The 72089-nt window shown below is 32.6% G+C and overlaps 6 protein-coding genes and 1 pseudogene across 12 annotated transcripts; 4 read left to right on the forward strand and 3 right to left on the reverse strand.

The window, feature by feature from the left end:
• Nucleotides 1–1952: 1952 nt before the first annotated feature.
• Nucleotides 1953–5595, forward strand: LOC114367326 (probable LRR receptor-like serine/threonine-protein kinase At3g47570). Its single transcript, XM_028324487.1, has 2 exons — nt 1953–4738; nt 4859–5595. Exons 1-2 carry the CDS (start codon nt 2041–2043, stop codon nt 5227–5229), a joined length of 3069 nt encoding a protein of 1022 aa, XP_028180288.1. The 5' UTR covers nt 1953–2040; the 3' UTR covers nt 5230–5595.
• A 1526-nt stretch (nt 5596–7121) lies between these two features.
• LOC114368510 lies at nt 7122–8980 on the forward strand (annotated as a pseudogene).
• A 4539-nt stretch (nt 8981–13519) lies between these two features.
• Nucleotides 13520–20861, forward strand: LOC114424976 (rop guanine nucleotide exchange factor 14-like). Of its 3 annotated transcripts, none has more exons than XM_028391683.1 (8): nt 13520–13661; nt 14703–14943; nt 17606–17992; nt 18237–18391; nt 18481–18555; nt 18647–18916; nt 19188–19538; nt 20321–20861. In XM_028391683.1, exons 2-8 carry the CDS (start codon nt 14868–14870, stop codon nt 20696–20698), a joined length of 1692 nt encoding a protein of 563 aa, XP_028247484.1. In that variant the 5' UTR covers nt 13520–13661; nt 14703–14867; the 3' UTR covers nt 20699–20861. The 3 variants fall into 3 exon arrangements, with proteins under 3 accessions (XP_028247484.1, XP_028247486.1, XP_028247485.1); XM_028391685.1 differs by having other exon boundaries at nt 17653–17992; XM_028391684.1 differs by having other exon boundaries at nt 17663–17992.
• Nucleotides 20862–21804: 943 nt separating this feature from the next.
• Nucleotides 21805–25222, reverse strand: LOC114424974 (probable LRR receptor-like serine/threonine-protein kinase At3g47570). Its single transcript, XM_028391682.1, has 2 exons — nt 22472–25222; nt 21805–22357 (listed from the first exon to the last, which is right to left on the reverse strand). Exons 1-2 carry the CDS (start codon nt 25173–25175, stop codon nt 21984–21986), a joined length of 3078 nt encoding a protein of 1025 aa, XP_028247483.1. The 5' UTR covers nt 25176–25222; the 3' UTR covers nt 21805–21983.
• A 20417-nt stretch (nt 25223–45639) lies between these two features.
• Nucleotides 45640–50154, reverse strand: LOC114424977. 4 transcript variants are annotated; one of them, XM_028391688.1, is made up of 4 exons: nt 50012–50154; nt 47943–48135; nt 47098–47277; nt 45640–46534 (listed from the first exon to the last, which is right to left on the reverse strand). In XM_028391688.1, coding segments are annotated over exons 1-4 (1014 nt in total). In that variant the 5' UTR covers nt 50014–50154; the 3' UTR covers nt 45640–45895. The 4 variants fall into 4 exon arrangements, with proteins under 4 accessions (XP_028247489.1, XP_028247491.1, XP_028247490.1 ...); XM_028391690.1 differs by having other exon boundaries at nt 47943–48093; nt 50012–50134; XM_028391689.1 differs by having other exon boundaries at nt 47943–48117; nt 50012–50134.
• Nucleotides 50155–53497: 3343 nt separating this feature from the next.
• Nucleotides 53498–54430, reverse strand: LOC114367598 (NDR1/HIN1-like protein 12). The gene has a single exon (XM_028324788.1). The coding sequence runs from the start codon at nt 54260–54262 to the stop codon at nt 53609–53611; it is 654 nt and encodes a 217-aa protein (XP_028180589.1). The 5' UTR covers nt 54263–54430; the 3' UTR covers nt 53498–53608.
• A 1607-nt stretch (nt 54431–56037) lies between these two features.
• Nucleotides 56038–59099, forward strand: LOC114367050. Of its 2 annotated transcripts, XM_028324137.1 has the most exons (6): nt 56038–56160; nt 56224–56532; nt 56626–56703; nt 57454–57535; nt 57951–58078; nt 58733–59099. In XM_028324137.1, the coding sequence occupies exons 2-6, from the start codon at nt 56227–56229 to the stop codon at nt 58931–58933; spliced, it is 795 nt and encodes a 264-aa protein (XP_028179938.1). In that variant the 5' UTR covers nt 56038–56160; nt 56224–56226; the 3' UTR covers nt 58934–59099. The 2 variants fall into 2 exon arrangements, with proteins under 2 accessions (XP_028179938.1, XP_028179937.1); XM_028324136.1 differs by having other exon boundaries at nt 56041–56532.
• Nucleotides 59100–72089: the final 12990 nt, after the last annotated feature.

Here is a 72089-nt window from a genome sequence, read left to right on the forward strand (position 1 = left end):
TGTTAAATGAAGATCGTGATTATATGGACCATCTCCTTGATCAAGAGCAGTGCTGATTATATTATTATAATCGGTACGAGTAGCAAATAAGTTAGTCCAATCCAAAGTTAAAAGGCTAATTTAAATATTTGATGATAAGTTCACAAAGTAACGCACCTAGGCTCACTGATAATTCTATTTTGTCAAGTTTATCCAATACTATTATGAAAAGGGTTAACAATATTAAAAGTGAAAGGTTTTATATATAAGAAAATGTCAGCATATGCTTTCCATCATAAATTTCAATATTGTAATCTCATCATAATTTTAATAAAAAAATTATTGATTAATATTTTAAGGCTTAAATATGTTTTGGTCTCTATAAATATTTGCTAGTTACGTTTAGTCCCTAATAAATTTTTGCTTCGTGATGGGTCCCTAATATTTGAAAAGTTTTGTCTGAGATTCTTGCTCTTAGTTGAAATCCGTTATATGCTTATGTGGTTGTTAAGTGACCACGCATATATGTCACGTGTACTTTTTGTCTGACTGAGATTACACTTAGGATTTTTTATATAAAAAAGTAAAAAATGACATCATTTTATTGCGTGGTTTCAATCTTTTTGTTTATTTGTTTTCCTTAGCCCCTTTGCCATCACATAATCATTCTTCAACATCCCTCTATGTTTTCACACAATCTATTATAGTTTCTTCTATACCTTCCTTGTGGATCTATCACTATGACTTCCTCACTCATGAAGATCCAAGGCGAACAGGTCCTTCCCGACGATTTTCAAGACCTTTCAATCAATTTTACATTTTTAAATCAAACTAAGTCAACTCACAACTCAAGAAATTCACATAGATAAGGTTTATAAGAGAACACATCAAAACAGTTTCATGGGTAGAACAGGGTCAATTGAACCTTACCCCAAAACGCAATTCTACTCAGTCCAATGCGTAGAGCACGAAAAACTGAATGGGGTAGTGGTGCTGGGACTTGTCGTCGATGTTTTGTAGTCGCGAGCTCTTTCCGCAAATCCTTACTTCCATGGTTGTCTCCTCTTGTTCTCCCTTCTCCATGGTCACCACCAACCCAACCACCGACCATTGTTAGTGCCGCCAATCACGCCGTTACCAGCCACTGCTTGCGCCATCGCCACCCGCCATCACCAACTTCTCTCTGTATCTCTCTCACACTTGGGCCTCAAACCCACTTGTGTGTTGTAGGTGAAGAGAAGAGAAGGAGATGATGAAAACAAAGAGGAGGGTTTTCTTTGGGGAAGGGGGTCCATGAGTGATTTTTGAGAGAAGGAGATTTGTTGTCGCCACGGAAGAGAAGGAAAAAGAAGAAAATGGATTGGTGTTAATTTTTGTGTTGTTGTCGTGGGATTTCAAGGAAGGAATAAGGTGGGTCCATTTGATCCAAGACACAACGTCGACTTTGCTGTCACCACGATCTGTAACTGTTGGATTGGGAGATCCAAATCGGTCTTATTTTGGGGTTTTGGATAAGCAGCGGCGATGTGGAGCTGGAGGAGTGAGTCAGGAACTGGTGGGGGTGGTTTGAGGGGTTTTGGAAAAATAGTCGTAGCTATATCGTTTTTTACTTCTTTTTTCTTTTTTAAAAAAATCCTAGTCAGACAAAAATCACATCTGACATGCATGTGTGATTTGTTAACGATCACGTAAGTAGATAACGAATTCTAACTAACGGTAAGGACTTGGAACAAAACTTTTAAAATATTAGAGACCCATCACAAAGCAAAAATTTATTAGGAATCAAACACAAAAAACAAATATTTATCAGGAACCAAAACTATATTTTAACGAATATATTTAGAAGTAAGACGCATATGTTATTTACCTAATCCTATTGGGCATTAAAATTCAAATTAATTCCCAGCATGCCAGAACTCTACTATTTAAGTCCATCCTGTGTCAGAGGCAATAATCAAACTGTTATACCCTTTTCTAACAAAAGACAATTATTCTGATCATCCCAGGTATATACCTACCCAAAGCATTTCCACAATCTAACACCCTTTCACTCTAAACCAAATGGACACTTTTTTTCTCCTGGTACCTCCATTTGGGTCTGTAGCATGCCTTCCCATGCTTGTTCTCTTTATTATTAACTCCTTCTTGTGTGTCCCAAACACAACTGCTTCTATATTAGGAAACCAGAGCGACCATTTGGTGTTGCTCAAATTCATGGGATCAATATCAAATGACCCTCATCAAATCTTTGCCTCATGGAATAGTTCCACCCATTTTTGTAAGTGGCGTGGAGTTACATGCAATCCCATGTATCAAAGAGTTACACAGTTGAATCTTGAAGGAAACAACTTGCAAGGATTCATATCACCTCATTTAGGAAATCTCTCTTTCCTAACAAGTCTTAACCTTGGAAACAACAGCTTCAGTGGTAAAATTCCACAAGAACTGGGTCGGTTGTTACAATTACAAAACTTATCTCTCACCAATAACTCCTTGGAAGGAGAAATTCCTACAAACTTGACAAGTTGCTCTAATCTCAAAGTGTTACACTTATCTGGTAACAATTTGATTGGCAAAATACCAATTGAAATTGGCTCTCTTCGAAAGCTCCAAGCAATGAGCCTTGGAGTAAACAATTTAACCGGAGCAATCCCATCTTCCATAGGGAATCTTTCATCCCTCATTTCTCTCTCAATCGGTGTTAATTACTTGGAGGGCAACCTTCCACAAGAAATTTGCCACCTCAAAAACCTGGCATTGATATCAGTGCATGTCAACAAGCTGATAGGTACATTTCCTTCTTGTCTTTTCAATATGTCATGTCTTACCACAATCTCAGCAGCAGACAATCAATTCAATGGCTCTCTCCCGCCAAACATGTTCCACACTCTCCCTAATCTCCGAGAATTTCTAGTTGGCGGGAATCATTTTTCAGCTCCACTTCCAACTTCCATTACAAATGCTTCAATCCTACAAACACTTGATGTTGGTAAAAACCAGTTGGTGGGCCAAGTGCCAAGTCTAGGAAAGCTACAACACCTTTGGTTCCTAAGCTTGTATTACAACAACTTAGGTGACAATTCAACAAAGGACTTGGAGTTTTTAAAATCCTTGGCCAATTGTAGCAAGTTGCAAGTGGTTTCGATTTCCTATAATAATTTTGGAGGTAGTTTGCCAAATTCTGTGGGAAATTTATCCACCCAACTCAGTCAACTATATCTTGGGGGTAATCAAATATCAGGAAAAATTCCTGCAGAATTAGGAAATCTAGTTAGCTTAACTATCTTAACCATGGAAATTAACCACTTTGAAGGAAGTATTCCAGCCAATTTTGGGAAGTTTCAGAAGTTACAAAGGTTGGAATTGAGTAGAAACAAACTGTCAGGAGATATGCCAAATTTTATAGGCAACCTTACTCAGTTGTATTTTTTGGGCATAGCAGAAAATGTGTTAGAAGGAAAGATTCCTCCAAGTATAGGAAACTGTCAAAAGTTGCAATACCTTAACCTTTATAACAACAACCTTAGAGGAAGCATACCTTCAGAGGTTTTTAGCCTTTTCTCGTTAACAAACTTGTTGGACTTGTCAAAAAATTCAATGAGTGGAAGTCTACCTGATGAAGTGGGCCGGTTAAAAAATATTGGGAGGATGGCTCTATCTGAAAATAATTTGTCTGGTGACATTCCTGAAACCATTGGAGACTGCATAAGCTTGGAGTACCTTTTACTGCAAGGGAATTCGTTTGATGGAGTCATACCATCCTCATTGGCTTCACTCAAAGGTCTTCGAGTATTAGACATATCACGAAATCGTCTGGTTGGATCAATTCCTAAGGATCTGCAGAAAATTTCTTTCTTGGAATACTTCAATGCATCCTTTAACATGTTGGAGGGTGAAGTACCAATGGAAGGTGTCTTTGGGAATGCAAGTGAGTTAGCAGTGATTGGGAACAACAAGCTATGTGGGGGTGTTTCAGAGCTGCATCTACCACCATGCCTTATCAAAGGTAAGAAATCTGCAATACACCTGAATTTCATGTCCATAACAATGATGATAGTTAGTGTGGTTGCTTTTCTTCTCATACTTCCAGTTATCTACTGGATGAGGAAAAGAAACGAGAAAAAAACATCATTTGATTTGCCAATAATTGACCAAATGAGTAAGATTTCCTACCAGAACCTACACCATGGAACTGATGGGTTCTCAGTTAAAAACTTGGTAGGATCTGGGAACTTTGGCTTTGTATACAAAGGGACTATTGAGTTAGAAGGAAATGATGTTGTTGCCATAAAGGTGCTAAACCTTCAAAAGAAGGGAGCTCAAAAGAGTTTCATTGCGGAATGTAATGCATTGAAAAATGTTAGGCATCGAAACTTGGTTAAGATTTTAACATGTTGTTCTAGCATAGATCACAGAGGCCAAGAATTCAAAGCTCTAGTTTTTGAGTATATGACAAATGGAAGCTTAGAAAGATGGTTGCATCCAGAAACAGAAATTGCAAATCATACTTTCTCATTGAGCCTTGACCAAAGGTTGAATATTATCATCGATGTTGCTTCTGCATTTCATTATCTTCACCATGAATGTGAGCAAGCTATCATTCATTGTGATTTGAAGCCAAGCAATGTTCTTCTTGATGATTGCTTGGTAGCTCATGTGAGTGACTTTGGTTTAGCGAGAAGGCTCTCATCTATTGCAGTTTCTCCAAAGCAAACTAGCACTATTGAAATAAAGGGAACAATTGGTTATGCTCCTCCAGGTATACTTTTGAATTAAGTTGTGAAATCTTGAGCTTTTATTTTTTGATATTTTACTTTTATGTTATGACGATTAATTTGGATATATATTCATATTAACCAACGTGTGCATTACGTTTCAGAATATGGAATGGGTTCAGAGGTGTCTACGGAAGGCGACTTGTATAGCTTTGGAATTCTGGTTTTGGAAATGTTAACTGGAAGAAGACCAACTGATGAAATGTTTGAAGATGGTCATAATCTCCATAACTATGTCAACATTTCAATTCCACACAACCTTTCCCAGATTGTGGACCCGACTATTCTCCCTAAGGAATTAAAGCAGGCTTCAAATTACCAAAACCTGAACCCTATGCATCTTGAAGTAGAAAAATGTCTACTTTCCCTTTTTAGGATTGCTCTTGCTTGTTCAAAGGAGTCACCAAAAGAAAGAATGAGTATGGTTGATGTCACTAGGGAGCTCAATCTGATCAAAAGTTCCTTTTCATCATGAAAGATCAATTGAGGTTGGCTACATGACAACCACAAAGTACAAAATGTAAATGTATAAATTATACACTACCATATTGTTACCAATTAATGCTGGAAGAAGTTTCTTATCCTTTCCTTCTTCATGATGCATGTTGTTTTTTTTTTTTCCTTTTTAATGTTTTTCCTGTAGAAGTTTTTTTTTTTTTAGTGTATGTAGCAGCTAGTCACTTAGTCTAACTTACATGTATTTCATTTAAAAGCAAGCAGAATACCATTTTGATTATGAATGCAACTATAAGCTTCTGCTACTGCTGTTGAAGAAATAGAAAGTAAGAAATCAGAGAATGCAAACAAGAAGGACCGAGATATATATGTTATTGTTACTCCTCGTACGAACATTTATTTTTTCTAACAATCGCTCTAGTGTGCAAATATTTTATCCATTTGTTTTCTTTTTACAATGACACACTTGTCGCATGATCACCATCAACTCTAAAAGAAATCAGTCAAGATATAAGAACCATTTGATGCAATCATGACATAAAATTATAATAACAAATAAACTCAAATATATTTTTGATATTTAATAAATATTTAAGGTTTAAATATAATGGAAATTCTTAAAATATATTCGAACTTAGTCATTTTAAAAAAAAATTGTTTTTCGTTGGGTACTTAAAATTTTTCAGAGATATCTCTGTGATGACGTGTGAAACACATAACTGATACATGTGTGACCACTGTACTCCTCCATTACCGATCGACTGTGTTCTCCCTTCATTTCAAAACCACCCACTGAATATTTTTTAGAATTAAGACAAGATTCGAAAAAGGGAGACCAACGATTAAACACCATGCTCATCCAACCGTTCAAACCCATGTATGCTTTTTCAATTCTTAAAAGAAAATGATTCAAATCACAACCAGCGAGCAATTTCAATGTTTTTGCTGGAATTTTTTCCTAAAAATCCAATCCACACCAACAAGCAATGTTCAACACGCACCACAAATCAAACCTACGAACCATCGTAGCTATCACAAGCTACTGAGATCGAAAGGGGAAAATACAATAATCGAATAAGAAAAAAAGAAAGACAAAAAACATCAAGAACGCCCACTTGAAAAAACCTAGATCTGAACACTCGCTTGCCATTCGCGAATGCAACAACTACAAAGCATTTCGTGGTGGCTTGAAAGTTTGGCACGACGGAGGAGCTAGTTTAACAGTGAGAACAAGCATCATTTTCATTAGTGACTGTAACATTTGCAGTAACATCTTGCAACATGTCCTCCTTTATCATCGAATTTTCCGGTGTAGACTCGTCATCCCATAACAACCCTTTAAGCTCCTTATGCACCACTGTGTAGCGATTGGGTAGAAGGTAATCAGGTGCATCAGGTCCACCGAAACCATCATAGATCCCACGAAAACCCAACCGTGTTCCTCAGACACCACAACATGAACACAATCCACCCCTGCTTTCCCTGCGCCCATTGAAGATTTTGATTCTCCATCGAATCATTGTCCTCCAAACTCCCCTCGCTGCTCAAATTCACGCTCAGATTCCCGTTATGCTTCTCTGCCGCTGTCACTGTCACCACCACCATCCACTCCAGTTCCTTCACCACTACGCCCTTGATCGGAGCCACAATTGAATATATATATATATATATATATATATATATATATATATATATATTGATCATCAATATATATTTTCCATGCACCGTGCTTAGAACAGAAAACGTGGGTTTACTATGACACAGGCCACAAATACGCTAACATACATTAAATTTGTCCACGTTAATTTGATGTTTGTGTAGGTAACCCGTCTAACACGTGGAGGATTTGTTTTTGCTGCACGCATGAAGCACACAATCTGTGACTCGCTCGGGCTAGTCCAATTTCTCACCATGGTGGGTGAGATTGCAAGAGGTGCTCCTATATCACCGTTCCCTGTATGGCAAAGAGAACTATTCAATGCAAGAGACGCACCAAGAATCACTTATGCACACCACGAATATGATGAAATCAAACATTTCAACAACAAACAATCAAGGGACTTTGACCAAATGGCCCACGAGTCATTTTTCTACGGCCCCAAAGAGATTGCAACCCTTCGGAATCACCTTCCACCTAAGGAGAGAGAATTGTTTGCGACACCCAACATATTTCCCATAAACTATTTTATAAAATAATTAATATTGTTATGTATATCAATACAATTTTTAATATTTAATGTACATATAAATTTACATAATAATTTTTATGATAATTAATTTTTATCTAATAATTAATTTATTTATATATATAAATTGTAAATAAAAATCATAGGTTTAATAAAAATTTATCTATAAAAAAAATATTAAATTTGTTTAATTATTAATTGTTGTAATAAACATTTAAATACATCATTCAATTAAATATCATATTTGTTTAATTTTCAATTACTGTAATAAACTTTCAAATACATCATTAAATTAAATATCAAATTCTTTTAACTATTAATTATTGTAATAAACATCTAAATACAATATTTAGTTAAATATCAAATTTGTTTAATTATCAAATTTTGTAAATAAATTAAATGTATACAAAAATCTAAATAAATTATAATTTTTAAAAAATTCAAAACATATGGATTGCCAGTCCGTATGTTTTGAAAAAAAAATATGCACCTCTTCTTCTCCGGTGATGAAAAACCACCGAACTTCACCGTATATCCATAAACAACGCACATGCACCACTAACGACAACAAATACTCACAAAAGGACGATAACGGAAACAAGTTACACTAAGGGAGTATAATTTTTTTTTTTAAAAAAAGGCATTGTAGAAATGAAAAATTTAATATGCTATTTATAATAAAAAAATACCCAGTTTTAGTATTTTAAAAAACTGCTGGGTGTACCAACAAAAATATGGGTGCCCCAAACAACTCCCAGTGATGAAAGGTGACAAGCCCACTATCTCATTGGGCTCAAGCCCAAGTGCTACGGTGCGGCATTTCCACAAAGGGTGCCATGACAATGCCTTTGGGGTGTTGCTAGGTGCACCCAACACTTAAGGTGAAATGACAAAAATATTCTTAATCCGTAAGCCATTTAAGTTGATCCGTAAGCTTTTTACGGATCAAGTTGATCCGTAAGCTTTTTACGAATCAAGTTGATCCGTAAGACTTCTACGGATCAAATTGATCTGTATTGTTCCGTAAAAGGCTTACAAATCAAGTTGATCCGTATCAACCTTACGGATCAACTTGATCCCTACGATTTATGGACCACCCTCACACACACCCATCACAAATGCGAAAAAAGCGTAGGGGCAGTTTTGGTATTTTAATAAAATGCTGGGTGCACCTAACAATATCCATGCCTTTGCCTTCCCAATCACGCTTTCCAAGGCTGGACTTTTGTGCCAAAGCCCATTGGAGAATGCATTGGGCTTAATAAAAAAGGAAAAGGCCTAAATGAGTGCGGAGTACGTGAGTTCTGTGGTGGATCTTATGGTTCTCAAGGGTCGGCCCAAGTATAAGATAAAAGGAAATTACCTTATTGGGATACTTCTCATGTGAGGTTCTATAATGTGGATTTTGGGTGGGGAAGTCCTAGCTACGGAGGACCTGCAGGGGCTATACCTTTTGTTAGCTTTTATGGACGGTTTAGAGATAGTGAAGGTGAGGATTGGGTTGTAGTGCCAATTTTGTTGCCACACCATGTCATGAAGAAGTTCCTCTTTGAACTAGTGAAGATCACAGTGAGGTCCCTGTGAACTTGTGTGCAACAAAATGGCAAATAGGTCCATGTTGTAACACTGCTGTTATGATAAAGGAAAAGTGAGAGCAACACACTTTAAAATAATGTTACTTAGAGCCGGCCTGCTTTAGATTTAAAATAAGTAACATTTTAAACAATAAAAATATGATTAAAATAAGAGTTTAATTTTGATTGTTAGTTTTATATTATTAATCAATCAGAAATCATAATAAATATAATTTTTAAAATAATTTTTATAAAAATCAACAAACTTGTAATGCAATGTTTTTATATTATATATTTTTACTAATTTTTTGCTATAACACTTCGAGTTTTAATTAGAAACATTAAAATTTAAAATATTTTATATTTAACTTTATCTTACAAAGCATGGTACTGTACTGATAATTTGTAGAAGAATTATCATGTTCCTGTGCTTTCTTGTCACGAGAGAGACAACCAATCTGGCAATCTGTGATGGAATGGCGTTGCCTTTAGATGCTATGTGCATGTGAAGCATTTGCTTTTTTCAAAAACCTTCTTTGAAATTGATACGATTCAGGTATTGAGACATGTGAATTTGACTATATATATGTAATGGTACCAAGCTCTCATGTATGAATTTTTCCTCCTAAAAGAAAGTCAAAGGATTGGCCGAATTCTAAATATGCCGCACGTTTGTGTCAATGTGAAGTTAGGCAGGTTTAATTGGTGTCGATGCATGTGAATAGGAAATACATATGCTAAGTGTTGCAGAGTGCTCAAAGCTTTTTTTTCATTTGGTTGAAAGAGAAATGGTAGCACTCTTTTAAATAATCCTCCATTGATTGAATTTTTTTCAAAACACAATTTTGGGTAAATCTTACTTTGCATTGAGTCTCTCTTCTATTTTTAATTTTTTATAGTTTCAATAAGTTTTAATTAATAGAAAAATATGTATTAAAAAGAGTGTGTTACTGTTTATTAGCACTCCTCAAGATAAAAGAGAATATCCTCTCACATCTACCGTGTTGTATTTTTTACAGCAAGAATATTTTTTTTCTTCTAATGTGCAAGATTTGACAACGTTACAACCACAAAGTATACTAACAAATTTTTTATGAATATGATTCCTTAGTATTTGAGAGCTGAGAGCTTTGAACTATTGGTAAATGCCACCACACTTTCTATCATGAACTTAAAATAGACAGTAAGCGAAACATGACAATAAGTATAATAAATTGATAATACTAGAAATTTTAGCATGGAATACGTCAAATCCTCGATATGAATAAGGAAAACCTACAGGACCCATAAACGACTTAAACTTTTGCTATAATTATAATGGAAATGCATATCAAACAATAATAATGTATTTTCAAATTGCAGATAAAATCCTCACAAATTGCTCTTAATTAGTATTGTAACTCACATAATATTTGTACCATGGTGGGTTTTTTTTTTTTTTTTTTACTGAATTGTACCATGGTGTTTGATCTTCACAATTACAGCCGATTAACATTAGAGTAAATTTTGAGGTTAAACGGAAAATGTTTTCATGTAGTAACGCATGGATAAAAGGTTGTTCCTTGGTTGTACAAATGACTATTGTCCCATATTTTATGCCCCTACATTGAAACATCAAAATCCAAGAAGAGGCACCATATATAATCCCCATGTTCTTCTATCAGTTTTATCCCAAGCACAAGGATAGTACATAGCAAAATGGAGACAAAATGTAGTGGTGGTGGGGTTGCCAATTATATGATATACAGTAGGGCATGCAATTAACTTCTTAAGCTTTTTGTTTCTTAGCATAGCAAGTGTGTGATGATAGGAATAGGAGCGGCAAAGGCAAGCTACTTTGGTGCCACTTCCAAAAGGAGACAAATTAGATACAGCCACTTCATAATCGATCCCCATTTTCCTAACAGCTAGCTGCACGCAATAGAATGAATGTTGGCCCTGCTCCCTAGTTTCTACTTGGTGGTCCTTTTACTAGAAAACATAGCATTTCTAGTTAATTTTTTTAGGTTTTGTAAAATTCTAGTTCGGAATTTTTATCTAGCACAATTTCTTTTTCTTTTTAGTTTTTCTATGTACTTTTGTAAATCTAGGTTTGGTAATAAAAATATATAAACTTCAAGAAAATACTAATATTTATATTATCAAGATATTTGTACCAAACATTGCCCATAACTTATAACAAGAATAATTATACATCATGCTCAATTTCTGAGAGTGATTGTATTTTTTTTTAATCTTTATCAACATTGGTACAAAGTATTTAATATTAAAAACACTGACTTATTTTTATCAAATATCCTAAACACCTATAAAACAAATATTTTTTTAAAAAATATAATTGATTTTATACTCAAAATCAAAATTCAAACATGGAATCGGATCACTTGATTGATGGAGATATTCTGGCTCTGCTGCATACTAGCATATATGCCACCCTTTTGGTGAATAGTATAATGAGAGTTCAAATTAAGAGACAGGAGCCCTAAGTACCGGCGCTTTTCATGGAACTGAAATGGGGGAATTAAGTGAAAATAAGGGCATAGGACTGCAGGCGCATCTCTAATTTCATGGCACATAGGCTTTGACAAATGACAACTATCCCTACTAATATACCATGTTTTAAGTTTGAATTCTGAACTTTTATTTAACTATTTAGATTCGTTCCCAGTGTTTGAACAATAATGATGATTAACATCAGTGTTAATTTCATAACATCTAGTTCTATTTCTTACACGTGAATCTAGCTTGTTTGTTTAGTTATATATTGAATGGAGACGATGGATCCTAAAGTCAATAACTTGAATCAGGCACGTGAACTTCTTAAAAAAGAAATCGTTGGTTTGAAACTTCTTAGATAATAACTACTGTTATTTATCAATGTATTCTGGCTATAAATTATTTGATGTAAAAAAAATAAATAGAGTTATAGTTTTCTTTAACAGCAAAAGCAAGAGAGGGAATAAATCGTTAATTAGTTTTCTTCCTTCTACCATTTGGTACTTTTATTTTTGCATATTTTCTCATTTATTAGGGACATTTTTGTCAAGCAAATAAAGAAAAAAAAGTTTTAACTTTCTTTTTTACCAAATAATTTTAAAAAATTATGTCACTTTTTACTTCTTTTTTTCTCTTTCCTTTAAGTTACTTCCCTAGACCAAACACGTAATTAGTTCTCATTTTTTTCTCATAATTTAGTGCACGAATAAATTAAACAAAGTCTCCACCACAAAATAAATTAGTGTTAATTTAGTCATTTTTTTATAATTTATAGAAGGGAGAATATAATTAGACATAAAAGTTAAAATTAAGAATCTTTAACAAGATTTGCGTTGTATCCAAACTTGCTCGACTCGAATGTGCCAATGCTAACTAATGATTACAATTAAAAAGCCTTTTTTCAATTTCCATTCACCCTTCCAAAATTCCTTACAAATAGTAATAAAAAACCATCAATTGTATTAAAAAAAATCACCACAAAATTATAAGAGATATTTATACAAAACACAAAAGTAAAACAAAAATACTAAAGCTATAAAATTTCTACAAATGCTACTCATATAGTAGTTTGAACCACTCAAATGACTTTCTAATTCACTATAATTATAGCACAACATCATATTTATCGGTTAACAATAGAAATTACCTCGTCTAGTAAAGACAAAGACGAGAGAAAAATATTTTATATGCAAAGACATTTGTCAATATTTTTTTACTAGGATCCACCCATATGACCCACCATCCTTTAGCCATGATTAGAGGAATCTCAAGGAAGGGAGGGTCATCATTGGAACAACCCCAACAAGAACAGTAAAAGTATAGTATTTCTTACACAAAATCAGTTTATTCCATAGATTTCATTTCTCGATGGAAGGCCTGATCCGATTCTTCTTTTCCCATTTTTCAATTTTAAAACTCTAATGATTATGTGTCTACGATAAAAAGGATAGATTACTTTCTTCTAATTTCATATTTTTTATTATTTTATCATTAACTTCTCCTAAAATTAAAGTAAAATATTATAATTAAGGTAAATAAATCTAAAAATAAGAGAAGAAGAACTTCACCAGAAAAATAAGAGAAGAAAGTTTAGTTATATAAAAAAAGAGAATTTCATAATAATTAATAAAAGAATAAAGAAACTTGTTAAAAAAAATGCAAAAAGTATACTAAAGTAAAATATATTATACCCTATAAAAAAATAGCATATAAAGAAAGTTTAGTTATATAAAAAAAGAGAATTTCATAATAAAAGAATAAAGAAACTTGTTAAAAAAATGCAAAAAGTATACTAAAGTAAAATATAATATACCCTATAAAAAAATAGTAGAAAAGTGCATTTAGCTATAATGCAGGGAGTAGTGACTATAGGAACAAGTTTAATTTGAAAATTGAAATGAAAATCTTGATTATGAGAAGATGATTTCCAACTTAAGGATGATCTTGATAGATAGGGCTCACAATCCAAACCGCAGAAAGGGAACCGGGCCCCACTACATTCAACGGCCCAAAATAGTTACTCTCTTTCTCTCTCTCTCTTTGCTATTAAACACGCACACTCCATTTCCATTGCTAGTTTCTCTCTCCAGCTCCAACCTCACTCTGCTTCTCCTTCTCTAATACTCCCTGTACGGTGCCATTGCTCTTTGCTTATGCTCGCCATCGCCATTCACCAAACAACAATGCCATCCCAGGTACGTTAACATTGCCGTTATAGGAACCTCTTCTGTTTTCACTTTCAACACATGTTAGAACTAATTAGAACCAAATATTTCCTTCTTTTTTTTTCCCCCCTAATTTTTCAACTCACCTTTCTTCTTATTGGATCTTCCTCAATCCTCACTTTCGTTTATAAAAAGAAACCTTCTTTTGATTATCTGCGTGACCCTTGTTTTTACTTTTCAGAAGACCATCCTCTCTTACTTTTTTGACCATCTCTTCGTAAAGTTACTATAACTAACGCCTTTTACTTCACTCCACCCCAGTGCTCTTTTAGTATTATTTCCCCCCCTTATGATTAATTAATTATTAGTTCTGATTACTTTGTAATTAAGTAATTATGCTCAACGTCCATCTATTCTTTGTTTCTTATCTCATAATGTATAATAATACGTATGTTTATACCGTATAACATGGCCCGTAATTTATGATACTTTGAGTAAGAAAATAGGGGGTGGATATATACGTGTAGCCGATGAATCACACAAGAAAGTTCATTTTCATTTTTTTTAATTAAATAAAAAAAATAATCCTCTTTTTTGCGGGATTCAAACCAGTTAGTTCTAGTCGGATCAAGATATCATTGCTGCTAAATGTGATTTTTGCTTTTATTAAAAGAGGTATATTATTAATATAATTTCTTCCAATATTATTATAATAGTATCTTTTTATCTCGTTTATGACTTTAATTATTTTATTTCAATTTTTTTTAGAGATGTTCAAATTTTCTCTCTGTTTTATCTCTTTTGTTGTAAAACAAATTGTGTGAAAAGAGATCTAAGTCAGTTGATTGAGGAGCATGTGTGCTTTAGTTCCATTCCTACTTATAAAAAAAAAACAAATTGTGTAAACTCATGGAATAGTATAATTTTTCTTTCTAAAATTTCTGGACATTATAGTGGAAGTTATTTCAAGCGTGACTTGGTGGTACGTCAAATTAAATGCTTAGGAATGGTAGAGGTGACACTGGTGGACCATGTTGTCCTCAGCCTGCATTAATCTCGAAATTTTATCAGGTGTGGGCATAATGTGAGTGTTGAAAATGGCTTAGAGTAATGTTTTGTGATATTGTTGGTGAAAGAGTCAAGTAAAGAGTTATTGAAGCCGCAGTGAGTCAGTGCCTTTGTCCTCAATCAAACACTGATACAGTGGAGTAGTAAAGAGGCAAGAAATTGAAGGGGATGTTGATGATGAGAAAAAGACTAGCATGCTGCACAAGGGAAAAGAAATTTAGCATCGATCATGATGAGCAAGAAAGTAAGTTCATACTAGTCAAACTCTCACTCTGTTTATGTGCTTTTTTTACCATTGATTTGGCTGAGTAATTTTAAAGATTTTTTATGATTAAAACTGTAAAATTAACTTCAACAAATTAGACTGTAAAAATTGTGTAAACGATATTAACAAAATAAAATAAAATAAATTTATTTACGATAAGTATGGTTTGCCATTGGATCTAAGTAAATGCCGGTGTTATAAATATTTGTAGAATTGATAAATATACATGTTGATATGACTACCATTTAATAAATTTTGTGAAAGGAAACTTGGTATCATAACTTATGCTTTATTTCAACCCTGGTCAGAAATACCCATTTTCAGAGTAGGTAGTTATTTTCTGGTTGTTGCGGTCATGTGTGTGAACCAACGAAAGGAACTTCCATATTTTCAAATTTTGTATGCTGATCAATTATTGCCACGTTCTTCTTGAAAATGCCACAAGCTAAACGATAAACAGTAGTCTTCACTTATTCCACTTGAATTTTGGTTATCGATTATTTATTGTTAATCCTGAAATTTAAGTCAAACTTAGCACATTGAGCTTTGAAAAATTCCAATCTTTTCGTACTATTTATGATATAAATAAGACTAACATTGTTGAGCTTTCTCTGTCCTTTTATTTTCCCCTTTTCCTAAACAAGATGGTGGAATCCCACAATTTGAACCATTTGCTTTGTTCCATTATTTTAGATGTGACATGGGTCTTGTTTTGGTTTTGAGCAATTGTGACGGTGTTAGAAGAATTGAATGAATAATGTGAAGTTTTGGGGCGTGGAGTGTGATAAAATCACAGAAATTGTGGTGGTTATCTTTCTCAATCTCAAATATTAAATCTGAATCTGAACATCTTTGACCGACATGTTTGTTGACCATGGGCCACAGGGAGTGATGTTATTTAACTACTAGCTGTGCCACTCTTCTTGATAGATAGGTGCTGACAAATTGAAGTAAATGGGTGCAGAGTGGGGATGCACATTGCACCATGTATTCATTGCCCTACTTTGGCCCTCAGAAAGAAAGAATTTAAAATATTTTTCCAGCGGTTTAGATGTGATTCTTTTGTGGGGATTCTCTTACATATCTTTTGAGGCATTTTTGTCCTTAGCTTTAATTCGATGCCGCTGATGTTCTATCCTGTCATAGCCACAATAGCCTCGGAAGCTTTTCTGTTCTGTTCGAATCTTTGCCGTGCAAACCCTGGCTCATTTTGGTTAGTTTACAAGTACATACATATAATATTACAAGACATGGATATGATACTACATGGACACGGAAATATAATAAATCTTAAAAAATTATAGGACCCGACTTTAATATATATAAATTTAATAATTTAAAGTGAACATTTTTTGAGAAAAATTTAAAGTGAACATAATCACAAGAGATTTCATGTTTCAAAAATAAGCATAAATCATCATAAATATGAAATATAAAAAGCTACCCGATTATTATGGTAAATATTTTATTGTGTGGATCACTAGTATGATGTAACTCATAGTGATCTTATTCAATTTGAGTTAAATGCTTGAAGGGTGAAGTTTGCTGCTCATTCAAGTCGATTAAATAGGCTCTTCTTCAGAAATCTGAATTTAAATTCGACTCCGTTATCTTATTGAAGGGTTGATGCGTTATTATTGTTCAGAAAACAAGCTGAAACATCTTATTCTGAACTCATGTTGTATTGCCAAACGCCAAAATGAAAAATTAAAAATTAAAAAAAAAGGTTCGCTGATGACACTTGCATGTGACAATGTATGCTTCATTATCCATTATATTAATATAGAGTTCAGGACAGATTTGAGTGATGGCTGTGCCCTTCTCTTAATGTTATCGCCTTGTTGGTGAGAGATCTACCATGCATTTTTAAAGACTCTTAAGACAATAATATATAGTGGATAATAAAGACTAAAAAAAATCAAAAGTTTATCAGCACTCAACTTGTCATGTGCTTTAGATATTATGTATTGGGCTATAAACAAATATGACTTTTGGCAAAAATAACATATATTCTGGTCAGCAAATCTTGCAATAGGTCACATTAATTTGCTATGAGGAGGATCTGCAGTTGCAGTGATACTTAACCTTGGGCGAAGGCATAAATTTTTTATACAAACTAGGAAGTTAACGATATCCGTGACAGAGATACGGTGGAATCTCAATTATTCATTCTCCGTGATACAATTAATTCTTAACCATTAGAGATAGTTATTTATTTATTTATTTAAATTTGGAGTCTTTGAGTATTTATGAATTACATTTTTAGATGTGTCGAGTGGAACTACTTGAGAATAACAAAAGCAAATAATTTAGATTTTTATTTCCGATGTAGCTTGTATATGCGTGTAGATATGGAAGAATTCAGAAAAAAAATATTATCACTTAATTGAAGTTATGTACCAATACCAATGTGACAATTTATATTTGGGTTTTAATTGTAAAATGCTGTTTATTCATATGCTACTTTTGGATGTTTGCCTGCATTGCTGATTTGTCAAATGGCAGAGGGAATATATTCTTGCATTATTTTGAAAATAACAGGGGGATTTCATTTTTTCCACATGTAAATTGTAATATTGTTAAATTTAAGTATAGCACCTTTTGAAATCATAGTTTTAATGTATAAAATGGAATTTTAAAGGGATTATGACATATAACGGCCTTGAGAGTTGCATGCTGAATAACCAGTCTTATGAAGATGAGAGCAGAACAAGTAGAGGAGATGAATGCATAACTGATTCATTTGATGACGACGACTCCAGTTGTTCCTCCAGCAAAGATGCTTTTGGATCATTCTCTTCAAAATGTTTGACAATGAAAAGGGATGATAAAGGACTTGAAGAATGGGAACTCTCAGAAAGTCCTCAACATTTTTGTGTCAAAGAGAAGCCTTATGCTATCCAACATTCAGATATTGAAGCCATGAAAGAAAATTTTTCAAAGCTTTTACTAGGTGAAGATGTTACAGGAGGAACTAAGGGCCTCAGTACAGCTTTGGCACTGTCTAATGCCATCACAAATCTATCAGGTCTGCTCTAACTCCATTTTACAAATTACAACTATCTGGTTTTGGTTCCTTTAAAAATTACATGAAAGTGGTGAAGTTTATCACAAAAAAGGAATGACTTGTAATGCTTTTATGATACTCTTCTAAACCTTATATATAATCATAAAATTTCACTTGCAAGAGTAAATGGCTGTTTCTTATTCATTTCTCTTTTTTCTTCTGGTTTTATTTTTAAGGAATCTAAGTACTTAATGATCATATGCAGTGTCCGTTTTTGGTGAGCTGTGGAAATTGGAACCACTATCTGAAGAAAGGAAGAGAAAATGGCAGAGAGAAATGGACTGGTTATTGTCTCCTACCAACTATATGGTCGAGCTAGTTCCTGCTAAGCAAAGCAGTTCCAATGGTGGGATTTTTGAGGTATTTTTCATTTGAGCTATGATATGAAAGGATGGACTATTTTTAACATCATATTGCAATAAAATAAGAGAGTCATTTTCTTCAAACAGATAATGACCCCAAAAGCTCGTGCAGACATCCACATGAATCTTCCAGCACTCCAGAAGTTGGACTCTATGCTTATTGTATGTCACATTGTGGTCTTTTTTTCTCATCAAAATTTGGAACTTTGTTTCAACTGACTTACTAGGCTACTACATCATTTTTGGTTGACAGGAGGCACTAGATTCAATGATAAATACGGAGTTTTGGTATGCAGAGGGAGGAAACCGGGCAGAAGGGAGGGACACAGATGCACAGCATAGCAAAAGATGGTGGCTTCCATCACCCCAAGTACCAAAAAGTGGTCTTTCTGATACTGAAAGAAAGAGGCTACTTCATCACGGTAGGTTGGTACGCCAAGTATTCAAGGCTGCCAAAGCTATCAATGAAAGTGTGTTGCTTGAAATGCCTGTGCCAGCTATTATTAAGGATGCACTTGCAAAGGTGATAATCTTGTAATGTTGAGTAACTTCATTCTGAATTGAATTGAAACTATGTACATTTTATCCTGAGCAACTTTAAGGTTAAGGAATTTAATTGTTGACACTGAATATAACTCCTGAACAAGAAAATTGCATCTTTTGATAACTTGACCATGAGGAACTTTTCATTCTCAGCTTAAGAACATCATAGAAATCATAATCAAATGGTACACTTTGATAAATTAAATTGTGATCTTCATTGCATCATTACTATATCTGCCTCTATGTTGCAGTCTGGAAAGACAAACCTTGGACATGAATTGCACAAGGTTTTGACAGCTAAATCAAGCTCTGGAGAAGACATGCTTAAATATCTCAACTTGAAATCTAAAAATCTTGTCCTTGAGACTGTTAATAGACTGGAAGCTGCTATATTCTCATGGAAAGAGAGAATTTCGGAACAAGTTAGTGGCAAATCCCCTGTTCGATCCTCCTGGTCGCCTTTTGTTAAGGATCCTATGTCAGAGGTTGATAAACTGGAGTTATTATTGGACCGTGCAGAAACACTACTACAGCTGATTAAAATCAGATATCCAAACCTTCCTCAAACATTTCTGGATGCTACCAAAGTTCAATATGGCAAGGTGAGTTTTTTTGTAATGCATTTCATTAATTATTCTGACTGGAGAAGACACACTAATGGTCTGTTTGATTCCCTTTCCTGTTTTTGGTTTTATAAACTGTTTTTTAAAACAGTTGCATACCATCCAGCAATGAATTTTCTTGTCTAAAATCTATTATGTTTTGAAAATTGATTCCAAAACAAATGTTAAAAAAAAAACAGCATTTCAAAAAAAAAAAAAACACAAGAGCAGCTTAGAGATGTTTTTTCATTATCTTCTGTTATAATCGTATTCAACCTCTCCCTTTTCAGTTTTTGATTTTAAAAACTGTTTTTTTTTTAAAAAAGTTCATACTACCAAGTGCTCAATTTCTTATCTAAAATCTGAAAAGTTTTGAAAATTGTTTCGAAAACAAATGTTTTAAAAATAAAGAAACAAAACAGCTTAGAGGTGTTTACTCATCGTCTTCTTCTGTTTTCATCTTGTTCAACCTCTCTCTCAATTCCACACTCTTTTCGTGCCTTGTACCACCCTCCACCAATTATTTGAACAACCTTATTTAATTGTATTTTTGAAAATTAAACAGGTTTCAAAAATAGAAATCAAAGTATCAAGCACACTGTAAGGTTTCATAAATCTCTTTGTTTTAGGTTTTATGATATTTGCTTCATTTACCCTCCTGCCTACCCCCAAAAAACTGAAAAATCCTATTCGTTGAGGCATAAAAGTTTTTCATTATTCAAGTTGTGAGATTTCTGGCATAAATTCAGTGTTAATATGTTTTTCTTTTACGGTTTCCATAGGATATTGGACATTCCATTTTGGAAGCATATTCCAGAGTTCTTGGAAATTTAGCCTTCAGCATACTGTCTAGAATAGGAGATATATTGCAGGAGGATTCTTTAAGCAATCCTAATTCACCTGTGGCGATAAAATGCTCTCCTGGGATTAATCTCTCTCAAACTTGGGAGGTCAGTTCACATATCAAGCAGTCCTTACTTGATAAGATCAACAAGGCAGATCGGCAATATTGTAACTCTAGCTGCTATAGTACTTCTGATTTAGAACTTCCATCTATTGATATAAAATCCAGCTCTGTAATAGCTACACCAAACAGGAGTACTGTCTGGTGCATTAGTAGAGAGGCTTGTAAAAGTGTGTCTCCTCTAAATTCTCCATAGTAGCTTATGTTTGGCCACTTTTGTAAATGTTATTGTTATTACTACATGGCATGCTTAGTAAGAAAAGAAGCAAACTGATAGGTTTGCCTTCCCATAAATTTTGGTTGGCTTTATAACTAACTATGCACAATCCTTGATCATATATTGTGGTTTTAACAGATCATATATTACGTGTTACTACGAAAATAATTTCTATACTCCTATTTTCTCATGGCCCTGACGGTTGTTTCTATGGGGAGTGGAAAGTGAGAATTTCTTGTCATGTTGCATTGAAGCAGTTGGTTACTGAAATCAGAGAAGTGTGAGCAACTGAAAGGAATAGAAACTAAGAATATTTTTGGAAAGGATAGAGCAAGTATTATCCTCTGGATGACAGGGGTTTCTATTAGTAGAATCTCTTTTTGACAACAAAATTATATATATATATATATATATATATATATATATATATATATATATATATATATATTCCTTGGACAACAAAACAGTGAATATTTTGCCTATATCTCTCTTTTATAAAATTCCATTACTATTTAATTGTGTTTGGGAGCATTGATGTTCTTTAATTTGAGGATCCTTTGCTTTAGGTCTGATAGGTTGATATATCTTGAGAGAAGAGTATATTATTTTTTCCACCAGTGTAGAGCGGTATTTTCTCTAAGGAGAACACATCGTGCACTTCAATCTAAGCTTTTCTAAACTTTTTTCTATTCATTTTTTCTTTTGTATTTATTAATTGTTATAAGAGTATTTTTAATAGGGATTTTTGAGATCAAGAACCTTTGTCTATTAGATTTATTATTATTCTTGATTAAGAGTTTTTCATGCTGGAGGTTGAATTTTAGGAGAAGAATTCTAAAAATTCCAGTTTTTTTTTATTATGATTTGATATGAAATATTATTACTGTTTATGTTTGCTGTTTTGGCTTTCTAAATTTTTATCTAAATTTAATGCCTCCTAAACTAAGCCAGAAAAAAAAATCTCAGCTAATTATTTCTGCACTTACTTTAGAGTTTATGGATTCCACCGAAGGCCCGAACCCAGAAGAAAAAGAAACAAATTGGAATGCTACATATGTGCATCATAGTTCTAGAGCATTTTGATGTTTTGGCAGCAAAATTTGGAAAATCACAAGTCGTATATGAAATAAAAATATGGAAGTACAATAAGTCTATCGAGTATTACATCCAAGAGGGCATATCTTAGAAAAAACATCTTATATAAAAGTGAAATGATTAAATCTGGATAGTATATGTGGAAAATTCAAGTAGATCCTCATTTAACTCACCAACAGGTAGAAAGGACCTCCCTGATTCGATTAAGTTCCATGATGACATCATTCATTGTCTTTCGTTCTTTCTGTGATTCCATAGAACAAGCAAGTCCAATTCTAAAAAGTGAAACTAAACACATCTCAACACTTGGATTAAGATTATGATGGTTTTCTTTCAATGTCGTTGCTTCATCACTTGGAATAAGTTGTGGATCCAAAATCTGAGAAATATTATCAGGAAATGAAATTGCAACAAAGTTACGAAGATTTTGACCATCTTCAAAGATTTCATCTGTTGGTCTTCTTCCAGTAAGCATTTCCAACATAAGAATTCCAAAGCTGTACACGTCCCCATAAGTTGACACCTCAGAAGTCATTCCATACTCTAAAATAAATACAAAAAACTATCAATAGTGATACACAATACTAATAAATAACAAGTTGACACAAAAAAAGAGAATTCAAAGAAACACTAATGATTCAAAAAACAAGAATATACCTGGAGGAGCATAGCCAAGAGTCCCTTTTATTCCAATTGTACTTGTTTGCTTAGAAGTGGTCTCATTGATAGTTGAGAGAAGTCTTGCTATGCCAAAATCACTCACATGAGCAACCATGTCGTCATCAAGAAGGACATTGCTTGGCTTTAAATCACAATGAACGATTGATTGCTCACATTCATGATGAAGATAATGTATTGCAGAAGCAATATCAATCATGATATTTAATCTTTGATCAAGATTCAATGTTCTCGGTTGCTCTGCATTTAGTGTGCTAGGATGCAGCCATTGCTCTAAGCTTCCATTTCTCATGTACTCAAAAATTAGAGCTTTAAATTCTTGACCTTTGTAATCTGAGCTGGAACAACATGTTAAAATTTGAACTAGATTTCGATGTTTAATATTTTTAAGTGCATTGCATTCAGTAATGAAACTCTTGTGGGCTCCTTTTTTTTCAAGGTTTAGGACCTTTATGGCAACAACTTTGTCTTTAAACTCAAGAGTTCCTTTGTAGACAGAGCTGAAACTTCCAGACCCTATCAAGTTTGTAGATGAGAAGCCATCAGTGCCATTATGTAGGCTTTGGTATGAAACTTGAGCCAGCTGGTGGTCAATTGTAGGTGATTCCAAAGACGGTTTGTTACTTCTTTTTCTCATCCAGTAGATAGTTAGAATAAAGGATAACATGAGAAGAAAAACAACCACACTGACTATCGCTGCTATCAACCTGAACTTTTGGTGTCTTGCAAGTTTCTTACCTTTGAGAGGGCATGGCGGTAGATGTAGTTTTGAAATTCCTCCACAAAGCTTACTATTTCCATTCAACACTAACGCACTTGCATTTTGAAAGAAACCTTCAGTAGGCACCTCACCATCCAACTTGTTAAAAGATACGTTGAAATATTTTAAGATTGTAATTTTCTGCAAAACATTAGGAATTGATCCAGACAAGTTGTTTCGTGAGAGGTCTAAACGTTGAAGCCCTTTGAGTGATGCCAAAGAGGATGGTATGATTCCTTGCAGAGAATTCCCTTGCAGATAAAGGTATTCCAACATTATGCATTCTCCGATGGTTCCAGGAATTTCACTAGATAGACGATTCTCAGACATATCTAGTAAATCAAGATTTTTTAAGTTGCCCACTTTGTCTGGTATACTACCACTTAATGAGTTTTGTGACAAATTCAACAATTTTGTTAGAGAGGAAAGCATAAAAACCTCTGAGGGTATGGTTCCTGTAAGGTTGTTATGAGAAAGGTCCAAGTATTGTAACTTCTGGCAGTTTCCTAAACTTGGAGGAATATTCCCTTCTAACACATTTTCATTTAATTCCAAGTGAAACAATTGACTAAGGTTGCCTATGTAGGCTCTAATCTCTCCTGACAACTTGTTTCCAGCCAAATTTATCTTTTGCATTTTCTGAAACTTCCCAAAACTTGTTGGGATATTCCCACTAATGCTGTTATTTTCCATCGTCAAAAGAGTCAAGCCAATTAGATTTCCTATTGCTGCAGGGATTTCTCCTGATATCTGATTACCTCCGAGATATAGTAGACTAAGTTGGGAGGATAAATTACCCAAAGAATTGGGCAAATGACCTCCAAAATTATTGTAGGAGATAGATATCATATGCAAATTACTGCAGTTTGTCAATGATTTTAGAAAATCCAAATCATTAGTTGAATTGTCACCTAGATTATTCCATGACAGAGATAGGATATCAAGATATTGTAGCTTCCCCAGGCTTGGAATTTGTCCCGTAAGATTGTTCCTACTGGCCTCAAGTGCTAAAAAGAATATTGATGCATTTGTGATGGAAGGTGGGATTGGACCAGAGATTTTGTTGACAGCAATATAAAATTCTTGGAGATTGGAGAGGGTGTGGAACATGTTGGGTGGAAGAGAACCATTTAATTGATTTTCTGTGGCTGAGATCATAGTAAGAGATGACATATTATATAGACAAGGAGGTAATGTTCCAGTCAGGTTGTTTTGACCCAATGCTAAAAATGTCAAGCTTTTGAGAAGACATATTTCTTGTGGAATATCTCCCTCTAAGTTGTTATTACCGATATCGAGAAGAGTTAGGGACGAAAGATTACCTGTGAATGAAGGGATTCCTCCAGTTAACTTGTTACGAGAAGTGCTCAATTGTTCAAGCTTCTGAAGTGAACCAATTTGGATTGGTATTTTGCCAATCAGATTGTTCCTATGTAAGTATAAGATTTTGAGATCAGTACAACCTGTCAAGTTTGTAGGAATTTCCCCTGCCAATAAGTTATTTGCGACAGAGAGTTGCTGCAGATGTGACAACCGTCCCAGTTCTTGTGGGATTTTCCCGTGGAAGCTGTTGGTTGCTAGGTTTAACTTTATCATATAAGAGAGATTTCCTACGTGGGGAGATATGGATCCCTCCAACTTGTATCCTGTCAAGTTTAACTGTGTAACTCTTTGAAGCTTGGGATTGCATGTGATTCCAGGCCAATTACAAAAGTGATTAGAAGTATTCCAAGAGAGGAAGATTCCATATGGGTCAGTGGATATGGATTCCTTGAATTTGAGTAGTGCCAAATGGTCAATCTCATTTCTTGAGGCAAACGTAGTCATGTTTGGGATAAAGCATAGTGAGTTTAACATGAAGAGACAAAACAGGTGGACATATACAGACCAAAATGCAAGTAACATGAGAGAAGAATTCTTCATTTTGATGAGGAATTGGAGGCTGCTAGATTGAATATGATCATAGAACAAGCGCATTTTGTTCCTTCCTCTACCAAGTGAAGTTGGAACTTTAATTTAATGCAATTTAAAAGTTGGTACCTGTCTATTTTGCCATGGTATTTGTCTATTTTACCATCAACCCAGCTTTATACGTTCCTACCATGTGGAGTTGGTGTTTTAATTTATTGCTATTGAAAAATATGGTACCTGTCTATTTTTCCATCACTAGTAGTATGACTCTTCACATGCCCAGCTTTATATAAGCCCCTACCAAGTGGAGTTGGTGTTTTAATCTAATGCTATTGAAAAGTTTGGTCTTGACAATTTTTCATGTGTTGCCTTTAATAATTGTCAGTCTATTTTACCACGGCTAGATCAGTTTTTATTTATTTGTAGTTATATATGTCAGAGAAAATGGGCTTGAAGCATATTATATATCTTATCACCGTTTGGTATCAGTTCCAAACCCATGACATGAGAGGAAGTGAGAACAGAGAAGTTTAAAGGTGCATTTACTTTAAAATAAATATAAATCCTGTATCCATCAACATTAATGTATATTTTGTGGCGTACATGATGCATATGATAATTTGAGAATTATAAGGGTGAAATATAACGAAAAGCAACCAGAATGTTACACAATATGATCAATGTAAAGGAAAAAAGGTTGTGCATGTAGAAAGTCTGGACTGGTTGCACGTGGTTAAAGCCACTCTATCACACCTCAGGATGAAGAAAAATATATACATGTTCAACCATAATAAATTCTTTTCTAAAAAATCTAATTGTATAATTTTCATATGCCTTTCTCCTAATTTTTTATGCTGTTTTTCTGAAACAAATCATTCTCATATTGGAAGCTAGTTAGACATTTACCAGTAAAAAATACAGTCTTTAGCAGCAACAAGAAGACGCTTACAGGAAGCATTGAGTAAACTTTGAATAAATGGAGAGCCAGTCAAGCCATTCCCTTGCACCCATTATATTGTGAAAGTTGCTTGAACAAATTACTCAGTTAGATGGTTTTGGATTACTTCAGCAGTTCATCTATTAGGAAAAAGAAACAATGTGACACATCTACATTTGTTCTTTATCAATATGTGGATTATTAAGTCATTTCCATTTATCTTACCAGGAAGAAAGGCTTTTCTGATTTTGCTTAGTTCTCTAGTGACATCCACCATATTTATTCTTTCTTTTGGTGATTTCACTGAACAAGCAAGTCCAATTTTGAATAGTGAACTAAGCACCTTTTAACAGTTGGAGTAAGAGTCTGGCTGTTTGCTGCTTCTATTGTTTCTTCTCCATGCAGATAGAGTAGTGCAGTCAAGAAGATGCAACATTTAATCTATGATCAAGGCTCAATGTCCTCGTATGCTCTGAAGTTAGTGTCATTCCTCACATGATATTTAATCTTCGATTAACACTCTATTGTATGTCATTGTGATCTCTTTATTTTCATCAATGTTTGGAACTTTGTTTCAAGTTGCAACTAACTTACAAGGCTACATCATCAGTTTTGGCTGACAGGAGGCACTAGATTTGATGATGAATACGAAGTTTTGGTATGCAGAGGGAGGAAGCCAGGCAGAATTGGAAGGAACAGAAATGCAAAGCATAGCCAGGTGGCTTCCATCACCCCAAGTACAAAACAGTTGTCTTTCGTATACTACAAGAAAGAGGCTTCTTTACCAATGTATAGTGGTAGGTCGGGTATTCAAGATGGACTTGTGAAGGGTACACTTGATTATTTGAATAAGAATTGAATTGAAACTATGCACATTTAATCTTGCGCAACTTTAATGTAGTTAAGGCCTTTAATCGTTGACACTTAATATATAAGCTTAAGTTCTTGAACAAGAAAATTGCATCTTTTTATAACCTGACCATGACAAACTTTTTATCGCTGACTAAGAACTTTACAGTAATCATAATCAAAGGGTACACTTGATAAACTAAATTGTGATCTTCATTGCTTTATTACCAAATCAGTAAATCTGTTTCTATGTTACAGTCTGGAACGACACAAGAATCAAGCTCCGGAGAAGACGTGCTTAAATTAATCTCTCAACTTGAAAGCTAATCATATTGTCCTTGACTGTTAATAGACTGGAAGCAGCTATATTCTCATGGAAAGAGAGAATTGCAGAACAAGTTTGTGGAAAATCCCCAGTTCGATCCTCATGATCATTTATTATTGGACGGAGCAGAAACACTTTTGCAGCTTCTTAAGACTAGATACTCAAACATTTCTGGGTGTTACATGTAACACCCAATTTTCATAAAATAAATTAAAAAATATTTTTTATTTAAAAATAAATAAAATTTCAGAAAAATGATAAGGTTTTTATAATTAAATAAATGAAGAGAAATAGATTTATTAATTAAAATAATAATTTGAAAGAAAATAAAAAAGATATTTTATTTATTCATTTGATAGAAAATAAAATAGAATTCGTCTTTAAAAAACAAATAAACAATAAATAGAATAAATAATAGACTAAGAGACCCTAGATATAAAAAGAAACTTATTAGGTTAGTTTTGAGCTGATATACATCTCTATGTTTCATGTTTCTCTCAAGTTTGTTTTCACTTCTCCCTCCCTCAAAACTTTCTCTTTTTCCCACATACACTCAAGTCTATCTCAGTAAAATAATAATTTCGGACTCGTTAACTGTTAGATTGTCGTGAAATTTGAACACGAGGTTTGGAACTTATTTCTGCAAAGACCCACCATTGGGAATTTCAAGATAATGTCTATGGTGGAAAAAATGTCCCTCGCGCTCAACTTTCTCTTTTCTCGCATACACTCAAACTTGTCCTAATAATATTAAGATCCCGGACTCGTTAACCGTTAGATCATCATGAAATTTGAACACCGTGTTCAAAAATTATTTTCATACATAACTACAGTTGGAATTTTCAAAATAATGTCTGTAATAAGGGAAATGTCTCTCGCACGTAGCTCTTTGTTTTTCCCATATACACCCAACCCTATCCCACTTCAGCATATTATCTAGAATATTAGATATATAGCAGGAAGATTCTTTAAGCGATCCTAATTCACCTGTGGCAATAAATTTCTCTCATAGGATAAATCTCTTTCAAACCTTTTTTTTTAAGGTTTTTCCTCTTTTCTTGTTGAGCCCTTTAATTAATTTTTTTATATACTTTTTTTTTGTAGTTTGGGTGTTTCTTTGAATATGGCTCTCCCAGTGTATTATGATTTGTGTGAATTATAATCCAAGAGTGTGAAAAAGTGGATATTGTTAACTCGTTGACAAGTGTATCAATTTATCTCAAGTAGTAAAGTACTTGGAAGTCGAGTGTCGAATCCACAAGGATTTTGTTTGTACTTAGATTGATGCAAACACAATTTACACGCAAGAGATAAGAAATTTAAATAAAATTTAAAAAAATTAAGAGAGAGAAAGGATAAGAAATTTAAAATAAAAGATTAAGAGATAAGAGATTAAAGTAAAAGATAAGAAATGTAGAAGATAAAATAGATAAGATAAGAAAAGTAAAAGATAACGATAATGATAAAATGATGAATCTAAAATGTGATAATGTTGGGACCTAGCATGTCTTATTATGTATTATTTTAGATTTTTCGCTATCAATTAAATGAATTTTTTCTATCACGTATATTAGAATACTTGTCCCTGATGTCTCGCGATAATAAGTTTATCTTATCTATTTATTTGTCAAATGTCTTTGAGAAGACTCAATAGATAAAATGCATGAAGTTCTAGCTTTAGATATTTGCTTTGATGCATGAACATAATGCAATCACTCTATGTCTAGCAATGATTTTATTAAAATAACCCTTCCTTTGAGTTTTATTAGAAATTACCAATCCCTAAAATCGATGCATATAAGACCTTCCTTGTATTTCTACTAAGGATTATCCTCTTTCGAAAGCCTAACCCTTAAAGATGATGCAAGATGAATGATACATGAAATTAAAATAAGAAATGATAATAGAAAAAAAAATTGCATTGATAAATATGAAATATATAATACATCTCTTAACTTTTTACCAAGTCCTAACTAAGGTAATGCGATAAAAAAAAAAAAGTTATTGTGCGTTAAGCAATACATGAAGACCCACGACGGAGCCCAAGCAACATGAGAGGCAATGCGGTAAAAAAAAACTATTATTCTATCCAGACTGACCATTATTTGCATTATTTTACCACCAAAAATTATCTCCAGATAATTTTTTTAGCAAGCTGAGTCCTAGGATAATATAGATTATAGAATCTACATCAATATCTCAAATTAGCCAATTCTTGAACAAATCAAACAGCAGATATCAAGCCTCAATTGATCATGCAACTCGAAATTTTTCCTTATTAAATTACTTCTCCAAACAACTAGAGGGGAAATTTTTTCTTGAATACCGTCATTTGGCATCATACTAAGTTGTTTCACAAATTTAGATGAGCAGAGAAAGGTGACACATTGTTCCCAATTAAGTTGTTCTGTATATTATTACAAGCAAAAAGGAAACTACTAAAAACAGTGATTTGATATTCATATGCTATTAAAACTTTAAGCTGATTCAAATTTATGTAAACCCGTCTATTATAAAGAAGAATACACTATTCTTATATGTAAAAAATACTGATAGCTCATTATATTGAAGAAATCCTAGAAAGTAAAAAATACTTTGAGAAACAAGTGTCCAGGAGGAAAGAATCACATTTCTACATGCACCAACAGAGGTGGGGGAAAAATCTACACAACCTCGGTAGAACTATAAAAGTATTTTATTGTTTTCACAACCATTTTATATTTAAACATCAAATCAACAGCATTCTTGCATAGATATTCAGGCTCGCTGCAGACCATGTGTTTATTTGCATAATGTAATTTGCAATTCAAAAACAAAAGCACCCTATACAAGAAGGAAACAATCTAATCTTTGGAAACTCATGTATCTTGGCATTTGTACATCAGATACATGAATAACATACAAACATTCTTATTCTAACAACCAAATAAAGATGTCAATTCACATATGTCATGTGAGACGCCATTTGAAAAAACGTAAACTTACACAGACTATAAATAAATAAAATATCTTATATGAATCAAAATTAAAAAAACACAAATTTACAGAGACTAAAATTAAAAAAATAAACTTGGACCAAAAACAAAAAAATACTAAGGAGACCAAAAACATAATTAAGTCTATCCAAGAGTTCTAGGAAATTTAGCCTTCAGCATACGTCTAGAATAGGAAATATCTTGCAGGAGGATTCTTTAAGCTATCCTAATTCACCTGTGGCGATAAATTGCTCTCCTGGGACAAATTGTTCTCCTAGGATAAATCCTAATGTCATTCTCAGTAAGAATAGAAGCAAACTAATACACAATCCTTGGTCCATATATTGTGGTTTTATATTGGAGATAGAGGTTTTGTTCTGCAGAGTTAACAATCAAGGGTGCATTTAGTTTGATCTTAGCACACATTTTAAGATGTTCAAACTGAAGCTACGATGGGAAGCTGTAGGGCAAACGAGAAAACTAACACATACCAAATATTTGTCATTGTATAAAAGGAGCCTGATTTCTTTCTTTTTAATGAATTGATCAACGCAGGCACATACCTAGGAAGTAAATTTTCCTAACAGCAAATGGGTTGACAGATAATATCAACAATCTCATATTGCCTAAATGAGAAAGTGAAATTTAGAAACCAATAGGCCGTTTCAAGGGTAAGTGGTTACTAAATACTCAATCTCCATCATATTATATATATATATATATATATATATATATAAATTGGAAATCTTTCGTAAATCATCAAACACCTATTTTAATCATTATCGGTCGGTCTCTCAACAGTATTAGAAATATGATTCTATGAAAAATAAACAAATTGGTGGATTAATATGGATCATACTTTGTGAGCATTCAGAAAAATTTAGAAAATCATGAAAGTACAAGAAGTCTACTAATTGGATGGAGTATTACATCTGTTATGAACATCATATATATTACATAAAGGATTAATTCGTTTATTAAGATGGCTAGAGAAATACTGGGGCAAATTAATTAGTAGACAATTTTGCACCCGATTTAAGTTTATTGGCAATACATCAAGCTGCATACACCTGTTTCCAAAACAACTGTGACATTTGATTTTAGCTTTAATTCTTCTCAAGTGTAACACCTGAAATTCAAGAACTACATTCCATTTTAAGGATTGGAATTTTTATAAACGTGGCAAGATGACAGAAAAATCAAATTATATCTACGTTAAACAAAACCATTTAATAGTCGAAGCTAGTGGCAAGTAATTAAGGGTGTGTTTAATTATCACAATTGTAATGAAAATCTAAATGCACATAAAGCATGTAAAATCCTCAATTTTACTATATTATTAATTTTAAAGGGGAAAACTTCATATACTTCTTAAATAATTCATAAAAACAGAGGAATAAAGAATAAATTTATATATGGAATTTTTTTAAACTTAAAACTATTTTTAGAAAGAAAGAAAAAAAAACAATTGTGTCCTATAGTTATATGTGGAGAATTAAGAAGATCCAAATTTGTCTCACAAACAAGGAAGATCTTTCTAATTCGATTAAGCTCCCCGGTGACATCAACCACGTCCATTTTTTTCTTTTGGTGATTTCATAAAACAAGTATAATCCTAAAAAGTGAAACTAAGCACTTCTCAACATTTGGATTAAGATTCCAATCGCTTCAAATTAATGATGCTTTCATCTGTTGGAATGAGTCGATGGTCCAAATTTTGCAAAAGATTACCGGGATAAGTTATAACAAAGTTATCAAGATTTTGATCATCTTCAAACACTTAATCGGTGGGTCTTCTTCTGGTAAACATATCCATCATAAGAATCCCAAAGTTCTACAAGATACCTCTAAAGGTGCGGTAGTTTTGATATTCCAAAAATATGGCGAGTAAATAACATTGTCCTTTTTTTTATTTTAGTTTTGCAATTGGGTCATTTGAACCCTAGCCTTTTGGAAATTTCCTCATGCACCTCCTATTTTTGCTTCCTGCACCCCATGTAATCTGAATGGACAAAATTTTCCCTACACTTAAAGCCCTAGCACCTCCTCTTCCTCCACCATGTCATAGTTCTAGAAATATATTTCTAGAATAGATATACATTATTCTAAAAAGATATTTTCAGTACTACTATTTGTTTGTTTTATCTCGTCACAACTTTATTTCTTTTTTTTATATGAACATGAAATATCATGTTAGTAAGATATCTAAAGAGATGAATATATTAATTGATGGGAGAAAAATAAGAACCTGTGTTTCTTTGAGGAGTTTACCGAAGAGGGGGGGGGGTTCCAAGGGGTGTATTTAAGGAAAAATGGTATAACAGGTCATTAAAAACTAAAAAGAAGAGATGGGATGTACTTAGAAAATGATAGTGTAAATAACAAGTGCCATTTTGGAATAACTGAAAAGAATTGGATATACTACACCGTGCTAGCCTCTAGCCCAGTCCTCAACATTAAGCAAATATACTCCAATTTGCACGACCCAACAAAGATGTGCACTGGCATGTCCACGATTGTAGAGTTATGTTATAAATATAGTCGGTCTATTCCATTATAATTGTAGTTGTAATTTATTTCACACAAATAAATAATAATAAATATATAAAAGAAAAAAAATTATACAAATTTTTTTAGTCTATTATAAATAATTTTATTTTTTTTACTTATTTATATCTAAGTTTAAAGGAAATACACTCATTTGTTACTTATATATAAAGGACTAAAGGAAGTATTACATTAGTTAAAATAAACCTCTAAAATATTGGTAGCTCTTTTTGTACTACTATACCATTATATTATAATAAAGGGTTAAAATTTGTGCACTATATCCTCTAAACTTTAGAGAAATTCAATATATTGTCAGGCTAAACATAAATAGCACAGCTCTTTGGTTGAAATATGACATTCGAATTCAGTGTCACATAATTTAAAAAATATTTATAAAATAGGACAGCATAAGCAAACAACATACCGGAAATATCTTGCATTAATTCAACTCTTGCATGCATCTTTTAGTCGAAAGGAATAACTTTCAACTCTAAATCATATCAACCGAAATCCAGATAGTGACACGAGAAATCGAATGTTACTCCCCCAAGGAATCAGAAGCCGTACTAAAAATACTTGATAGACCATTTTCTATATAAAAAAGAAACCTTTTAATTTTTTTTTGACAGAAATGGAATTACCTCATTTCATTCATAATAGTAACTGAAATACATCCAGGAATAGTATGAAGTATGTATGGACTAACAAAATTAGTAGTGGAGAAACCTTTTAATTAGAGTTTAGAGTTTACACGGTATCAACAGAAATAAGTAGGAACATCAAATTTCTACATGTTCATAAAATTCACGTAACATACATCTGTGAAAAGGTACCAGACAGAAATCTGAAACTTGTATAAAATTACATGCCCACTGCTCTGGTATATTTTATTTGACTGATTCTTTACGAAGAAACGAAGAAGAATTCCAATTTTTTATTTATTCTAACTAATAATAGTGCATTCTTTTTTATAAAAAAAAAAACTAATAATAGTGTGCAAGATGCCTAGCAAATGAAATTCAAAATCGCCATTACATTGATTTTTAGACACATTCTATATAAAACAAATCAATAAGCATCTCCTGCAGAGGGTTGTTGACTCAGCAATAGATTATAATACCATTGCAATCGTGAGGTTTGACGTAGACACACATTGTAAATGTGTCAACCCGGAAATGTATGTATCGATTCCCTTCTCCCCCATCCCTCTGTTAATGTGTGCCTTTGAGAATTTTACAAAATGATATCATAAAGGAGAAGATTAGTAATATCAAAAAATTATTAACCTACTGATAACTCTGATATTGTAAAATTTATCTGAGTTATAAAATTTTCATGATTTTGATAAACTTGTCTCGGAAAAAAAAAGAGTGTATTGAAAAATAATCAATATTAAAAATAAAATTTGAGAAGTTATGTTGGTCATGGAAAGAATTCATTTTAATAGACTTTGATGATTTTATTAGAGTGTGTGTGGAGTTTAAAAGCACTAGAAATAAGGCTGTTTTGAATTTCAAAATATTAGTAAAGAAATTACACAATTAGATATGTGTATCTAGAAATACTGCTAGACATATTGTTATATAGTGTCGAAATAATAAAATTTGATCATAATATTAAAAATTTATAAATAAGACATTTGACGGTTTATCGATAGATTGAATCATTATTACTTAATTCCTCAAATATCAACAATGCCGCACATTGAAATTGACTATTGTTTAAAAGGTCATCATGTATATATTCATTCCCATCTTTTTATAAATTCATGTCTCTTTACTTTAGTGCATCTTTCTAAATACTTTTTTTTTTTCAATCTCTATCTCTTCTCAAAACCTTTAATATTGCAATCTCTATCTCTAGTTACTATTAGAATTACTATCAAAATCTAATGATTATCGAAATTAATTTTGAAATCGAAAACACTATTATAAAGTCTACTTAGAAATTATCTTATAAATCACTATATGGTATAATTATAATTATCTATGAATATCTTCATTGAAATTATTATCACCATATGCACCGGTGGATCCATAGATTCTTTTCAGTGAGAACAAAAAATAGTCTAATAATTTCTCAACCAAAAAATTATATAAATTTCATAAAAAATGGTAATAAAAAATTAAAAATAATAAAATTTAAAAGGATAAAATGGGTAAAATTAGTATCATTATATTCTCTCTTTTATCTTTTACAACTATTTACAATCATCTTATTACAAAAATCATCTTGTATAGACAAGATCTATTTTTTTATGGGACAAAAAAATATTTATTCAATATATTTAAGTAAAAAAATTTACTTGCCCCCACACCGAATGAGTGGATCCACCATGAATCATATGTATTAAATATTAGATAATTATGTGATAAGTTAAAAATTATAAATTTATTTGTTTGATTAAAATCGAAAAAAAATTATGTTTCATCTTTAAATGTTTATTTTTTAATAAAATCATTTAATAAAAATTACTCTGATACATTATTTTTGAAAAATAAGTACAATTTTCACAATTAATACCTGCATATCAAAATCCAATTTTGTTTGCACAAACTTAACTTTTTCTATCATGAATCAAAATAAACATTATTAATCCTTAAAATTTAAAGCATATAATGGTTTTTAATCAAACTTAAAACATTCAGTTTCCTTCCAGGCGATCCTTATACAATAGTAAAATGAAATAATCACGAGAAAAGGGAGTAAAAAAGAAGTCATTATTCTATCAAGATTGGCCCAAGTATTCGCACTTTTTACCACCCTAAATGCTCTGTAGTCTCTAGATACCATTTTTGGCTTGTTGAGTCGTAGGCCAATATATACTAGTCTACATCAATATCTCAAATTAGGCAATTCCTGAACAAATCAAACAGCAGATATCAAGTCCCGATTCATCATGCAACTCTGGATTTTTCCCTATTAAATCATTTCCCCTCCAAAGAACTAGAGGGCCAATTTTTCTTGAATTATACACACCGTTATTTGGCATCACACACATCAGTTGCGGACAGTGCGAAGATAAGACAGACCAATTAGCATGGGATCTCACCCCATAATTACTGGCTTTAATTCCACTTGTATATTTTATTTCTATTTGGTTATAATTATTATTATCATTAAAAGACAAAAGTGCAAGTCCTGGGACAGAGACACAGTGTAGTGATATTGCTTATATTAGTATATCAGGACATAGTCTCAAGAGCTGCCAGCCTATAAGGGTCTTCTCCAAATAATCTCCAAGCCTCCATTTTATTCAGACATGATATTTTAATTTCATAACGCCATAATGTCAAGAGATAGCTCAAATTAAAAGAACAATACGGCAACTAAGAGAGACAGAAACTTGAAGGACCAAGTTATAAACAATGTTGACTACAAAGTTCACTCATATGCCAAAATGACTAAACACACTAACATGAACAACTTATGCACACTTTTGTTCTTTCACAAATCTAGATGAGCAGAGAAAGGCAGCACCTTTTACCCAAGTAAGTTTATTACCATAAGCAAAAATAGAACTACTAAAAACAGTTATTTGAGATTCATAATGTTATCAAAACTTTAAGCTGTTTCAAAACTATGTAAACGCAGAGGTGAATTATTTCACATCTATAAATTGTGTAAGCGCATCTATTAAAAAGACAAATCCACTATTCTTATATGTAAATTTTTTTTAAGAAAAAACACTATGAGAGACAAGTTTTTTGGGCAAAAGAATCACATTTCCACATATGCACGGGAAAAATCTACAATCTATAATTAAACTAAAAAAGTAATTTGTTGTTTCCACGGACGTTTTATTTTTAAAGATCGGACCAACAACATGCTTGCATGGATACTCAGGCTCGCTGCAGACCATTTGTATTCAGTGTAATACGTAATTAAAAAACAAAAAACACCATATACAAAAGGAAACAAACTTGTCTTATGGAAACTATGTATCTAGGCATTTTCCCATCAGATACATAACTAACAAGAAGGTCTTACAAACAACCCCAACACATCACTGTTGCACACAACCACTCAAAAAATAACACCTCCAAAATTAAAAACAATAAAGAAAAAATAAATGAAGGCACGTGAGATTCAGATGAATGTGAGCTTGGTGCTTCCCTAAACGCACTCTCCATAACTAACACACAAATCCACAGATGTCAATAGTGCTAGATCATGCCACTATCATGGCATGGTGTCACTGTCACACAATTTGACGCTACAGAGAAGAATCTGCATTACAGCTTGGCAATGCAGCGGTCACCACCACTATAGTGGTTTGTGTAGCAAGATGCAGGTGGTATGACAGGTAACAGCAACAAAAATCCAATTTCACCGCAGTAAATAACATCATTTACAGCTGTTTAGGGGGCAGACACATAATTTCTCATCCCCTTTCATTAAAGCAAAAGGTTCAAACTGAAACCCTATGCTTTCAGTGACCTAATTTTGTGTTGTCTCCCTGGACAAACACCGTTCTTCTCTGATGATTTCCAGCATTTTCCTACCCACCTCTGCAACCTGCTCTGTTCGGTTCTCTCTAATCCTTTATATCATCCTCTGGACAAACACTCACTTTTCTCCAACATGTATTCAGGCATCTTTCAGCATTTTCTAGCAAAGCCCCTGCTCGCTTCTGTTCTCTTTCTAGTCTCTGTGACCCTGCTCTGTTATCTCTATTGTTATTGACATAAGTATTAATCTTCAATTCCTGATTTTTAATCATTAATTATAAAAATCTTTAAGTGTGGGATTTATTTTCAGCATCTATAAATGTGGAGTATAAATTATGCCATGTGTATTTCACAACTTTAGAATAGTGGTCAACCTGCTATCTGTTATAGCATTATGCATCAATCATTGAAGAATTAATTAGTCTGAGATCCAATGATCAGAAAAAAATCATACATCGTAACATATAGATAACTTGGCATTCAAAGTAAATGAATTTATAAAGTTAGCGGTCTGTTTAAGATAACCGTGAAAAAAGAAACAAACAATCAATGCACCATAACTGGCAAGAAACACAGAATAAATAAATCTCTAGACTTTCAATCACATTCTCAATTTCTCATAATCATAAATAGGCATCCTTGAGGCCACTGCCCCATCCAAGAAATAATATGAATTCTCAGTTACAAAAGTGGGTTTCTCAATTTGACAATATATTAGAATTTGAAGACCAGATTTTTATTAGATGAGTGTTAGAACCAGGTAGTGTAATAGATACTATCTGCATGAGATATATTCATCTTAAGCTACAACAGGAAAATGTTACTTCAATTCACATGATTTAAAATGGATAGAAGTCAAAACATTTTGATATATGAAAGTCCCATTGCTTTATGCATCAAACATTCAAATCAATCTCAAGGGAAATGGAAACAAATAAGATCAATTACTTTGGCATAGCTAGTATGCAATATGAAACCATCCTCAAGTCTTAACTTGGGTATCTATGTCTAGAAGCTAGTTAAACTGAGAGTCAAATACTCAAATCATGCCCCAAACAGGTCATTCATTATTGCTCAATATCCTACACAATTCATCTACAATTGTTTCTTAAACTTAAGGCTTCCGTTCTAAAAGCAATTTCAAATAATATGAAATAGCTCGAACTAGAATACGCACAAGCACCGCAATGGAATGCATCGAATTAAACACTTGCAACCGTAGCATGCAGTTTAATTCAACCAAGGCCCAAACACCATCAGAAAACCTCAAAATGTTTTTTTTTTCCAACCGACTCGCAATCTCAATTAGCTTAACCTATACCAATACAATAAATCCATGATTTTTTCAATTTGAATAAAAAAAAATTCAGCTTGATTATTAATCTAATCGATGAAAGGTAGCACGTCAAGTGAAAATCCAAACAAGGAAAAAGCAAATCAGAAACCGGTTTTTCCTAGATGTAGATTCTGTGCATCGGGATCTATAGCATAAACCACGCTTTCCGCACAGAAACGATAAACTTAAATCTAGAAGCGTTTCGGATCTGATAAGCAGAGATTAAAATAAATAAATAAATAAAATTTACGGGTAGTGGAATCTCGGAGATGAGATCTGAGCGGAAAACAAAGCAAAGGTTCACCGCGGCCTCCGATTCAGTTGATGCAAGGCGGGATCCAATTCGGCGCCGGCGACCGCTCCTCCATTCCGCGCGAAAACCGGTTCCCGACCTGCACCAAGCGAATTAGAGACCGCACAGTGAGGGAGAAAGAATCAAAATCCCCAAACGCAATCGCATGGCATCACATCGAATCGAACTTCACCAAACCAAAACCACCAACCACCGCTCTCTCTCTCTCTTCAACCGCGAAGACGAAAGAGTGAGAGAGAAATCAGAATCGCGAAGCTAACCCCAACCCACACCCTATGTGGTGAACGGGTGAGGATTGGGTTAGCGAGGGGTTATTTATAAAGAGCACAGACGAAGGAGATATGGACACGTGGCATAACACGCTCTCACTGATGCGATGCGATTAATACTGTGCAAGTGGTCTATTTTTTATTTTTATTTTTTCTGAAGAAGCGCGGCAGGGAGAGACGTGAAAATTTTGGACATGGATTTTGGAAAGATTTACTCAAGTGATGCCGTTTTGTGTTGAAGTACGTGGCTGCACGTGCGCGTGTTTCTGCCACTGCAAACGTGTTTTCTGACCCGACTTTCACACTTTTCACTGTTGTAACGTTCGGTTTAGCCGACGCCGTTTTGGGCCGCTTTGGGCTGCACTTTGTATACCGTTTGCTCGACAATAAATAAATATGGGGAAATAAATAACTATTTCATGGACTTTTTTTAAAGGAAAAAATTTAAAGGCTGTGTTTCTATATATAGTCAGTGAGAGTTAGGCAAGATTTGAGTGATGAATTGGTTGGGCTCTACTTTGCCAAAGTTGGCAAGCATATCAGAGAGAAAAATAAATGGGAGGTGAGTTAGATCGAAAGATGGCTACATATATCATTGGTTATGGTGATCTGTGCTTGCAAGTTTTTGGTAAGTCAAAAGCGATGGATTGGTTACGAGATCTAATTTAAGAAAGTAAGTCACAATAATAGTGGATTGGGTCGAGTTGGAGGGAGATAATTAGGGAATATTTATATATTTAGCTTGAGAAGATTTTAACTTTACAAAATTAATTATGATTGAAATTGACATTGAGTCTAAGAGTTTGTATATTTGAAAAAATTTCTCTTAAAAAGATGTTTATTATTTTTTGTATATTCTTCTCTTTTTTTATAAAAATAAAAATACCACAAAAGTCCAAAAATAATAATTTCTCACAAATCAACAAGAAGACCATCTAACAAAGTAACACAGAATAAATTACTATAAGACAAAATTGCCAACCTATTAGTCATCTTATAACCATCCTAGAGAGACTGTATTAAATGAACTTTTCAACTTTGATTTTTTTAACTGATTAATAACCTTTAATGGTGTGAATTGAGATCTTCTAAAGTGACCAAAACTAGAATAATTAAAATCATCTGTTGAGATGAAAATTATCGGTTGATATTTCAATTATATAAAATAATTATTGATTTTTTTAAATAGTCATATTACTTACTTTATTTACTAAGAAGTCTAAATTAATTGAGCAGTGTGTGGATTAAACCGTAAACCTTTAGTACTTTAGATGATTTACTTTATCTTTTAAAGTGAGTTATTTAATTTAGAGGAGTTGAATCGTAAGGATGTGTAAGAGCACAACTAAAATAGGTCAAATGAATTACAAAACTTGAATCATATTCAATCCAAAAAAATGGGGATCCTCATATCTCATGCACCACTATTTTAAGTCCATGCACCATTTAAGAGGTAAAATTGATAAAGCTAAAAAAATATATACTTACTGAAATTAATTTAGGTTTAATTGATAAAGATTATGCTCGGTAAAACTAATAAAAAAGTAGTTGAAAACTAAAAAACTAATTTATTTAATTATAATTGTTCGATAAAATTAATTGTTAAAACAATTAAAAAATATAAAATAATTTAAAAAATAATAAAATTATGATTTATTTAAAAATGATAAACAGAAAATTTGATAAATATAATAAGGATAAAAAAAGAAAATATAAAAAAATTAAAAGTTATTGAGAAATTATTAAAAAAATTTATTTACAGAATAGTTAAGTAAGTCTTTCATCTAGTAAAAAAATTAAAAACTAATTAAAATATCTTTCCGAAAATGATTAATACAACCAAAGTTGAAAAATATATACTTAAATTAGTTGAGGTGGAAATCAATAACCTATATTTAAAATTAGTTCAAGTGGAACAAATGAGGCCAATACCTGCATTGTTCCTACTTCAGTATATTCCAAACTATTGTCTTGATTCCTTGATTCCTTGACCCTTAAACCCTAAAAATCTTTTATAAAATTAACCACCCTACCACCAGGAAATCCCAATGTCAAATCATATACAAATCCAATTTATGTTCCATCCACTGTGTGCAACGTCTTGACCGAACAATGTATCTCCACTATTGTCATGGCTTGTTAAATATCGCCTTAAGCTCATCATTCAAAAATTGAAGAACAATAGCCAATACAAGATTATTGAAGTAATTCGGTTAAAGTCAAGGAACTTAGAGATCGACTAGAGATGCTTACGGCTTGATGTAAACTCGGGAAGATTCAAAACCCATTAACCCAGAGTTACTTGAATTATCCTCACCCTAAGAAAACTAAGAATTAGGTTTAGTGATTCACTTAGAACTGTTGAAAAGGTAAAATTTACAAATTTCTTAAAAGTTAAATGTAAAATATGTTAAATTAATTTGTTGGTGGTAAAATTTATGAAAAACTAAAAAATTAGGGATAAAAAATGCCATTAAACATAATTACTTCTACCTACATTTTTTTTTGTAAGTTTATTATAAAAACAATTTTTTTAAATAAATGAATCTTGAAATCACGTTTCCTTTATCCTATTCAAACATAAAATTTATTTCATATAATCAATTACAAAGTTATTGTATTTTTCTAGAAAAAAGTTATTGGAATGATATTTTTATAACTAATCCAACACACACGGTATCCACATAATAAGTGACAAAATTAAATATTTTTCTAAGGTAAATGTAGCGTGCGTTAAAATTTATGCCAAAAGCAGTTTTTTTTTTTTAAGAAAAAAGCAGTGCAGTTTCAGAAAAAAAAAAATTGGGGACAATTTCATGAGGTAAAAGTCACTTTTATGCTATTGTAATATTTTCATTGCCTGATCGGTTGATTAACTTTTGACAATTTGGGCAGATAAAGATTTGAATCCATTTTGTGTGAAAGGCGTGCTGGGATATTCTTTAATCAACTATTAATTTATGTTTATAAATCCTTGTTAGTAGCAAAGGGAGAGAATAATTATGTCTTGCTTTTGCTTTCTATATCGTAGTTGAAGGGGATGTAAGAATTAAATCTGGTTCCCGAGGTAGTTCTTTTGTCGTCTCTCTTTTCTTTTCGTATTGCGATTGGAATTTGCAACCATTGTGATGGAATGGAGTCTTTCTTTCGTCTATCTAGATTTTTTATGTTGTGGCCTTCAAACGAATAGAAAAGTCTAAAGCTCAGCCCCCAGAGGTGAAGTTGGATAAATGAACCTAAGTCCATAGACTGTGTCGTATAATTAACTTGCTATTTGTATGAGTTAAGATCAAGAAAAAAAAAACTAATGTAATCCTAGTTTAATTAAAAGTCTTAGATTCAAGTCTTTCGAGTCAGTTATGTAACTGAATCAAATACTAAAAAAAAAAGTTACCTAATGATGTTATTCAAATCAAACGTGATTATCTTTGGTCTAATAAAAAAAAAGATTAAATGATCTAAATCTAGATTTTTTAAGGATTTACTTTTCTTAGTTCAAATAGTGGATTAAATGGGTTGGTTTGTGGGTTGATGCTTAATGGGTAAATTTACGAGATAAAATGTTTTTTAAATGGTATAATTTGTTAATTTTTATTCATTTTTATATTTTAATTATCTAATTTAGATGGATTGTAATTGAAGACTCCACTACGAGACAATTTTTCAATCCAAATCGAAAGACACGCGATCCGATATTTAAATATGTATTTGAGCAAGAAAACCACTGACCAGTGCTACTCCAATCCAATGGATTTTCGTCACCCGACAAAACACTACATTTGTTTTTCAATCTCTAACAAGACACAACCATCTTATAAAACATGGGGCTTGATAAAACATTTCAACTGAAAGATGAGTATAACTAAACATACGACTCTAATGTGTTTAATTGTAATACAGTAAATTTTTTGTCCTTTTCTCTATGCCAAGTTTGAGTTGAGACACAAATGTTAAATTTAGTCAATATTATTTGATCTTGAGACACTATTGATTTCTGCCTTTGTTATTATTTTTTTTTATCAGTAAATATTAATTATTAGTTTGATAATAGGACGTATTCTATCCACCACACAATGTGTATTACCAACAAACACGAGGGCATAAATGAAGCTTTCCCTTTGCATGTTCTAGCAAGTCAAGGAGTTAGATGTCTAGAGTTGGTGAATGGATTAACAACAGGGCATTGCCTTACCTACACCACATGGGGCAACACCATAGCAGAGTACTAGCCATTCATGACAGTGCAAGTTTATTCGTCTTGTTTAAAAAAAAATGGTTGAATGTCACTATCATAGTATCATGGGAGCACCACCTAATATATATGTTAACATGAAGAAGACTTGCATTAAAATAAGTGTACTGAACTCTGCATGAACCTAACGTATTTAAGTTGGGTGCACTAATGCTCTGGTTGGACTTGGACATGAGAAGTAGGAAAGAAAGAAGCAAGGTATAAAGAAATGACAAAATAAAAAAAATGAGTACAATTTAGATTTAGATTGAGAAAAATAGGACAAAGAAGAGAAAAAGAGTTGATATTTTCATTCTTAAAAAAATAAATGATATTCTGTTACAAAGATATTTTAATCCTTATAACAAATAAAACAATTTTTCTCCCATCTTTTAAATTTGGAGTTTATATAGAAAAACAAATTGTCAACTTTTCTCCGAAAAGAGATTAATATCTCCAATCGTTTAGTATTGGAGATGCTCTTAGTGACCATGCATAAATACATATCTATGTTCAATAGAGAAGAAAAGAAAAACCGTTGCCTACTTATTTATTGTTGTTGAAATCGTGGTAAAACTTGTGTTGTGGGTGCTAAGTTCTGACTCCAAATAGCTACCACCAGACAGTGCTTTCCGATTCAAAGATAATAAACCATACAGAAATAGAATATATGCCAAAAGTAGAGTAGGTTGCACAAAACTAGAAGACCTTCATGTTATTCTAACAGCATAAGGGTTATAGTATTTTATTTGCAAAGTGCGGTACATACGTCAAAGTTATATGATCAATCAAATCCCTTCATCATCTCACCTTTCATGGATAAGTGTCCCAAAACAAAGCACATGCTTCAATTGGAATATATAGGCATAATGCTTGATTAAAAAAAAAAAAAATAACACCGACTTCATATTTGTGTGCTTTCTTTAGCCCCTACAAAAATAGATTGTTGACGTTGTAAGGACAAATCAATCCAAAAAAAAAACTTGGTCCCTCGTGGACCATCCACTTCTTAATTCAATATTAGAAAGATGGTGACAGGAGTGGCAAAGTGGGGTGGAATGATCTAGATAGACATATAATATTCTTACAACACTAGGCAAACCTTATGCCATATTTTCTCATCATGTTGCTTTATTTAGGCCTACCATAAAGAGCCTTAAAGATGTGCAACTTCCACATTTCCTCATAATAATACAACAATCAAGGAAAAATGTATCCTTCATATGGGACCCCAACCTTAACCACATACCAATTAGTCATATCCCAGCCTAACAGGTGTCAATGTGCCATTGCCTTTTGGAAATGTCTAAACTGACTAAACATTTTTATGTACAATGTTGCAAATTTTTGGATAAAGTACAAGGAAATCCTAACTCTTAGAGGTTGACGGTTTTGGTAAAGGTTAACTGTCGCATTACTTTCAGCACCTCATCCTAAAAGCCACAAGTTGAGGTATCACAAAATTAAATAGTGGTTGGATTTATATAAAGCTTCTCATTTTATGAAAGTGATATAACAGGAGAAATTGTGTTGTATATAATAATAGAGATAAAAGAAAAGAAAGAATTGTAAAATTACATGATTGATATCAATGATATGATAAAAAGAGATAAAGGAAAAATTAATATTGTAAAAGAAAGGCTAAATACAATCATTGGTCTATCATCTTATTTTCTAGTTTCAGTTTAGTTTCTTATGATTAAAAATTTTCACTGTGATTTCTTAAAGCATATCTGTTAGACAAGTTGGTCTTTTCACCAGTTTACTACACTAACTTGATTAACTTGATGACTGTGACACGTGACAAACTATGACAAATATTGCATCAACAAAAATCAACATTGTTAGTGTATATAACTAACAGAAGGACCATTTTGGACTATTAGAGGATGCATTATTAGGTGTTTCTGTATTACCATGGTCCCTGCTAGTGTCATATTAATTCTAGACCACTACCTATTATATAAACATAAGTTAAAACCATGAACAGATAGTAGTCTAGGAACACCTTAAGAATTTCTCTTAATAAAGACATTTTAAAGGCAAAGTGAAACTTTTTGAACTTAAAAAGACAAACTGAAACAAAAATAAGACGAGGGAACAAAAAGTGTATTTTAGGATAAAAAAAAACTATAGAAACAATATAACTATCATAAAATCACTATTTCTTTCTTCTCTCCCAATGTAAATAAATCAAACATGCACGATCCTTAAATAATCCTGCAGAACATTGATCAAAGTTAACAAAAACAATAATAGCTCTTACTGAACTCTGAAAAATGGTAAAGAAAACAAAAACTGATTTCCTATCTCCTTTTCATGTTTGTGAGCTTGAAACAGAGAAAGCAGAATATCTCATCACAGACAACCAAATTACAGAGATTCCTCATCATATTTTACAAGCAGTAAGAAACGCACACCACAGTAAATAGGACTCAAAATTCAGATTATACTGCACATAATAATATAACACAACAGAAAAGAAAAAAAGCAGTGTCAAGCTAAGGAAAGGAGACCAAACCGGATCATGGTTTGGTCCATAAGGCGTTGCGCTAGTGGAGACAGCATGCGAGCAACCCTTGGTAAGGTAGGGTAGGTTAGAGTGCCAAGAACAAACCAATTGAAGCTTAAAAGAGCAACAGCATCAGATGCAGGCTTATTTCTAATGGTGGAGAAAAACTGCACCACACTCTTCAAGGACATGCCTACTACGGCGAAGAGAGCCACCACAAGAGGCATGCAAGGGTCCTCAGCTTCCCACGCAGTGACTCCAACCACAAGTGACATAAGGGCACTGAAAAGTGATTGTGAAAGAGCTATGTCTCGATGATGGTCTAGTGCTTCCCTCATTTCGGACTTAACTTGCCCGGACTTTGGTACAGCTTTCAAGAGTTTAAGCAACTCACTTCTGGTTTTGCTCTCATCTTGCCAAATATCTTTGCGCATTAGAAGATCTTGAAGGGTGATTCCACTGCCGTTGTAGTTGGAGTTCAGTGAGAGTATAGGATGAGAAATGTTGTAGTTGCTGTCATCTATGGTTTGGACTCTGTCAGTGTTGTTGTGGTCTTTGGAGCTCCAGTATCCCTTTCCTTGAATTTCTTTCAGCCGAAGATTTTCATTTGTCTGATCCCGCAACTGTCAAGGAGACATTAGTGACAAACAAAGCATCAAATGAGGAAAAGCTATCTGAACATTGATATAATTACAGAATATGGATGGTATTTTCTAGTAAAATTTTATCTGACTTTGGCAAAATACATGTTAATCTTAACAACCTGATCAAATACTTACATTTCTGATGATTGCAGATATTACCATTTTGTTTGTTATTCGGTGTCAACTACAACTAGAAGCCAATTCTATACAACTAGGTGCAGTACTTAATACTGTTTTTGAAGCCTCTTTTAAAATGTATTTTGGGTTTATAACTTTCAGGAAGTAAAAACTTAAAATTATTATAATTATCTGGAACTAACAAACCACTACTAGCTTGGATATAAATTAAAAACAGTTGCCTTGGTGTCTGTCCCAATGTTAATCTATTAGACTTTTAAATGCAATGAATATTGAACAAAAATCCATAAAAGGAAATGTTCTCAAGAATTTAATTTTATTAAGGATATAGCAAGTTCACCTTATCATAAGCTCAACCGTAAAAGTCTTACAGCTAGTAGCATCAAGCAACTGATAAATTTTACCTTTCCCTCTAACTTTTCAATATTTGCAATGGCCATATCATGCTCCTCTTCAAGCTCTGCCAGTAGTATCTCCATCATTTTGCGCTCTTTGACAGCCATTTGAAAATGTTCTTGAAGTTCCTTCTTATCCCACACTAGATTCTCCAACTCTATGTGCATTTCATGTAGTTTTTGTTCCAGCTGCATAATAACATAACACCATTGGATCTAAAAATAAGATAAACTTCATGCTTAGGGAGAAGAATAAAAAGTGGAGACACCACTCCAATGGCACCAGCCTACCCCATCCCCAATTCCTATCCCCTTTCTTGGTAACAGGAAAAAAAAAACATATGCAAACCTAATAAAACAAAAATTTGCATGTACTTAGTCTATCAAAGGTACGGTTCCTTATATAGTTTTCTGCCTTCTTGCTCCAATGGTAAGTTAAATTAATCTGATCTTAAACTATATTCAATGCTAAATCTTCAGACTTCAATCAACACACTAAACCCACTTGAGCATGTTGTGGGGGTTTGATTTTTGGCCATGTATATGGAAAAGACTTTATTGGAAGAGGCAAAATCATTTCGGTTGGAGGATATCCTTGGTGCAAATGAAAAAAAAAATCAACACCTAAACCCTATTCATGAAGCACCAGTTCTGGCCAGAGAGCTATACCATCATCCTTCAGCTCTATGAAAGGGAAAGTGTTGGAATTCTATTACCTCTGATATTTTGAGCAAAATGAATTGTATTATGCTGATATCAAAACTTGTAATTACAAATTAAACATATTTAACTTAAGGAAAAACGAATTGCATCATGCTAGGGGCAAATATCATAATAGAATAAACACAACTAACCTGCCTCTCCCTTTGAAAGGCATTCACAACTCTTGCAGGCAGGGAGATAAGCCCAAATGTCCATGTGATCATTCTTAATATTATGTTTACATGGAAGCTAATTGAAGTCCTGATCAACTCCGTCCAAGTATATATGACAGTTAATGCGATTCTGATACCAAACAAGCATGCCAATCTAAGTAGAGAAAAAGACCTTGTCACCAAAAGTATTATGTTAGTTATCTCAGAAATCCGTGCCATTAATCAGTTAAATGAATGATCTTCCTTCTTAATCATTACATGTTGAAAAGTTCCATGATGTTGCACTAACACAGTTTGTCACAGCATCTTGCAAAGTCAATAAATCCATGTGAAAAAATTATTGGGGATTAATCAGTTATGGTGCAAACAAACAAGTGGAAAACTGTTTATCTTCACTGGAATAAATAGATTTAAGCACAGCCCTTAGATGACAATGATGCAACTGTAAGACTTCATATTAGAAATAAGAAATCCATATTACATTACAACTTAAAAGCTTTTCAAAAAAAAAAAAAAAACTTGATGGCTTTTAGTGTCAACATTAGGAACCATGAGATTGATTTTATTGCTTGAATGATATTGAACAGAATATAGGAGAAAGAATTCTCCTTATCCTACAAGGATTTCTCCTTTCACATCAGTGCTACTTCTTAGTTCTCTCAAATGATACCTGACAGAATGCCTCCTTTTTGCTTACTCCCCCTATTTATCTAGTTGATCCCTTCAAGTCTTTAACTAACTATCTCTCTAAGTTTCCCTTGCCTAATTCCTAACAGTTTATCACTTGAAGAAATATACTGAAAATTTTAAAAAAATTCAAATGGTTAGCCTCAATTTTAGCAGCTGGTCTTGATTTGAACTACCAACACTAATCAAACATCTAATTTTCCTAGTCTTTCCATGGTGGAGAACACATTTATCCCTAATTCAAATGCGCAACCCACAGCTAAAACAAACTGGCAACATGAGCAGCAAATATAAGGTCATAATCTTACAAGCTTCCATGGAAGTTACAACAAGTTTCCTACCGATCAAGGCACACATACACATTGACATACAGAGGTGCAAGTTTCGGAAACAAATTTTTTAATGATGACACTAAATAAAAAAGAAAACAAATTTTCTTCTGCTTTTAACTTGGCCACATTTTCAAATCAACCTTCCATAGAGCACTGAACACTCCTAGTGAAAGAGTATTTAAATATGCTCCGACTTCAAATCCTTAGGCATCGTTCACGAAAACTATTCCTACAGTTGATTGGATTGAGCATATTTACTTAAGCAGAATACTGTATCCCAAGCTTACAAAACAAATGTCCTTTTTTTTTTCCAAAGGTCAAAGTGTCTTTGCTCAAGATACATATAACCACATTTGAGAAAAGGGCATCACAGAAACTCATTTCCGAGTGTCTTCAACTAGATGCGCTTACTGGATTCATGAATTAGTAAAAGAATGAACCCAGTTCCAGAATCAGACTTCTATTAGAAGTGAAAGGTAAGCCAGAACTTCAAACCAATTTTTAAAGAATCTACTTAGAGCAGCGGCGAGAGAGGAACAAGAAAACATAATAAAAAACCCCTCTGCATGTCTATTAGTGATACCGATACCAAGTACATTATAGCAATGGCAACAACAGGGAATTCTTAACTATATCAGCATTTCACATAGATGCACAAATAGCACAAACACCTCCCCAAACAACGATTGATAGAACGAGGCTAAATGTGAAAAAAGAAAAAAAAAAGTTAATATAATGAAACAAACCATCCGCAGGCAAAACTAGTAATATCGTCCACGGCCATGAATTCACAAAAAGAATCAACTTTAAAAGAAATGAACAGAGCCCAGATAATGAAAACGTGAAAGCAAAGTTGGGTTTGAACTGAAAACTCAAATCCAAACAACCAACCAACCAAAGAAAACAGAAGATTGAAATGTAATTCCGAAATGATCAAGCAAAAACCGGGAAAAAAAGAAAGAAGCAATGAAGGCGATGTGTGGCAAAGAAATCCATTGGCAGGAAGAGAGGAGAGTAACCAACACTTACATTGCATACAGAAAGGAAGGGATAGAAACAGTGGAGCAGAAGAAAAAGCCGAAAGAGAAAGACAAAGACAAAGGAAACGAGTAAGAGCGTGCAAAGAAAGATAATGTATGTAATGTGGTAGTAGGAAGAGTGTGATGTGAGTTTTAAGGGAGTGCATGACATAGGTGGCAATGAAAGCGTCCTCGACCTGCCACGTAAAGCCTCCTCAAGAGATATACATATATCATATGTTAAGGTACATCAATCCATTTATACATTCGTTAATATTTAATGTTCCCTCTCCGGTCTTTTTTTCAAGCGATAAATTTTAGTGTATTTTATATTAAAATTTTGATTAAATTATAATTTTATTCTATCTAATTTTTTAAATTTATGATTTCGTTATTTTTAATTATAACATTGGTTTCTTAATTTTATAAATTATCAATTTTGATTCCCCATAGATTAGTAACAAATATTTTTTTATTAATAAAATTATTAATTTAATTATAAATCATCAATTATTAAAACTTTAATTAAAAAATTATTAAACTTAATCATCTACAACATTGTGATCTTTCTCTTTTTTGCAAATACATCTTTCACTTCTATTGTTATTACTGTTCACGACTTCATGGCAGCGACACCACATCTATATTAACAATCTTTTATTAAATTTTTTGTGATTAATAATTTTTATTCAATTTATAATTAATTTAATAATTCTATTAATTATAATTATTATTTAATAATTTATTAGAAGATAAAAATCATTAATTTATAAAATTTGAAGATTAAATATTATAATATCAATGGAACCAAAATATGAATTTAGAAAATTAAGGAACACAAATTACAAATTAGTCTAAAACTTATTTCTTATAAAAATATCAAAAAATTAATATATTTCAATAATTAAAGCAGTGAGTAGAGAAAAAGAGATTTCATAAATTATGAATAAACATATAAAAATATGTTTAACTTTTCTAAAAGCTTAAAATAATATGATCCAGAAACAATTTTTTTAAGAAAATATTGTAGCAGGCATACCATTAATACGACGGTAGCATGCTGTATAAAAGATTGGATTGGATTAATTGAAGAAAGAAGATGGTCACGTCATTTCCCAGATTGGGAGCTACGTGTCTTGTTGAAGCTCTCATGAGTGTCCCTGTTTGGGATCTCTTCTGTGTTCATATTTAGTTCTGGCTCTGTTTCGTTGCAGAAATTAGGCTATTTCTAGTAAAATTGATTCCACGTTGGATCTTATCTAGTAAAATTGATTCCACCTAGATGACTAAAAAATTAGTACTCGTGGGTACCCACTTGAATCCATCTCGATTTTGACGCGTAATATCCAAGTTGATCGGGTATAGGTTCGGGTTTGGGTTTTTCTCGATAACCAAAAGTAGGGTACGGGTATGGGATTACTAGACCTGTCCCGACCCCGAACCCGAACCCGTCCCGGCACTTAAAATCTTTAGAATTTTTGCATAATTTAATCAAAAGGTATATAATTTTTATTACTAGTTAATTTTATTTTAAAATTTTTACATAATTTAATATTATTTTCTTAACTATTTATGTAGACACATGTGTTATAATAAATTTATTGATATATAAGTAGTTAAAAATAAATGTTTAATAATTAATTTATTTTTTTCCTAAAATCAAATTTTTATTAAAAAAAATATATTTTTCTAAATGGTGTGTGAAACGGGGTTGGGGATACCCGACGATGAGACAATAAACTCAAACCCGTCAAATATCGGGTACAGGTGTGAGGATATGTTGAGGAGTCGGGGTAAGGGATTGGGAAAATAATACCCGTACCCGACCCGCCCCATTGTCATGTCTAATTCCACCTTGGATCTTATGGAGTTGTACTGAAAATAAAATAGAGATTTATCATTTTTTTTCTTTAAATATAAATTCTAGTTAACATATGCTATCACCATATCTAATATGTTACTATTCTCCATGGCCTGGCAGCCCTGCCACTCCCAATTTCCAAAGTCCAGTTTTTGTTTTCATTGTGAGAAACATACATTTAATTTAACTCAAGTTGCTGTGAGTGAATCTTCTTGATCAGAACTAATATTCTCTTTCTTACATTTTCCCCCGTGACTTATTTCCTACAAGTTGAAGAGTTAATCTTTCTTTCATTTTTGGAAAAAAATTATCATCTAAGAATTGGGATTGTTTTTGAGACAGCACATTATTTCATTCTGTGTACGTGGTCATTCAACATAAAAATATCCATTGCTTTAATTTTAGCATTTGGCAACTGGTAATTGGACATTTTGGTAGCTTCCAACCGATACTCTTTACATCATATTTTTCTGCAAAGTGATCCTCATGAACATGGATTTACTTTTCTGCTGTTATTTTTCATGTTATTTTTCATATTGTCCTGTGTTCCATCAAATATTATCAAAATAATATTATATAATAGTTGTAATAATATTTAATGATGATATTTAATTTTAAAAAATTATGAAAGCTGTATGATATTAAAGGATAACACAAAGATAATATGGGAAGAGACAACAGAAGTCAAATTCCATGAACACACATATTTAAAGACAAACTAAAAGGGGTATTATGTATTACTGATGTGCAACATAAAACAATTAGAGAAAGTACATTATAGGGGTACGATTGACGCCTAAAGCTTACAAGGCTTGAGAAAAAAGCCACGATATATAGAAGGGTACCAAAAGAAGTAAAGGTGCAATGTACCCTTTAAATGTTGCATTAGGGGGTATGACTGGATTTTCTAGCTAGCGTCTTCCACCCGGTTCAATCTCTATTTTTGGTGGTGCTAAATGCTAATCCAATTTTCACAAGATTTTCCCTCTTTGAGGGTTTTCTTAGCTCTGAAGGGAATGGCCTCATACAAGCCAAAAACCAAAGCTTCCATCAACAAATTAATTTCGTACATACTACGCTCTTTCTGCAATTTTCATTGCTACTTTCCTCTAGAGTACGCAAACGCCTAAAATGAATTTAAAATATGTAGTAATCTTAAATAACTTTAAATAAATAATAGATATACTTTTACAAGAACAAAATCTTGCCCACGAATAATAGTAAGATAAAAATTAATAAAAAAATTTCTTTAAATTTGTATCCTTTTCCTAATGTTGGCAGCTACCTACAAAATCCGAATGAACAAAATCACTAAAGGAAGAACAACGAATGTTGTACCAGACAAACTGTTTGATAAGTGAACCTTTTTGTCTTTTCCGGTGAATATATAACTAAACTGATAACTTGTTCAATACAAAGATGAAGAACATTATAAATTATTCACTATCATCAAAGCCATAATATAAGCTTCCTAAAAAGAGCGTCCAATGCAGAGTCGCATCGCTATAGCAGGATTGAAACATATATATCTCCTGCAAAAGCAAAGAATCTAAAAGATACTCAAATTTATTAATTACCCGTAAAAATCTACGTAGGGGGAAGCAAGAAAAAAACTAAGGTATAGAAGAAGTTGAATATGAAGAAGGTATAGAAACTCTTGTCCAATTTTTACTTTTGTTGTTTACATGACAAAATGGGAGAAAATAATTAGAGGAGGAATGAAATCTCTGGTCGAATAAGAAAGAATCATTTAGACTTAGAGGTGCAGCGAGAGTGATGAATGTAAGAGCCATTAGAAGGATGAAACTTGAGCTGACACTCCAAATTGCACCAGAACTTAACAGAACCTAAAGGGCCAACCCTCCACCGAGTCCTGGCGCTGCCCTTCAAGTCAAAGCCAATGACGTCACGCTTCCACGACTCGTCCACCTCCTCCATCTGTTGGGGAGTTAAGGGAATGGAAGCCGCCCGAACAACGTAGTTGAGTGACTTGGAGCTGTTCTTGGGGACATCGAACGGCGGAGCGCGCATGAGCGCAATTCTCTGTCCCTGGTAGCTGAGGTTAAACCTAATGTCGGAGAAGGTTGCATGGGCCTTGGCGTTGCCGTTCTGAGCCACGACGATGATGGTGAGCTGCGTCTGGAGGAGCCCTGCATAGTCGTTGCTGAGAAGATCGAGGTGGGCGTTGGTGATGCTCATAACTGGGATTCTAGGGTGGATCACCATGTAACCCACGAACACTACTATGCCGGCTATCACCACTCCTATGGCTATGATGGTGCAGAGAATGGCTGCTAGCCAGATTAGAGGGTGTGTTTTGCCGCTGTGGTGAGTGTTCACCAATCTTCTTCTGATTGGTCTATGGTGCTGGCGTTCGGCCACGTGATCGTGGGACGGCATGGAGATGGATATATATCAATAATGGAGTTCAAAAATCAACCCATGAGGGTTTATTTCCGAGTTTTATGTTTGGGGTTGCCAAAGCTTAGTCAGGTAGGGAACTGCACAACAAATTTGGGTTCTTTATCTCTCATTCGTGGAGAGGTTTTGGTATCTTCCTTTCCTACCTTTAAAGCATTTGTCTCCCCTCCTCCTATTACTACCTTGTGCTAATTAATGCCACTTTTTATATTTTTTTACCACTAGTAATGCCCCTTGTCCTTTACACGTTGACTAAAGAGTTAAAATAGAAATTTTTTAATTAAAATGTATAAAATTATACTTTTGTTTATGACTTTTTTATATTTTTTTTAACTAATTAATATTATATGGATAAGATAGTTAGCAAAAGCCTTTCGTTATTTTGTTATGTAGGTCACAGCTCTCTCCAACAAGGTATCTTGCGCTTTAATGTTGTTGTAAGGCGAGTAAAATTAGTTTTACATGTGTTTTCTTACACTTTTTCTTACCCTTGATTATGAAAAAAGAACGAAAAAGTGAATGCGTTGTGATGACTGATGAGAGATATTATTTACTTCAAAGTGAAAAATGGTGCAAGAATAATAATATAAAGCAAAAAATTGTTTGTAAATATTAGTATTGTACAAAAAGTAAATACCAAACTTGCATGCCAAATACCGGGTCACCTGCTCTTTTCCTTGCAGATCATTTCCTGGCTTTAAAGCTTTAATCAGGAATGGCTTCGCAGTTAGACGAGGCAGTAACCAATTAGTACTTTTTCATGTTCGAATATACTGTCTGGTATTTTAATAAACCATAAAACATTTATGTAACATTTTTTATTTGTTATATTTTATGATTTGCTAAATACATTATTGTAAAAGCTAACGCTTTAACTACATTGAAATTCATTGGAATCACTATACTTAAAAAAAAAATTAAAAAAATTGGTGCCCTGAATCCCATGTGTATCTCACATCAGTGCTTAGCAGCAACGTAGGTCCATCACTTCCTCCAATGCGAGATTGAGAGTCATGATCCGAATTGGGTCTCATTCATTCGGACTTCGTGGCCCGGCCCAAATGAGTTTCAGGCCTAAAATATACTCCTACAAGATAATACAAAAAATTCTGACATTTTTGCTTCCAAAAATATAAATCAAGCAATTGTATCATACACCTTATTATATTTTAGAAAGTCCATTCCGAAATCTAAATTTATTTTTTCGAATGGACTTTTCAAAATATAATGAACGGTGTCCAATGCAATAATGAAAATGTAGGATATAAGTGCCTATAAAGCATTACTTTTCTAGTCATTAGTCTTGAAAAGAATCAAGTTCATTTATGTTTTCATAATATGAAAAAATAAACTTAACATAAGTAAAAGATACAACTCTACATTCACTAGGATTAAATCTAGTTCAACATTATAGAATTAGTTTATAAGATATATATTCTTATTTTAGTACTAACTTTAGCTGACAGAAGACTTAGATTTTTTCCGATAGTTAGAATATATATACACGAACCAACATAAATATTTCATCTGCAACTATAAAGAAAACACACAAATATTTCCGCTAGCTAAGGATACAAATTATATCAGGAAAAGCATGTAAAAAAAAGCGTTTATATTTCATAACTTCATAGCATTTTATTCAGCAATTTCCAATTTTATCTTGAGTTTGGCGGCAGTGACGAAAGTTAACTAAACACGTGTACGGGGTAAACTAAATTAAATTCCTAGTTTCCAACGTTGTAGGTCCGTGCAGAGATTTTTTTGGTTGGACGAAATGATGGGTGAACTGTACGTGAGTTCCAGGTGTAACAGATAGGTTTGGTGAAAGTCTCAGTCTTTCTCTCACACTGCGACTAGTGGCAGAACCCAGATTCTCTGTACGTACTACAACTCCATTTTCTTTTGTGGCTCACACATACAACACACTCATAACTTCACAGACAATGAAACTGTCACAGGCATTGGTGCGAACACCCTTCTCAACAACATCACCAGCGTTACTCCGCACTCAAAATTCTATCTTGTCCTCAAATGGCAAAAGGGTCTTTGTGTTGGGTTACCAAAGCCTCCGGCTCCCGAGTTGCGCGTGTAGCAACTCGGGATCCGCTGTTTCTTCTTCTCCGGCGGCGGCGGCGAAAGAGACTAATCCTTCGCCGCTGCCTCATGTTGCTTCCAATTCTGGATATGATTCTGCGGTGACTCTGGAGCTGCCAGGGAAGTTGGAGGCCTTAGAGGAAGGCATTGAGAAGGTGAGAGTTGAGTTTTCAAGAGTTTATTCTTTGCTGCAATCTTTGGTTGTTTGAATTGAATGTTTTAAGCATGGTTGTTGATTGATTCTATAGGTGATTTATAGATGCCGGTTTATGGCTATTCTGGGAGTATTTGGGTCTTTAACTGGATCATTTCTGTGTTTTATCAAGGTATGCCTTTTATACATTCTTACCAAAATTATTGTTTGCCCTTTAATGAGAAATTTGTTAAGAAAAATTGTAAATCCTCTCATCATATCAGAATTTTATAGGAATGCTTCAGTCGCCAACAAGTGCTGGTCGCAATGGTTATACATACTTGATTGTTGTTTCATTCAGACACAGACACCAAATCTAGTATAACCACTGCAACCAGTTACATTGGAAATGTCTCAATGGTCCTATTAAACATGTATCCAATCTCGACCAGTTCATAAATACATGCTAGCCTTGAACCTTTCTTTAGATTAAAGTTGAAAGCTAAATTGAAGGTAGTGCTCACCTTTTTCCTTGGTTCAACTAAATAAGCAATGCTTGGTCACTGGTGTCTTTTTCCTTGTCTATTTCCTAACATTTCCTTTCAATTTTGAAAATGTATACAAAATAGCCTCTTGTATGTATATGTGCTTCCCCTGATCCATTCAGATTTCTATGTGGAGATGAAAGCGTAAGTGGAAAAATGAAATGGGTGGAAGAGGAGGGGACATGGGAAGTTGGGAAGAATAAATGAAAGTTTGTACATTTGAAATGAAAAATTGAATAACAATATGCTTAAAAAGATATTTTGTTTGCTTAAAATGGTATGGTTGAGTTAATTGAATCAATTTCAAATAATTAAGCAACATTAGAATCGTTATATGCTATGTCTGATGAATTTTGTTTTAATGCATAATTTTATTTTATTGACCTTTCAACACGCAGGGATGTACATTTGTCACAGCATCGTTTATGCAATACTTTGTAAACCGCAGTAAAGTAATCCAAACGCTAATAGAAGCTATTGGTGAGTGTCTCTAAAGTTAAACTCCTATAAGTTTGAGCTATTGGATTATTCGTATCTTATTATATCTTAGATATATGAGTATATGACATATTCTTCATTTTACTGTCGTTGATGATAAATTGCATTAGTCCCTGTCATCAATGAAATTAAATTTGAAAATTTCCACAGAAGGGTATTTTGGCATAATGTTAGGTAAGGCAATAAGCATATTTGTTTTATGAAGGGGGTTTTTTCTTTGAAAGGGTTTTTTGAGGTTTATTGCAGAGGTACTGTAGAGCTCTTTTAAGCTATTTTCTTTTTGCTTTCGTTTCTCTTTTATGTGTTTGGATATTTGTTGTTCTATAGTTCTAATAGGATTTCTTATCTCATCTTTGTGCTTCTCTTTTTGCTAACTTCTACTTTATTTTTCAACTAGATGTCTATCTCTTAGGAACTGTGATGCTGGTCTTTGGAATGGGTCTCTATGAGCTCTTTGTCAGTAATCTTGGAGTGGATCAAAAACCTTCTCACAGATCAAGTCTCTTTGGTTTATTCACTCTAAAGGTTAGCTCTGGTTTATTCGATTGATCTATTATATGCAGTTCTTTGCACTGTAGTGTGCTAAAAAGATGATTAATGTTGGTTGAAATCCTCCAAGATGGTTACTTTTAGGGGACCTGTTTTCTTGGGCAATTATTCTGTTGGATATTGTTAACGGATATATTGAGCTTTAATTCAGTGGAGGGCAGGGCACGAGTTCTATATTAATGCAACTTTAAACGTTTTTAATGTTACTACTGCAGTTAGACACTTGTAAGTTGTAGGTAGATAATTTTGTGAACAGATAATATTAAGGAGGCATTAGGAAGAGGTTATATTAAGTTTTATTTGTGTTTATGAAAGTGCCTTGTGACCTTCTTCGAACCTCTTTTTAACTTATTTCAATAATCTTGACAGAGAGCTTATTAAAATAAGCTTTTTACTTGTAGTTTATTTAGTAGGTTTCATAATCAAACTTATCACTAAGTTCTTATTTAATAAGAGATTATTGAGTAAGTGACTAAGTGTTCAATTCAGCTGTTTACTAAAACATGCCCTAAATAGATTAATAGAGAACATGATTTAGTTTAAACATTCCATGATGGCTTTTCTTTTTCTTAATAATAATAATAATCTGTAAGTTGATGTTAGTTCCTCGGTGTTGTTTCTCCTTTTCAGGAACGACCAAAATGGCTGGATATAAAAACTGTGGATGAACTGAAAACCAAGCTTGGTCACGTCATAGTGATGCTGCTTCTGATTGGGTTGTTTGACAAAAGTAAGAAGGCTGCTATACACACTCCTGTGGATTTGCTTTGCTTCTGTGTTTCTGTCCTCCTTTCTTCTAGTTGCCTCTTTTTGCTGTCTAAGCTGAATTAGGCAACATGATGTTCACATACTTACATGTAAAGTGAGTATCATAACAAGTGTGATACACATAAAAAAAATTGATGTACCCAATACTTACTTTTCTTCTGTATATATTAGGATGAATATGCAATTGTCTTGGTCTTTCCTTTGTTGTGCATTTGTACCTCTTAACCAATCACCTTGTTTGGAGTCTTCAAAATTTCCTTTCCCTTCCTTATCCGGTCATCACAAAAATTTATTAAAATCAATGGAAGAAGGTCACAGGGGATATAAATAAAGGATTTGGCTTCATACTTTTTGTTGATAATTTTTATCAACAGAGTAAAGAAAAGCACAAGTTGCTTAAAAGCAAAGCACAAGTTGCTGCTAGCTATGATTAAACGGGCGTATTTTGCAGAGTTGCGGTAGTTGAATTCTCAACTAGTTAATTAACACAAACTGTGAGGATCTTAAAGGATCTATGGAGAAGTTTTAAGCTGCTAGAATTTTCTCATCAAATCAAAAGCATCCAAGAATGAATCACTAGTTCCCCACATGATGAGCATCTGCCAGCCTTGAGTTCGAACTTCAAATAAAACCTGGGAGTTTTTCCCAATCATAGTTAGATTCTTTATTGAATGACCAATTGACCACAATTCAGTTCACCTATTAGCAATGGATCCACCACCTCAAGCAGAAGCTTAAGAGTATTTTCTATGTTCTTCTCACAACTGACGGGAAAAGAATATTAAGACTTGAGTTAGAGACGTGTATCTAAACACACAATCATATCTTGTGAACTCGGGTAAATCAATGATGCAATTCCTTCCCGAATATAGTTTTTGTATTAAAATATTGAATGTCTATATAGTTTTTACTGCACGCGAAGTTGGTTTTGCTGGTGTTTAGAAAAAAGCTAATTGTAGGCTAGCGATGCTTATTTTTGTAGTTTAGTCTCAAGTGTTGTTTTCTCTACTCAATCATGGGCTAATTAGCTTAAACTATTGTTTGTGGGCTATGAAAACGAGGACTTGGAGCTTAGAGTTTCTGAGAAGTGGTGGAAAAATGGTAGCAATCCACCTACTAGTATTTTACTAAACAACCCATGAATGACTCAGAAATAAGATCAATCATTCTGAAAATATTTTTTGGTCAAGCCAAGAGTTAAATGTTGGGCCTTCAATAAGCTTGGTCATATGAAAAAGGTTTGCAAAAATAAACCAGTGAGGACAACAAGTTCAAGTTGTTGAGCATACCAACAAGATGAGAAACAGCAATTTGTCACTACTATTATTCACCTAGTAGTAGCAAAGAAACATGACTAATAAATAGTGGGTGCACAAATTGCATGACCTAGAATGGAGAACGTGTTGATGTCAAAGACAAGGAAGTGTTTCTTGTTAAAACTTTCTCAAGTATTAACTATATTTCAAATGTTTTATCTGTCCAATATAAATCAAAAACTCCTAAGTGTGGTACAAATGGTAGAAAGGATTTATTCATTGTGTTTTAAGGATATGAAATGCAACCATATTTGACCGTTCCAAATGTAAGCTTATGTCTATTAAAATAAAATAAAAGTTATCCAGTAGAATGGGAAAAAAAAGGTCATGCATGTTTTTCTAAAGCCAAGTTGTGGATTTGAAAAACATGTCTCTTAACGTGTGATTCAAATGAACTCACAATAGAAGTTGCTAGAATTAATGTTAAACCATTTTCATGCGTCATGGAAGCTACAGTAATCATCGCCAAGGCTTTGGCCAATGGAGGAGTTAAACCTCTTGACTGGCGGGACTTTTTGTTGAGATTATCAGATTCTCTTGTCAATTCAACAATGAGTTTCATAAAGGAGAACAATGCTAATAATGTTGTTGCAACTCACATGGGTAAGGTCCTTCAATATGAAAAATAGATTGAGGAGGATGCAAGAATTAGTGTTTCATATGATATATTTTTTTATTGGTAAGAATTGAATCCGATATCAAAAGATTTATAGTATCCACATATTTTCTTTAACCAATTAAGTTAGAATGATAGTTGAGATCGCGTTTAGAGTATAAAAGAAAAAACTCAAAGAAGTGTTATAAATTGAGATTTTTATATTAAAATATTGAATGTCTATAGTTTTTGTTGCCTTTAAAATTATAAGCTAATTAATTATAGGTTTAATTATCCATTTAGTTCCTATAGTTTCCAAACTTATCCATTTTAGTCTGCGTAGTTAATAAGTGACTTTTTTAGTCCTGTAGTTTACCTTTTAATTCCTAATAGGTCCCTACCGTTAAAATTGCCCGGACCTTTTCGTTGCTCTTCTCGCAGCGCATCGATGACAGGTGTGTTTGCTCTTCTCGCACCGCACCAACGACCGGTGTGTTACAGGATTTTCTAATTGAAAATGCAGAGGGAGGTCGATGCGGTGCGAGAAGAGCAAACACACCTGTCATCGGTGCGATGCGAGAAGAGCAATGAAAAGGTCCTGACAAACATTATTTGACGGTGTGTTAAACAATTTTAATGGTAAAGACTGACTAGGAATTAAAAGATAAACTATAGAGACTAAAAAAGTCACTTATTAACTATATGAACTAAAATAGATAAGTTTAAAAACTATAGAAACTAAATGAGTAATTAAACCTTAATTATACTTACTTTTACCATTTAACCTAAAACCAAAAGGAGGAAGAATAACTTTGGAATCCGCATAAGTAGTGTTTTTCCAATATGAAGAGAAAGCTACAATAATAAGAGTAAAATTTAAAATTACTATTATATCTTTCATAAATATATCATATATAAACAAAATTATTATATTTCATTTTTATTAAGGTCGTTTATGTCTTTTGCATAAATACAATTCTTTTTTTCTCTCTCTCTCCTATCAAGCAAGCAAATAATTTTCTTATTTTCTATACTTAAAAAATAAGTAATTTTTATTTTATTACTTAAATTTTATTTATGACATTTTTGTATCTTCCATCTAAGTATATGACATTTTTGTATCTTTCATTTTAATACTGAAAATTTTATTTTATAAAATAATAATGTGATATTAATCTGATAGATAAAATGTACATCATCAATCTTTAATTATTAACATATTAGTAAATTTGTCAGATCATTTTTTTATTAACTCTCACCTTCCTCCGCTCCTCTCCTTACTTCTCCCTCACCCTCTCCTTCCACATTTACCCCCTTTTTTTCTCTCTCCTCTTCTTCCTCCGGTCCTCCAGGGACAACAACCTAACCTTCTATGCTTCCTCGCACTCGTCCGGCCACAAGAACCTCACTTTCTATGTCGGCCGCGGCTACCAAGTCGGCGCCGCCTTCTGCCGCAACCCCTCTGGTGGCGCCTTCGGAAACCGCCTCGGCGTCATGGTCTGCTCTATGCTGACATCGAGAGCGGGATCGCGGTGTTGAGGGACATCGACGACGTGTGGAACAACGTCACGGCAGGACTCAGCATTAGAGTGTTGTATCTAGCGGCGATTGTGAGCCCGCGACAGTGCCCGGCGGCGTTGGGAACTATTGCCGGGAGAAGTTGAAGGAGAAGAGAAGGGCAAAGTGAGAAAGAGAGAAAAAATAATGAAAAAAGAAAAATAAAAATAATAAAAATTCTCAACCCTTCGATTTTTATAATATCACATCTAACGGTTGTAAAAAATTTTAAAAATAATGTGAAAAATTTGATGACGGGTTAGAAAAAAATTATTATATATTTATAATTATAACTCATTTTTAGATAATGTGTGTTTAAGTTTTGAATTACAAAAAATAATTAATAATTCTATTACTTAGTTATACATCGGAGGTTAGTTAATTACTAAAACCACCTAATAATTATTATTATTTTTTGGAGGTTTTGTGCTGCTTCCCGGTGTTGTCTCGCTTTAGATGGGAACTTATATTATTCATCGTCAGACTTCATTTGAATTGCTTTAGCACTATACATCCCAACTTTTTGTTGTGTGCCCCTGTATACTATATAAGAATATAATTTTATACTATCATCATCATGGTGATATTATAATAAGATTATTAATTTTTATAATAATATTTTAAAAGATATATACAAAGTAATTTTAATTAATTGAAAATATAAATATATTTATTACATAAGTATATTAATTAAAATTAAATTCTTGATTTCACACCTTTATATTTTTACACTGCCCACGCACAGTCCACAATTATGGCATAAAATAATGACTCGCAAATATGAAATGTGAGGGTAATTTAAAAATAATCTTGTGGGAGAGAAACATAATTCTTCTATCAAATAGAAACGAAGAATTTGTATTTTATCTGTTAAAAGAAAATAAAATTAAAATTTTTAAATTTCTTTTATCCATAAAAATTAAAAAATCTATAATAATATACTATGCACATGATCTTAATCAATCAATTGAATTATATTTTCTTTATAAACTAGATTTTCCTTCTACAACAACTAGAGATGATGATTATTACATTCTGAATTTATTGAGTCAGTCACTGAGAACTAGAAAAGGGAAATTGAACAAATAAACATTTATCTTCTCCTTGTATGAGAACAAGAGAAAAGAATTACGAGCGTATCTCCAGTCATTGCAAATTGAACGGGAAGCGACGCACACACGAACCTGAAAGACAGTTTTGTTCAGAGATGATGATTATTACATTCTGAATTTATTGAGTCAGTCACTGAGAACTAGAAAAGGGAAATTAAACAAATAAACATTTATCTTCTCCTTGCATGAGAACAAGAGAAAAGAATTACGAGCGTATCTCCAGTCATTGCAAATTGAACGGGAAGTGACGCACACACGAACCTGAAAGACAGTTTTGTTCTTCCAGACCCTTACTCACTCTGAATAGATAGTGTATCTTTTTAATAGAGAAGTGGATTTAGTGATACAAAACTGAGAGCACCCCATCCTATTTATAAACGTGTTATCAGAAGGTGAGATACGAAGTTATCAGACGTGAAATAAGAAGTTATCAGTACAGATAAATGATGGTTTTTTTTAAGGTGGTTGCAAATATATTTGGAAAGATATGGGATGAATGTGGATTGAAAATGAACCAGATTCAAAATAACTAAATGTTCCAAAATAATAAAATAAAAAAGGAAACGTGGGACGTGAATGCAACCTGGGATGTAGTTACAAAAAGAAAAAATAGAGTTAGATCAATTCTACATGAAAAGAAAAAGTTTTAGACAGAACCTTATGCTCTTTTCAGAAATTCTGTCACAATAAACTAATGTTGGAGCATCAGAACTTTCAATGTATCTTTTTTATGTACAGAACTTTAAATATATCGAATAGAGAAGTATAAAAAACGTATTTATCAAACAGACAGGGATGTAGTTAATCTAAATTAATGCAACAATAATTTTATATTCATAAATATTCTTTAATTATTTATAATTCTTAAAACCAACAGATACGATCAAAGATAATATAATCTTAAACAAACAATACTTTGAATTAATTAAAGCATTCTCGTCGCTTAATCAAGGTACGTAGTGGGGTTAATTTCTCCTTGGATATGGAGTTGCAACATTTGAAAGCACTTTACTTCTTGTCGACCTAGTATGAAAGAGATTATTCAAGCCCACAGATTTGGATACCACCTTATTATTAATTAAATAAAATAAAAAGGAATTCATACGGTAAACAACTTGTAGCTAGCCTCGTTATTAACTTAAACAAACCCTCAGCTAAAATCATCATTTGTTTTGAGCAACTATGCTTAATTTGCTTCTCACAAATATGTCCTGATTTTGTTTTCTTTTTGTTGCTGTTCTTTAACAACCACAGTACAAATACATCGGGAGGGAACTCTCTTTTTCATAAAAGAACTTGCAAGTTGCAAAGCCATTGATGTTGAGAGCCACTAGTATTAGCCACACTTTCTTGTCTGTTTTATTATCATTAGTTCTCTCGAAAACTACTAAAAGAAACCAAAAATCTCTAAGGTGGGTATCACCTTTTTCATCTCTTCTTAGTTAGAATAGAAGCGTTGCCAAATGTCAACCTAGCTAACCTTACATTAAAGTCACCGTACCCCACTTTGTCACATTCACAGTTTAATTTCAAGAATTAATATTAAATTACTGTTGAAATCTGACACCTGCTTGTAACAAATTTTGGGAAACCTAGGTTTAGCTATTACGAGGTCATTTGGCCTACTCATACTAGTTTCTATCTATTATAATATCTATATAAATTGATATATGAATTCTTGATGTGATTTAAGCTCTTTTGAATTTCTATAATTTAGTTATATGAAAAATGATGGTACACAAGATGATGACTGAAATTAGCTATAATTAATGTTCATACATTAATATATTTTTTGGTAAATACTATAATAAGAATTTATCTTTCTTGATAAGATCTCTATAAATTTTAATTTTTAATCAATTATGCAACTACCTCTAATCAATTTGTGCCCTAATGTACACTTTCTAAGAATGATTTATACAAGGATTGAACTTTAATCAGTCCTTTCCCCTACAAATTTATTGCGTACGTATAATTGACACTTGTATACTATTAGTACTGTTTGATTATATAAGCAAGTTTTGTACGTCTTTACTTATTGATTATTAAGTGTTTCTGAAACTTTTATTTATTTATGTATGAATTTATTTTTTTAGGAATGGCGTAATTAAGGCCGAAAGCTCCAAAATATAATCCATGTTCTAATATAATAGGTTACATGGTTGTGATGGTGCAGACTGCTAAGCTTCCCGGCATGGAATTGGGCAAGCAATGAAACTATACAAGGTTAATTTGCTCCACAACGTTGATTTGGGTTAGCCTAGGTTATGTATATCCTTGAAAGCATAAGAAACGGAGGCTAATATTTTTTATCGTACAAAAGCACATGTGAAAGTAAGCTGTGATGATTCAACTCTATTATATATATATATATATATATATTGTAACATTATTTATTATTTCTACTATATATTTTCTTTCTTTTTTTCCCTTATCCTATTCTTTTCTCTTCAAAGGTATATATATTTAATATTTTTAGAGATGATTTGATGTCTTTGCCAAAATGGAATCTAAATTTGAAAATGTTTAGGCATGAAACACGATTGGGGCCACTGATGTGATTTAGTATTAGAAGTGATTTTGGAATGCAGACACGTACAGTGGCTTCTACAATTTGTACTGTCTTATGGCAGTGATGCTTATAAGTTGGGGTTGATATTAACGTTGTTACTGTTTATTAGGAAAAAACTTGATTTTGATATAGATAATGTCAAAATAAAGTATATAAATAGAAGATAATTTATATCTTATGAGTTAGCTTTTAGATCAAGTTATTTTCAAACTCACATTCTAATTAAAATTATGTTAGAGTCAATCCTAGATTTATTAATAGGTCACCTATCATATTGTTTATATATCAAGTCCAAAAATATTAAACATAAAATCAGAATATATAAGTAGAGGATAGTCTTATCTTATTAGTTAGAAAAATAGTTTTAACAACAGAATTTGTGCAAATCTAATTTGTTAGCATATAATCATTATGTGACTCAAATAGAATTGAAGTAGTTGTTACAAGATTTTTATTTTGTATTATTGGCTTTTGATGGATGAGGCAAATAATAAAACAATCGTTACATTTTGGATTTTAAGAAGAGGTCTCTTGTCTTGCCTATAAAGAGTTGTGAGGCTCCATTGCTTCTCACACATTTAGAAAAGATAAATGCTAGAAGATCTCTCTCTATCTAAAAGCATTGATATACTTTCTATTTTTTACTTGTGAGAATACATATGATATACAGCTTGATAGCAGTTACAAGAGATATATTTTTGTGTGCATTTATGCTTATTCAATAATTTATTCATGTTTATATCATAAACTAAGGTTTTAAATTTCTTACATTTGGTATTAGAGCCTATCTTTTTAGTCTTGTTATTTAGCTTATTTTATTATTAAATAATTGGGAATTTTAAGTTTGTTGATTAGTATGATGTGTTCTTCTGTTTTTGGTAAAATCCGTAGTAAGCCAATTCGCTATTGAATATTCATGAATGTTTTAAGAAATTCACATATTAATTGCAAGGATGCACAATAATAGTGTTTTGTTGATGAGTGATTACAAAGGAGGTTGTGTTTTGTGATTTAAAAATAAAGGAGACTACTTTTATAAGTTGGGTTGTTTCAATTGAATGGTTGCACCGTGAACTTTTCCTTGATTGCTTCATGGAAGGTATCATGATTAAAAGGATAATTGAGGAGGGGATGCATACACTTTCTCATCATTAGATAAATTCCAGATTTCAATTTTATTGAATGAAAATATATTTTTGTATGCATTGCCCAGAGGAGAATATGTTATTTTCATTTTATAATTGTTATTAATTGTTTGTGCTAACTGTTGATTTTCATTACAAGTTAATTGCTATTAAACATTTTAATTGAATGTGTTTAATTTCAATTGAAATTTAATTTGGATTGACCAAGAAAGAAATATTTTATGGCCGCATATACAAAATTAAATTCTTTTTAACATATATTATTATAAGTTATTATTCAATGATGTATATATGATAATGCGTCCACGTAATTTGGTTTGTGAATACAGAACTTGCACTTATCTTTTATTTTGATGATTTCAGTTCTGCTTTAAAGTTTTATTTGCAAGCATATTAAAAATATTGAAGGGGTTCAATTTTTACTGTTATACGTGTTACATTATGAAATTGCTCATAATTAAGAATTTTTTAATCGCAATCATTATATTGTATAAGTTTTATTGGCATTTACTCTATAGGAAAAATGTGGCTTTTTGGCTAAGAATTAATTTCTAAAATTTTGGATTCACCGCATTCTTTTCACGGGTATGAAGAACTAGTATTAAAATCAAACGAATCTATTTGTTGAAGAAATAATTTTATTTGTTTAGTGATCCTTATAATTTTAATCAGTTAATTATTGATTAGTCACAACATTTTTAATTAATTAAAATTATATATTAAATCATTTAAGATCATATGAGGAATTATACATAATATTGTGATTGATTATACATATATATAATGTTTATCTCACAAGATTTTTTATTGTATTTGTATAATCAATTAGGATAAAATATCAAATTATATTTTTTAATCTATCCATAAGAATTAAGAAAATAAACATAATTTAATAATTTTATCATAAAGTTATGTGATTAATCTAATTGAGTAAGACTTTATCCCAATATAATTTACATTAGTAAACATAACATTTATTTTACATATTATGAAAATTTATATGAATTACACGTTCAGAGTAACCATAACATCCTAGACAATGTTATAAATGAATTATTACTTTTGACCCGATAGGAAAGTAATAGTTTAACAAGTTATGGACTAAATGTCATGATAGGATATTTCTATACCCATAAGCATGATCTATTTTATTATGATGTTTATCTTTCATATATAAAATTTGTAATTCTATACTCTTGTACTTAAAGATTTGAATTTACAAGTTACGAATTATCATAGCATTGATATTATATTATTACGAAAGAGTATATATTTTATTACCTTATGCTCACATTTCAAAAGTTAGTTGGAATGAAAATTCTTAATAAGTGAAAGTGAATTTTCTTGACAAGTGAATTTTGAGAAAATAAATGAGAGTATGTGATACTCTTAAGAAGCACTTTAAGGGAAAAAATTTATTGAATGCTATGAAATTATTCACCGACATAAATATTTTGGTCTTAAAGTTGTCAATTTCATTGAAGACCAATAAAAAATTTTAAATTGAGAATTCTTTTTTGGAGGAGAGTAAAGGTAAAAGTCGAGACAAACATATTGATATAAAGTAAATATTAAAGAAAGGTTAATCTTTATTGAGTATATAGGCACATAATCAATGGTCCAATATAAGCTTGCTAGCTACATGATTTTAGGATCACATGATTCATACAGAACTTAAGGGCTTGCATGCATTAAAGTTTACATCTTTTTCATTCTATGCCATTATGCACATTATGTTAGTTACTACAACGACCATTTATAACTGACGTTGAATATCTAAAACACCGTACATAAAAGATCCTTTCCATAGCATTGTGAGCTTAATTTAATTTGTCGATGCTCATGTATACGTCCTATAAGTCGCAACTTTTGAATACTTATGTTGAAATACATTTTTGAGAATAATTCCGTAGACCTGGCTCTTGTCTCTTCATATATATAATTAGATCAGTTCAATTCGAAGTGTATATATTTGGTCATTTTGATCTTCTCCAAATTGAGTAACATAAACCATAATTATTGGAATGGTTATAGCTAGCACTTCAATCAAAGTGACAATGGAGCTAGAATCGATCATATAAACACTCCACGGAGGAGATGTCTGTATCAACTATCAACCATTTCCGATAAATTTACTTAATTAGTGGAAGAAGCATTTTCTTTTATAAAACCTACTAATTAATTGGAATGCATACTCATGAAGAAATCTTTGTAGATTTCCCAATATATAATATAGCAAATCGGAAAGTTAACTGTTAAAGCCAACTATATACTTATAGTGTTGTCTAATCACGATCAATGCCCTTTAATTTAAAATCATACATGATCATTCTAATGAATGGTTGTAAGAAAAAATTTAGGAGAGCAGTCAAGAAATGCACACTAGACTTGCTTAATCTGGAAAATATTCCAATGCATTTCTTTCTATTTATGCAATTTCACCAATATTCAAAGAGACGTCACCATGTGCATCAAACGCTTAATTATTTTATGTTCATGTTGAAGGCTAATTTACTTGAATATCATGAATGCACGTGGGACCGTAGCAGTCTCGTTAAATAGCCCTAGCTAGCTGCTCTCACTACTCAATCACAGGCATCAGTAGTTATTCAGTAGAGTGGCTACTGGCAAGTGTTAATTCACTTCCTTTAACAAGAGCCTCATTAATATATTTTTTTTCTTAGCTTCCAATTCATGGCAAAGAAAACCATGTTATTGACATGTCTTGTTGTCTTCCTTATTGTGCAACATAACTTTAGTTTATCAGTGCAAGCATCAAGGATGCTAAACATTCACCCTCCACCAGCTATCCCTAGAGTCTTATTGAAGAGTCCTCTACCTCCTTCCCTTGATTTGTGGTATTCCAGGAACGATGAAATGGGTGATGATGCCTTTCGTCCAACAAGTCCAGGTCATAGCCCCGGGGTGGGACATCAAACACCACCACCATGACTTGCGGATATATATATATATATATATATATTCAAATCGGACTTCTTGAAATGCTAGCTACCTACATATTATGGGAGCAGAATTAAATGTATTTTTCCTTTATCTTTTTCTCATTTTTTTTATCAATTAATGAAAGTTGTGATATGTTGTTGGGAGTATTTTGGGAGAGAAACAAATGTATGGTGTTTCATGTTCTCATATAATAGATCTTGCAGGATATTTCAGGCAGTATGCAATGTATCCGAATGTGAGAGAATAGTTGCATGTATTTTTTTTAATTCATAAAAATACAAAATAAATACTAATGTTTATTATAATTCATAAATTTTATTCAATTAACTAAGTTAGATTTGCATGCATATATAATATACGATGCTGTAGTGTAATTTGAATAAATTTAGTTCTTTCTTTTTCTCTTTTTCATTTTGAATACTTTTATGGTATTTTTGTCTAATGATAGAGTGATTAAATATTTTTACAATTTTTTTTATAAATATTCCTTTAATTTCTCTTTCGCCTTCTTTTTATAGATTTCATTTATTTTGTATTTTTTTTATATTGTTACTTGTTTTTTAAGTCACCATATTGATGAAAAGTATCATTCACTGTAAAACTTGATCGCATCAAGTATCAAGTATACAACTCTATATATTTTAAAATATCTGTATGATGAATAAATTGTTTTTATTTTATCTTAACTACTTTTAAATTTTTTTAAAATAAAAATAATGTGACAATTTTATAATTAAAAATTAAAATAAATAACAGCTTTAAATTCATACATGGCTGAGGAGAGCTAAAATCTTTTGGTGAGTTTAGTTTGTTTCAATTAAATCACCAGAATATTATCATATGTCTATTTTCTTTTCTATCACATTTTTATCTCATATTTTTTCTTATCTCTTTCTCTATTTTTCATCTTATCATTCCGCATGTCTATTATTTCATCTCATTTCCTTTATTTTTTTTCTCATTATCTCACTCTTATTCCACCTAAATAAACCCACCCAAAAATAAGAGTACATTTATTGTTATTTGGTAAATCATCTTTAATTAAAAGAGCAATTTTTTTCTCTTTTTTTTAATTCGTAAGAATTCAACTCAAATACAAAAGAATAACAATAGCTCACAAATATTACTCAACTAACTAAATTAGGTTTCTTAGTAAAGAAGGAACTTTTCTCTTACTTTATTTAATTACGGTATTAATATATTTATATAGTATTTTTTTATTTACTACCACATTATTATTATTTACCACATTTTTTCTTTTCTTTTTTTTTTCCTCTTCGCTAAAGAGATCAATAGCATTTACCTCCTACGTACGTCCCATAAATAGAGTGTATATATATCTACTACCATTTTTCGCTTTTGACATATACTGTTATGCGATTCATTATTTGTCCTTTTATATATCAATATCATTTATATACCATATAGTATTTAAATAGCATTTTGATGCCGCAAAGTTCCTACTGATAATCATAACCTATTTAAAAGACAGTTGATCATGGATATCTACAGATTAGATACAAAAGATAGTGCCTGAAATTATATATTTAGAAACATTAATATAGAAATATTGTGTTATCAGGGTGTAGTAGTGGACCACTTTGACTGGCATTTCCATCACTGATAACTTCTTTGTCCAGATTATGATATTGATATAATCACAGATTGACAATCCTTTCCTAGCTAGGTCATCTATTCATAGTTGATTCCCAAGTGGCAAGCCTGAATAATTAAATAGCATATGGGTTTGAGATATATGATCACTTGTTTATTTGCCTCCTCACCGAAAGATCAATACACACGTCGATATCCTATGATTCAATTTGAGGTCACGCGCTCACACCTAGTACAAACGACACCTAGTACTTCTGTGAATTTCTTTAGAAGATCTTTTCGCTTACACAATTATCAGACTCGAAAGCGACACTTTCTTTTCGAATTAAAGTTGAGTGTAATAT

This window comes from Glycine soja, chromosome 9, assembly GCF_004193775.1.
Source record: "Glycine soja cultivar W05 chromosome 9, ASM419377v2, whole genome shotgun sequence".
Taxonomy (NCBI): domain Eukaryota; kingdom Viridiplantae; phylum Streptophyta; class Magnoliopsida; order Fabales; family Fabaceae; genus Glycine; species Glycine soja.

What these genes read in the sequence shown, in the direction of transcription:
- LOC114367326 (XM_028324487.1), top strand. Translation starts at nt 2,041, where the DNA reads ATGGACACTTTTTTTCTCCTGGTACCTCCATTTGGGTCTGTAGCATGC. An exon ending in AATTGGTTATGCTCCTCCAG is followed by an intron (nt 4,739 to 4,858) that starts GTATACTTTTGA and finishes ATTACGTTTCAG; the next exon opens with AATATGGAATGGGTTCAGAG.
- LOC114424976 (XM_028391683.1), top strand. Translation starts at nt 14,868, where the DNA reads ATGTTGATGATGAGAAAAAGACTAGCATGCTGCACAAGGGAAAAGAAA. An exon ending in TGCCATCACAAATCTATCAG is followed by an intron (nt 17,993 to 18,236) that starts GTCTGCTCTAAC and finishes GATCATATGCAG; the next exon opens with TGTCCGTTTTTGGTGAGCTG. An exon ending in AGTTGGACTCTATGCTTATT is followed by an intron (nt 18,556 to 18,646) that starts GTATGTCACATT and finishes TTTGGTTGACAG; the next exon opens with GAGGCACTAGATTCAATGAT.
- LOC114424974 (XM_028391682.1), bottom strand. Translation starts at nt 25,175, where the DNA reads ATGAAGAATTCTTCTCTCATGTTACTTGCATTTTGGTCTGTATATGTC. An exon ending in TCTTGGCTATGCTCCTCCAG is followed by an intron (nt 22,358 to 22,471) that starts GTATATTCTTGT and finishes TATTTATTTTAG; the next exon opens with AGTATGGAATGACTTCTGAG.
- LOC114424977 (XM_028391686.1), bottom strand. Translation starts at nt 48,182, where the DNA reads ATGGCACGGATTTCTGAGATAACTAACATAATACTTTTGGTGACAAGG. An exon ending in CCTTTCAAAGGGAGAGGCAG is followed by an intron (nt 47,278 to 47,942) that starts GTTAGTTGTGTT and finishes GTTATTATGCAG; the next exon opens with CTGGAACAAAAACTACATGA. An exon ending in TTGAAAAGTTAGAGGGAAAG is followed by an intron (nt 46,535 to 47,097) that starts GTAAAATTTATC and finishes TCTCCTTGACAG; the next exon opens with TTGCGGGATCAGACAAATGA.
- LOC114367598 (XM_028324788.1), bottom strand. Translation starts at nt 54,262, where the DNA reads ATGCCGTCCCACGATCACGTGGCCGAACGCCAGCACCATAGACCAATC.
- LOC114367050 (XM_028324137.1), top strand. Translation starts at nt 56,227, where the DNA reads ATGAAACTGTCACAGGCATTGGTGCGAACACCCTTCTCAACAACATCA. An exon ending in CATTTCTGTGTTTTATCAAG is followed by an intron (nt 56,704 to 57,453) that starts GTATGCCTTTTA and finishes TTCAACACGCAG; the next exon opens with GGATGTACATTTGTCACAGC. An exon ending in AACGCTAATAGAAGCTATTG is followed by an intron (nt 57,536 to 57,950) that starts GTGAGTGTCTCT and finishes TTTTTCAACTAG; the next exon opens with ATGTCTATCTCTTAGGAACT.